The sequence below is a fragment of the Peromyscus eremicus genome, chromosome 1, assembly GCF_949786415.1.
Source record: "Peromyscus eremicus chromosome 1, PerEre_H2_v1, whole genome shotgun sequence".
NCBI classification, from domain to species: Eukaryota; Metazoa; Chordata; class Mammalia; order Rodentia; family Cricetidae; genus Peromyscus; species Peromyscus eremicus.
Window position 1 is genome coordinate 96,470,779 of NC_081416.1, and position 70,888 is coordinate 96,541,666.

Sequence of the window (70,888 nt, forward strand, 5' to 3'; positions counted from 1 at the left end):
AGTTTCAAGGGCTGCCTGAACTACAGTTTCTAGGCCAACCTAAGAACTTAGTGAGTTCCTGTCTCAAAATTAATAATAAACCTTGGTCTGAGGATGTCACACAGTGTGGGGGCATTGATTTAACATGTGGAATGCCAGAGATTCAATTCCCAGTACCACTAAACTAAAAACACTAAATGAATTGATTAGTGACCAATAAACAGTCTCAGGAAAGTGGACTGAAGAAATGGGACTATTGAGAAAAATATTTTCCTCATGAATTCAAAATTGATTTAAATTCTCAGGAGCTGTTTGTCACACTGATTTAAAAGTTTAAAATAAAGAGGTGAAACAAGACATGCAACCGGTGGCGATGACCAAGGGTTGTATGGGACAGACATGGTGTGACATTTACTAGAATATATGAGAAGAAAACAAGAGATGGTGGAGGATGAAATTGTAAATCCTGGGTGTTTATAACTACGCAAAGTGTGCATGGACTTAAGACACTCGTATGGGTGAATTGCACTTGAGAGAGTCTAAAGTTGCTCAAAGACATTCAAGCCTTGAGTCAATCTCATGTCAGGGTTTGGGATCTTTAAATGGTAGAGGTTGGAGGGTAACATCTTGGCAAACATCTCTATTTCATCCTCTCTTGACTCCATAGATTTGTCAGTATGACTGGTGGATGATATTTTAAGTTGTCTTTGTCTACTTTAAAGATGTGGGAAGAATGATTCTTGTAGTTTCAGGCTATCAACAACATTGACCTTTCTAGTCCTGCTAGCTTTTCAATATGTCACTAAAAGAAAAAAAGAAAAAAAAAAAAAACACCAGGCTTTGTATAAGGCACTCAAATTGGGTTTCACTGGGTCTGTCAACAGATGAGACAATGCCCACTTTTATCAATTTATTTTTTTCTTTTTCCCATCCCTAATGTTTCACCCCTAGATGTCAGCAGATAAAGGATGGTAATTATGCAGTGGTGGGAAGAAGAAACATTTACCACCTGTTTGAGAGCTAGATATGCTTACTACCACTCCAATGTGAAAAAACAAGATAACTGAAAAATAACTTTTAATATATTCACACACATATTCACATATACAGGTCAGGATGATACCAAACTTTGGTTTATTTGTATTATATCTGGAGACAAGGCCACAGTCTGTACCATGCGTGGCCTAGAACTTCCTATGAAGACTGTGATGACCTCAAACTCACAAAGATATGTCTGCCTGTTTCCTGAGTGCTGGGATTAAAGACACATGTTATTATGTGCAACTGATGATGAGATATTTTAACAACAAAAGGGTAACTTTTTGATAGTATAAGTTTACAATAAAATAGGCTTGAGAGAAATACTATATCTCTGAACAGTATTTCATCAGAAGTGAGCAATATTTAGAGGTTATGTCATAACAGCTTCTCATCTCTACCATGGAAGATGAGTTCCCCACTTTCATTAGATTGTGAGTGCACTGCAGCAACATGCCTGCCATGGTCCACCTTGGTTATTTATATATTCACTGCACAGGATGTTATCTGTGCTACCATCACACAAATGCTCTTTTTTCCCCTTCTTCAGAACACTGAATTTACTATTACAGCATTTTTTCTCCAGGAACTTCCTATGACAGGTTACTTATAGTCATTCTGGATACAGAAAAGTTAATTCCTTATGACACAGAAAACTGATTCTGACACCACCATTAACTTTCTTTCTAGGAGAATAATATGTAAAAATACTCTTTGTTTGATTTACTTATTCATTTCTGTATCTTACATCTCCTACATCTAGTGAGTGAGCCTAAAGTTTTATTCTGTCATTCATATATTATAAACCCCCAGGACTGATAATAATTGTAACAAGGTTATGGAACACATAATGATTAAGTGAAAGTTGACATTACATGGACTAGCTATCATAAAGAAACTGTGTACAGATTCTGACTCAACATGACATGGGGAACATGGAGGGTGTATTGACAGGCATGAACTCATTAATAAAACTTAGAAGGAAATTGCCCCAGGAATCTGAGGACAACAATGATTACAGACAATTCCTGGGTCAGTATTTAGGTTTCTTAAAAGATGGTGGTTATTTTTTTCAGACATGTAGGATCAGGAAGTTCACTAGAGTCTGCTGAAGAGCAACTGGGACTAGTTAAGATCATTGGAAGATTGGACTAAGACTTCCAGGTCTCTCCCAAGATCAGACTATGGAGACAGAAGCTAAAGGAATATGTATGTGTATATCTGCCATCTCACAAATGACTTTTAAAAAAGAACATAGCTGGTTCTTGCTCATACTGTGTCCTCTTACTGCACACCAATAAAAATCTGTATCCATAACTACATAGAGACGACTAAAAACCTGAAAGCTGTAATAAAAAGTCACTCCTAGGGATGAAGTTCCTAATGTGTGATTCTGTCCTAGCAGAGGCAGTGCATGTGGACTGTTACTGGATGGAAATATCCCAATAATTCAGAGTTATTTTGTGAACACACAGAAAGTGAAGACAGAGCCTGGTTGAACAACCTGAAAGGTCAATCACTCAGCATTCTCAGTCCTCAACCTGCCATGAGCACAGAGAAGGCTGAACCCACAACCTGCATCACCAGGCAGCTACACTCTTCCAGTGGGAATGCCAACTGCATGGTGACTACACAGTCCATTCACAGAGTAGAAAAGGCTGTCATCTACACACAGCAGATTGCTCTACTTCAAAGTGAAATGGAGGCAAATGTAGAGACATGCTCTACTACACCACAGTAATCTATTCCTACTCAGAAACAGAACTGCTTTCCTGAGGCTGTGGGGAACTAGGGAGACCATGGTCTAAACCTATAGAAAATGCATCCGATGGTCTGCACACCACTTCTTTATTATGCATAGCTTCCGAATAAGGGGCATATTTCTGCCACTCAGGTCCTGGTTCCCAGGCCTAAAGAGAGCCTCGTACTCTCTGAGACTTTCCCACGTTTGCCCATGTTTCAGCTTTAATCTGCTGGCCCCTGTAAGGCTAGAGACAGAAAGGAAAGTGTGTGAAAGACACCCTTGCAAATCTTCTGTTGGGAGGAGAAAGGACTGAAGAAAAGGAAAGAAGGAACGAAAGAGAGAAAATATTATGAAAACTTCACCAGGAGGGTCTCCTCCCATGAGGGAAGGGGCCTACTTGACACTATCTTAGTGGGAATGCTATCTACACCTTACTCCACTGGACCCCACCCCTGTCTTGCCCAGCCTCTCTTGACCAATAGCCTCAGAGTCCTGGGGACGGGGGAAGGGGTGCAAGGTCCAGGGTGAAGAATAAAAGGACAGGCCTTCAGCCACTTGAACACACTTGCTTCTACACACCTGAGATCATCTCCAAGCCTCTAGACCTGACACCATGGTTCACTTCACAGCTGAGGAGAAGGCAGCTATCACAAGCATATGGGATAAAGTGGACGTGGAAAAAATTGGAGGGGAAACCCTGGGAAGGTAGGATCTGAGGCCAGAGCAGGAGAAATGGAGGGGAAACTGTGCATGGCAGAAATATATAGGTTTCCTTTAGGGGTTTGTGACACATTCTGATTTTTAACTTCTTATGTCCTGTGTCTTAGGCTCTTGATTGTCTACCCATGGACTCAGAGATTCTTTGACAAATTTGGAAACCTCTCTTCTGCCCCGGCCATCATGGGTAACCCCAGAATCAGAGCCCATGGCAAGAAAGTGCTGACATCCCTAGGCTCGGCGGTTAAGAACATGGACAACCTCAAGGAGGTTTTTGCTCATCTGAGTGAGCTGCACTGTGACAAGCTTCATGTGGATCCTGAGAACTTCAAGGTCAGTTTGGAACACGCTCATCTGCTCAGTTTAAGTATGACATTGCCAGAGGAATTAATGCTAAGAGTGTGATTGGTTCCTAGTGCTTATGCTTGCTTCCAGGAACCTATTCCTCATATTGAGTTGCCTTGTCCAGCCTTAATACAAGGGCAGGAGCTTAGTCCTACCTCAACTTGATATGCCATGCTTTGTTAATACCCATGGGAGGCCTGCCCCTTTCTGAATAGAAACAGAGAGGTAGACAATGGGGGAGGAAGAGTGAGGTGGAGCAAGGGAATGGGAGGAGAGGAAGGATGAGAAACTGTGTTCCAGATGTAAAAGAAGTGAAGAAATTTAATTAATCATAAAAAAGAGTATGATTGGTTATGCTGGCCCAGATCTCAAAATACGTAGGACCAAATCTAATGTTAATGAATTGCTAGAAACGTTTCCTATAAATCTGCAAATATTCAGCAAAGTTTTTTAGACAGACATGTGGTGTAACTCAGTTGGTAGAATGCTTTTCCAGGGTACAGAAAGTCTGAGACTCGATGCCTACCAAAGGACGAAAAGGAGCAGACTTCTGGAGTTGGTTACAAATCCTCCCTACTGTATTTCCTTAAAAGGAATCAGCACCTATGTGGAAGTAGAAATAGCATTTGAAATTGAAATTTTGTTTCAGAGAAGGAGAAATACATTATTTATGTGTATTCTAAATGATTGACACTTCAGGAAAGATATGAGAGAAAAGTAGACAGATTTTTTTATTGCTTTGATGAACTTTCTAAAAAGCATTACAGTCCTAATGAGCAAAAGTATAAGAAGTATCCACCTTCTTCATTAGTGAAGACTTAAACTCTAGTAAACATGCTGTTGCACCAAAATCCTGCATTTATTGAATTCAGGCCATTGGTGAACAAGTAAAGGAGTAAGCAACATAAAAATGGTGGACTGTGGAAACAGAAGGGAGCAAGGGAGCAAGGAGGGCACGTGAACAGTGAAACTGAACCAACCTCCTCGTTAGAGTGAATAGATAATTGGGGATTGGAGTCCTCAGGGAATTTAACTTAAAAATATTATTTTTTTCATGCCAATTCTTTTCTGTATCTTCTTTTCTCACTTTTGTGTATCTTTTTTGTGTTTCTTCTCACAGCTCCTGGGTAACATGCTGGTGATTGTTCTTTCTTCTCACTTTGGCAAGGAATTCACGGCAGAGGTGCAGGCTGCCTGGCAGAAGTTGGTGGCTGGTGTGGCCAATGCTCTGTCCCACAAGTACCACTGAGCCCCCTTTCTTGATGAGCAGCACTGCTATGTGCCTCTCAGGCTCATCCTACACAAGACCACCTTGTTGGGATTTGAAACTTAAGCTTCTGCTTAATAAAGTCCATTCTCTTCAGTAACCCAAGAGTCATGCTTTGTTGTGTATGTTTCTTACTATTGTGTTAAAGAAAGAAGGTTGATGGGTGCATGGTAGTCAAGAGGCACCACAGGACACCAGAGTTTCTTTGAAAACTGTATAGGGACTCAGAAGAGGAAGGTAGATGTTATGGGATTTTTCTAGGGTGTCAAGGAGGATGAAGAGTTGAAAAGAATTCTCATGTAGGAAAGCAAAGTGTTAATACGTTGGAGAAGGAGTTGTATGGACAGTTGCTAAAACTTAGTGCGGAGGGTGAAGAAAAGCATGGCAAATGATAACCTGCAAGTTGTGATATGTATCTTTTCATTAAGATAAAGCTTTAGACAGATCTAATGTCTAAGCTGAGATAATAAATGCACTCAGATTTTTTATTTTTAAGAAATGATTTATTTTATTTTTAATCATGTGTCTCTGTGTCTGTCACTGTTTGGTTTTGTGCATGTGAGTGCAAGAGTCTATGGCAGCTAGAAGCGCAAGTCCCATTGGAACTGGAGTTACAGGAGTGACTGCCTGCCATGGGTGCTGGGAACTGAACTCAGTTCCTCTGAGAGTGTATGTACTCTTAAACACTGAGCCATCATCTCTCCATCTTCAAGTGTACATTTTCCAGCAGGTACTTTATCAGGTGTCCTCTGAAGCTGATTGCGAGAAAAAGGACAAATTGATAGAGAGCAGTGAACATTTAAGGCAATGTTTCAATGAAACCACTATAGCAGGCTTGCGTTTTGAAGGAATTCATTGTCTCAGTGATGAATCAAAGCTCGGAGACACAGTTCACTGTAATTTTCTGTAGGGCTGTAATGAGCAATGAGATGGTGATAGAGAAAGGATAGAAGTAGAACCTTGTCAGGTCAAGTGGACGATGAAGATTTCATACATGGGAAGTCTACATGAATGCTAAAACTTTCTGTAATCTAAAGCCAGTGAACTAGGTCTTAATGATTTATATAAAACTAGAGGGTATTGAAGAGGTAAAATATTGGCAAAACTAGGCAACAGAGACTTTGATTATAAAAATCTCAATTTTAATACTTTATTGGGTAGGAAACAAAAATGGATAGGAAACCTGGTGACACCTGCTTATCATCCCACTACTTGAAATGCTAAGCAAAGTGTCAAAGTTTCAAGGGCTGCCTGAACTACAGTTTCTAGGCCAACCTACGAACTTAGTGAGTTCCTGTCTCAGAATTAATAATAAACCTTGGTCTGAGGATGTCACACGGTGTGGGGGCATTGACTTAACATGTGGAATGCCAGAGATTCAATTCCCAGTACCACTAAACTAAAAACACTAAATGAATTGATTAGTGACCAATAAACAGTCTCAGGAAAGTGGACTGAAGAAATGGGACTATTGAGAAAAATATTTTCCTCATGAATTCAAAATTGATTTAAATTCTCAGGAGCTGTTTGTCACACTGATTTAAAAGTTTAAAATAAAGAGGTGAAACAAGACATGCAACCGGTGGCGATGACCAAGGGTGGTATGGGACAGACATGGTGTGACATTTACTAGAATATATGAGAAGAAAACAAGAGATGGTGAAGGATGAAATTATAAATCCTGAGTGGTTATAACTACGCAAAGTGTGCATGGACTTAAGACACTGATATGGGTAAATTACACTTGAGAGAGTCTAAAGTTGCTCAAAGACATTCAAGCCTTGAGTCAATCTCATGTCAGGGTTTGGGATCTTTAAATGGTAGAGGTTGGAGGGTAACATCTTGGCCAACATCTCTATTTCATCCTCTCTTGACTCCATAGATTTGTCAGTATGACTGGTGGATGATATTTTAAGTCGTCTTTGTCTACTTTAAAGATGTGGGAAGAATGATTCTTGTAATTTCAGGCTACCAACAACACTGACCTTTCTGGTCCTGCTAGCTTTTCAACATGTCACTAAAAGAAAAAAAGAAAAAAAAAACAAACAGGCTTTGTATAAGGCACTCAAATTGGGTTTCACTGGGTCTGTCAATATGATGAGACAATGCCTACTTTTATCAATTTCTTTTTTTTTCTTCTTGCCATCCCTAATGTTTCACCCCTAGATGTCAGCAGATAAAAGATGGTAATTATGCAGTGGTGGGAAGAAGAAACATTTACCACCTGTTTGAGAGCTAGATATGCTTACTACCACTCCAATGTGAAAAAACAAGATAACTGAAAAATAACTTTTAATATATTCACACACACATTCACATATACAGGTCAGGATGATACCAAACTTTGGTTTATTTGTATTATTTCTGGAGACAAGGCTGCAGTCTGTACCATGGGTGGCCTAGAACTTCCTATGAAGACTGTGATGACCTCAAACTCACAAAGATATGTCTGCCTGTTTCCTGAGTGCTGGGATTAAAGACACATGTTATTATGGGCAGCTGATGATGAGATATTTTAACAACAAAAGGATAACTTTTTGATAGCATAAGTTTACAATAAAATAGGCTTGAGAGAAATACTATATCCCTGAACAGTATTTAATAAGAAATGAGCAATATTTAGAGGTTATGTATAACAGCTTCTCATCTACCCTGGAAGGTAAGTTCCCCACTTTCATTAGATTGTGAGTGCACTGCAGCAACATGCCTATCATGGTCTACTTTGGTTATTCATATATTCACTGCGCAGGATGTTATCTGTGTTACTATCATGCAAATGCTCTTTTTTCCCCTTCTTCAGAATACTGAATTTACTATTACAGCATTTTTTTCTCCAGGAACTTCCTATGACAGGTTACTTATAGTCATTCTGGATACAGAAAAGTTAATTCCTTATGACACAGAAAACTGATTCTGACACCACCATTAACTTTCTTTCTAGGAGAATAATATGTAAAAATACTCTTTATTTGATTTACTTATTCATTTCTGTATCTTACATCTCCTACATCTAGTGAGTGAGCCTAAAGTTTTATTCTGTCATTCATATATTATAAACCCCCAGGACTGATAATAATTGTAACAAGGTTATGGAACACATAATGATTAAGTGAAAGTTGACATTACATGGACTAGCTATCATAAAGAAACTGTGTACAGATTTTGACTCAACATGACATGGGGAACATGGAGGGTGTATTGACAGGCATGAACTCATTAATAAAACTTAGAAGGAAATTGCCCCAGGAATCTGAGGACAGCAATGATTACACACAATTCCTGGGTCAGTATTTAGGTTTCTTAAAAGATGGTGGTTATTTTTTTTCAGACATGTAGGATCATGAATTTCACTAGAGTCTGCTGAAGAGCAACTGAGACTAAGATCATTGGAATCTTGGACTAGGACTTCCAGGTCTCTCCCAAGATCAGACCATGGAGACAGAAGCTAAAGGAATATGTATGTGTATATCTGCCATCTCACAAATGATTTTTTTAAAAAAGAACATAGCTGGTTCTTGCTCATAATGTGTCCTCTTTACTACACACCAATAAAAATCTGTATCCATAACTACATTGAGACAACTAAAAAACTGAAAGCTGTAGTAAAAAGTCACTCCTAGGGATGAAGTTCCTAATGTGTGATTCTGTCCTAGCAGAGGCAGTGCATGTAGACTGTTACTGGATGGAAATATCCTGATACTTCAGAGTTATTTTGTGAACACACAGAAAGTGAAGACATAGCCTGGTTGAACAATCTGAAAGGTCAATCACTCAGCATTCTCAGTACTCAACTTGCCATGAGCACAGAGAAGGCTGAACCCACAACCTGCATCACCAGGCAGCTACACTCTTCCAGTGGGAATGCCAACTGCATGGTGACTACACAGTTCATTCACAGGGTGGAAAATGCTATCATCTAGACACAGCAGATTGCTCTACTTCGAAGTGAAATGGAGGCAAATGTAGAGACATGCTCTACTATACCACAGTAATCTATTCCTACTCAGAAACAGAACTGCTTTCCCAAGGCTGTGGGAACTAGGGAGACCATGGGCTAAACCTAGAGAAAATGCATCTGATGATTTGCCCACCACTTCTTTATCATACATAGCTTCTGAATAAGGGGCATATTTCTGCCACTGAGGTCCTGGTTCCCAGGCCTAAAGAGGGCCTTGTACTCTCTGAGGCTTTCCCATGTTTGCCCATGCTTCAGCTTTAATCTGCTGGCCCCTGTAAGGCTGGAGACAGAAAGGAAAGAGTGTGAAAGACATCCTTGCAAATCTTCTGTTGGGAGGAGAAAGGACTGAAGAAAAGGGACTGAGAAAATACTATGAAAACTTCACCAGGAGGGTCTCCTCCCATGAGGGAAGGGGCCTACTTGACACTATCTTAGTGGGAATGCTATCTACACCTTACTCCACTGGACCCCACCCCTGTCTTGCCCAGCCTCTCTTGACCAATAGCCTCAGAGTCCTGGGGAGGGGGGAAGGGGTACAAGGTCCAGGGTGAAGAATAAAAGGACAGGCCTTCAGCCACTTGAACACACTTGCTTCTACACACCTGAGATCATCTCCAAGCCTCTAGACCTGACACCATGGTTCACTTCACAGCTGAGGAGAAGGCAGCTATCACAAGCATATGGGATAAAGTGGATGTGGAAAAAATTGGAGGGGAAACCCTGGGAAGGTAGGATCTGAGGCCAGGGCAGGAGAGAAATGGAGGGGAAATTGTGCATGGCAGAAATATATAGGTTTTATTTAGGGGTTTGTGACACATTCTGACTTTTAACTGCTTATGCCCTGTATCTTAGGCTCTTGATTGTCTACCCATGGACTCAGAGATTCTTTGACAAATTTGGAAACCTCTCTTCTGCTCCAGCCATCATGGGTAACCCCAGAATCAGAGCCCATGGCAAGAAAGTGCTGACATCTCTAGGCTTGGCAGTTAAGAACATGGACAACCTCAAGGAGGTTTTTGCTCATCTAAGTGAGCTGCACTGTGACAAGCTTCATGTGGATCCTGAGAACTTCAAGGTCAGTTTGGAACATGCTCATATGCTCACTATTAATTTTACTAAGACATTACTGGAAATTGAGACTGTGATTGGTAATGGCTTCACAGATTCTAGACTACATAGGTCCAAAACTTGTGTCAGTAAGTATGTAGCAGAAGTCTAAATTAATATTTAGCTGTAGAAAAGTTGTGGAAGACAGAGATTTGGGTGCAGAGCAGACTGCACTCCTAGCATGCCTGAGACCTTGGGTTGGATCCGTAGCATCGGGAAACAAAGAGTCCAAATATTGGATTTCTTTAAAAAAAAGAGTGTGTTTTTAGAAACTAGTAGATCTATGCAAGAAGAAACAGAATTTGAATTGGATATCTTGTCATTAGGAAAGAAAAATACGTTACTTATTTGGTACTTCATAATGTATGCATTAGGGAAGATCTGATGGAATACGAAAAGACTGATCTTTCTTATCATTTTGACAACCTTTCTAAATATTTTACATTCCCACTGAGCATTAACGTAATTGGAGGCTTCTTTCTCATTGATTGGACACTTGGTTCTACTAAGCATCTTGCTGCACTGCAGTCTTGTGTTCGTTTAGATTAGGCCATTGGTGAATGAGATAGGACGCAAGGAATACAGGAGGTAAAAAGGGCTGAATGAGGAAGGACACAGATACAGGTGGTTGATTGGTGAGTGGGTATAAGAAGAGTCACGCAATTCAGTTGTCAAGTTTGCCACAGGTGAAGTGATAGGTAGTGGGAGATTGGAAACCTCAAGGAATGTAATTTTAATATGCAATAGTTTCGAACCTCTACTTATCACTCCTACGTGCCTTTTTTTTTTTTTTTTTTTTTGTTGTTGTTGTTGTTGTTGTTACAGCTCCTGGGAAACATGCTGGTGATTGTCCTTTCTACTCATTTTGTCAAGGAATTCACTCCTGAGGTGCAAGCTGCCTGGCAGAAGCTGGTGATGGGTGTGGCCAATGCTCTGTCCCACAAGTACCATTAAGCTCCCATTCCTACAGACCAGCAATCTTGTGTGTCTCTTATACTGTCTTTGAGCACATAAGGACTGGACCAGGCCTTGACAGTACAGATTTTGTTTAATAAAGTTGACTTTCAGTAATCTAACATTGGCTTTTTTTTAAACTTTATGTTTAAGGAAGATTTTGGTGGGCTTATGGGTGGGGAGAGAAGAATACATTGAGGGAATGTGGTAAGACTCGAGGATGAAAAGATGATGAAGAATTCTCAGGGAAGAGAAGAAAGGGTTCATTCAGTATATGGTAGGATACAAAATATTTACTGTACAAGGTAAAATCTAGGGTAGTGAGTGTTTAGGGGGAAAGAAGACTAGTGATACATGCTAATTTTTTTCTTAAGTTCTGCTTAATGTATATGAGTGTTTTGCATGCATGTTTGTGTGTATACTACATGTGTACAGACCAAGAATGGATCACATCCCCTGGAACTTGAGGTACAGCCAGTTGTGAGCTGCCATGTGTGTGCTAGGAGTTGAAGTCTGGTTCTTTGGACGAGTAACAAATGCCCTTAAACACTGAGCCCTCCCTCTAGCCCCAAAACATGCTGGAGACTTTAAATAAAAAACATTATGTATCTAAAAGACAAGCTAGAAGTATTATTTTTAATGAACTGTGCATTTTGAAAGGGCTAGCTTATACCTCGTGAGACTGATATATTAAAGTAAATGGGGAACTGAGTGATATGTGGGAACTTTCCTGAAAGAGTTACAGGAATTACTGTAGCTATATTACCCTTTAGTCATGTGTGAGTATTACTTCACTGGCACAGTGAAGAATAATGGCTAAGGCATTCAGTGTTCTGTATCATGTAATGGGATGTAACAAGCCCTGAAGTGAGGTTACATTTAGGAGAGGAGTAGTAAATTTGGGGATCATTTGAGAACAAGGAAGATTTCGTATAAGTGAAGACTTCCTGATTATAAGAAGGTCCATGCTCTCTAACTACTAAGCATACCTCGGTATCTTGAATAAAGACTACTCAATATAGAGGGCGGTTGAACAAGGGTAAACTAAACCAAAGGTTACAGGTCCCTGAGTATAAAAACATAACCTGTGACTATGTTGCTTGAGATGGTAAACCTAATACTTATGAGCTAGTTTGAGACACCCCAGAGCAATGTCAAGATAGAGTAGGGTAATTACTGAGACCTGGAGGCACAATGAAAATGGAAAGAAGGGATGAAGCTAGAGCTCACTGTACAGTGCTTGCCAGTAGGCACAAAGCCTCAAGGTTCAATCCATGGCTGTACATACAGTATCAAACAACAGAGTAAAATTTTAATAACTGTAACTCTTCTTAGATAACTGAAATGAGAATTGGGATAATTGAGATAGTAACCTTCTAGCATATATAAAGTAAATTCAGAATTGCAGACACTGGGCATCAAGGGAATGTAACTGTTTAAACCTAGTAATTGAAGTGAGGCATTCAGCCTGTGAAGGACGGCAAAGAAAGAATGAAGACCTAGTGTCAGATTTACCAGGGAGGAGGAGTAGAAAGATGGAGGGAGGATATCTGAAATCATTCTTCCTTGGTGCACATAGCTAGAGGAAGCCATGAAGTGACCTGAGACCCTCATGTTAATGAATTTGCCTGAGAGAGGGCAGGATGCTCAGGGAGGTGGGATCTTGTCTGCGTCAGTCTCAAACATCAGTGCTTGACACTGGGCCAAGCTCCGGAGTCCTGAAGAAAGAGAGGAGGAATTGTATAAGTCGGGGGGGGGGGGGGGGTCAAGGTTATAATGGAGGAACCCATAGAGAAAATTAACCTGAGCTCTTGGGTGTTCATGGACTCTGGACCAACAGTTAGGGAACCTGCATGGGACCTACCTAGGCCCTCTGCACATGTGTGACAGTTGTGTAGCTTGGTCTTTATCTAAGGCTCCTAGCAATGAAATCAGGACCTGTCCCTGGTTCTTAGCTGGTTTTGGGACCTATTCCCCATGCTGGATTCCTTGCCAGGCCTTTATGCAGGGGTCCTACCTCATCTTGATGTGCCAGGTTTTGTTCAAACCCATGGGAGGCCTGCCCCTTTCTGAACAGAAATAGAGGAGTGGATTGAGGGGAAGCAGGGTGGGGGTGGGGGTAGGGTAAAGGAAGGGGAGGAGAGGAGGGAGGGAAAACTGTGATTGGGATGTAAAATAAATGAATAAACTTAATTAATAATAAAAGACAATGTACCAGTATATATAATACATAAAATTACATATTATATAAAATAATATATGCATATGTAATTCTTACCTAAACTCCAGAAACCTGTAGAAGAACCCACCCTTTTCTATGTGACCAAGAATAATCTAAGTGAGTAAGTGAGTTTTGTTTGTATATGCCCACTGAGGGGTTGAGAAAGGTAAAATGAGAGGAGAAATCTGTCCATCAGTGAAGAAGGGACCACCTGAAGAAGGGAGCAATGAAAATTATGTCAATCTTCTTGGAGCAACAAATGACACATTTATTTGCCTGGTAACTGAATGAGAGAAAGGCAGCTGTGTTTTTGTTTTGTTTTTGTTGGGTTGTGGCTCCTAGAAGTTTGCCTGTGCTCCAGTGGTTGGACATGGTTAAATGACCAGCACTGGTTTAACTTAGTGGGTCAGAAAAAAAAAGAGGATGTGAAGTTAGGAGGGAGATCAGGTGAGAGTGTCTGGGAAGGATTGGGGAGTGGATATGATTAAAATGCACTATACACATGTATGGAATTCTAAAGAATAACAAGTATATTTTGAAATTCGAAAAATATGTCTGAATTATAATGTATGAGTATTAGAGCTGAAAGCATGTGCTATTACTACTGACTATTTGTTTCTGGTTATGACCAGGAGGAAAAAAGATGTTTTTAGACATTAGTGCACCTTGATAAAGTCTAAAAACACTGTAAATAGTAAAGTAATTGTAAATAGTAATAGTAAAGTAACACTGTAAATAGGAAAGCAATTCCCTGCTCTCGGTTCAGGCAGGGGACAAAGACCAGAAGATCTAGATAATAAAAAGAGAGTGAAGATCTAGTGAAGACCTAGGGATCTCAACACTGCATCAGAAATACTGCTTCTCCTCTTTACATTGCAGCTTTTAAACTACGGAAGTGAACAGTATATTACATGGGGGAAATAAAAACAAGAAGCAAGAGGGTATTGGAAGAGCTATAAAGATGTACATGTAAATTCTGACAAAGTAGACAAGTTGAACAAAGCATACAGGGAAAATGGGCGTGGGGTATCTCAGGGTTTCTATTGCTTGAAAAACATCATGACCAAAGCCAACTTGGGGAAGAAAGCATTTATTTCATCCAACTCCTCTCAAGTCTTGTTCTGTCATGGAGGGAATTCAGGGTAAGACCTCAGATCAGGAACCTGGAGGCAGGAACGAAAGCAGGCACATTGCCAGACTGCCATAGACAGAAACAGTTAGGTATCCCTATGTAGTCTCTACTTTGAGACAATGGCCTCTCCTAATGCTTCAAAACATTGGGTTCCAGTTGAAGGAGGGGACTGGACCTACCTGGACTGAGTCTACCAGGTTGATCTCAGTCCGCGGGGGAGGCTTTGCCCTGGAGGAGGTGGGAATAGGGGTGGGCTAGGGGGAAGGTGAGGTGGGCAGGAGAGGGGAGAACAAGGGAATCCGTGGCTGATATGTAGAACTGAATTGTATTGCAAAATAAAAATAAAAATATTAAAAAAACAAAACAAAAACATTGGGTTCTAAATAGTTTTATATTGATTTTTTTCCAGAACTGAGAATTCTCTGTTTGCTTCTCTGGATCCCTAAAATTGAATTGAGCCACTACTGTACAGAATATGCTCAATTCAAACTTATCATTTTTCAAACATTATTTGGCTGTGTGTAAAAATGAAAGAAATAGGTAAGCTCACATACATAGGTATAGGCACACACACACAGAGATACACCCAAACATGAGCAGCATGTGCTGCCTTCCTGTAATTCAAAAGCTTGAAAGACATCAGGTAATGGTCTAGATGCACGTTGAGTAGGTGAACCTCAGAGATGTTAGCTCTGAATGTGATGAAGGTCTTACACTGGTGACTAGGTAGGAATAGCAGTCTACTTGAAACCAATGCTTCCATCACTGGGCATTATAAAAACAAGTGGTGATTTTAGACCACAGATTGCTATAGAGCATAAGATAATATATCTTGGTTTTGCAGGTATGCTTCAAAAATTTTAATCTGAGGTCAAGAAAGTTACATGTGTTAAAAGTAGCAATTATTTTTGTCTTAATGCTGGCAGTTTTACGAGTGCCCCAGTATTGTCTGTTGCTGCAGTAGAGATCAATCTGATTTATGTAGTTACTGTCCTCAAATGCTAACTTGAGACTGGATTCATAATGGTGCTATTTTTTTAGGTAACTTATCAGCAAGAGAATTAAACTTTAAAGTAACAGTCTCTGGCACACAGCCAAGTACATCTTAGCCGGTGGTGTTCAGGTCCAATTGTGTGCAACCCCAGCCAGAATAAGCCTCTGTCATATCCACCCTGGGTAGGGATGGCTGTCTCAACTGAAGCCTCACCCTGAAGAGCCACACCCTGGCACTAGCCAATCTGCTCAAGCAAGCAGAGAGGGCAGGAGCCAGGGCAGGGCATATAAAGTAGAGCAGGATCAGTTGCTGCTTACATTTGCCTTTGATACTGTTGTGTTGACTTGCAACCTCAGAAACAGACACCATGGTGCACCTGACTGATGCTGAGAAGGCTCTGGTCACCGGCCTGTGGGGAAAGGTGAAAGCTGAGGAAATTGGTGCTGAGGCCCTGGGCAGGTTGGTATTCAGGTTACAAGACAACTCACAAGTGGAAGTTGGGTGCATGGAGATGGAGGTCTGCTGCCCACAGGCAATAACTTCCAGCATCCTCTGGCTGTTCTCTCCTTCTTAGGCTGCTGGCTGTCTACCCTTGGACCCAGAGGTTCTTTGACAGCTTTGGAGACCTGTCCTCTGCCTCTGCTATCATGAGTAATGCCAAGGTGAAGGGCCATGGCAAGAAGGTGATTGACTCCTTTAGTGAAGGCCTGAAACACCTGGACAACCTCAAGGGCACCTTTGCCAGCCTGAGTGAGCTCCACTGTGACAAACTGCATGTGGATCCTGAGAACTTCAAGGTGAGTCTGATGGGTCTGCCCATGGTTTCTTTCCTCTAGTTTCTGGGCTTACCTTCCTATCAGAAGGAAAGGGGAAGAGATTCTAGGGAGCAGTTTAGATGGATGGTTTCTGCTTGTTCCCCATGGAGTGCTGACAAGAGTTTGGTTATTTTACCCTCCACTCCCAATCATCATGTCCTCTCACTTTGTCCTTCTATGTTGTGATTTCCTTTTTCTCCAGTAAACTTTAATTTTCAGTTGTAGTTTTAAAATGTATTTCTTCTTTATCTACTTTTTTTTGTTTCTTTATTTTGGTTTCTTTCAAGTATTTCCTGGTAATTTGCTTTGAGGACAAGGAAGATAAACGATTCCCTGCTTCTTTGAACAATAACAGAGAAAATTGGCTTTCTGGCTAGGACATAGGATAGATTTTTTTGCATATAAATTCTGTTTGACTTAGAAGAATTCTTATCAAAATTTCCCAGTAAGATTTAGCTGTCACTCTGCCTGTGTTTTAAGGTTAGAACCATAAGTGCCATTTGAAATGAGCCTGAAGTGTCTGGTATTTTTCTCTACTATCATGTTGATGCCTATTCCATCTTCCCACAGCTCCTGGGCAATATGATCGTGATTGTGATGGCCCACCACCTGGGCAAGGATTTCACCCCCGCTGCACAGGCTGCCTATCAGAAGGTGGTGGCTGGTGTGGCCACTGCCCTGGCTCACAAGTACCACTAAGCTCCCTTTCCTGCCCTTGTCTGTGCTCAGAGGTCAGTTGTCCCCTAGAGAACAATTGCCAGCTGTGGACAAAATGATGAAGGCCTTTGGGCATCTGTCTTCTAACTAATAAAAGACATTCACTTTCACTGCAATGGTGTTTTAAATTATATGTGTGTCTCATAGAAGGGTTCATGGTAAGGATTCAGGGTACAAATAAGTGGTGTTTCTAACCTTGGGAAAGTAAACCACAGCCTTGTGTTTCATGATAGGAGCTGAGACAGCAAGCAGCAAGCCACAGCCCCTAGTGCCCACTCCTAACCACTCAAAGAAGAATTAAAGTGGTGGCTTCATTTGCAAATTAGATTTCTGGCTACATTTTATGTACATTATTTGTTTACTCTAGTCTTTCTTATAAACATCTCTTATCTTTTCCCTTGCCTATCCAGCAAAGTTCTTCTTGCCTAAAGTTACTACTATTCCCTAAAGTTTTCCATCTATGTTTTGTTGGCCACATTATTCAGCATACCCTGAATCCTCTTACCTTAGACAGCCTCACTATGTTATAGAAGTATGCTTAAAGGGAGAATGAAAGTGCCCTGTTTGTCGCTTGAGACTTTATCCCTCACCTCCACAGTCAATAGTCACCATGAAATTTCAAATGGTGTTTTCCCTGGGACCCTTACACATCACACCATGCTCTGGCCTGAATTAGGAGGTAATAATGAGAGAAATATAAGACTAGAAAGAATAAGAAAATCCGGTTTTTAAGGTTTATCACTGGTGTCTTATGAACTTTTCATAGCACCCTTTAGATGGACACCCTATTCGTTCTCAATATGTCTATCTTCAGTTTCAAGGAATGGGTTGGGGATCCAATCTCTCCTTCATGCTCTCTGATATCTTTTTTTGTATGCAATTACTGGAGTTAACACAATAGTTAATACATCCTCAATTTGTTTTTCTTTCCATAACCACCCAGGTCACTCTAAATTCTCAAAACAAAATACGAGTTTCAAGTGTTTCATACACTACTGTCTAGTATAATTTTAGCACGATTTTGTAATGAGTGCATATAATAAGTGATCTTTAATTACAGAATGGTCTGTATAGATTTTATCAAGATTACTGAATAAAATCCCTAAAATGTTAAGAGATTGTACCCCTGTCATAGGCATAAAAACACAACTCCAAATGAACTGAAGACTTAGTGTAAGATGGGAAAGTACAAACCATCTAGAACAAAATATAGGACTCATTAGGGTAGGTTATATCATGCACATTTATATATCTTCCAGGTATATCATGCACATTTATATATATGCCAGGTATATCATGCACATTTATAATCCCTATTAATTCTTGCTAAGAGGCCAAACGGAGTTTATAAACTGCAGGCCTCTCAGGATGCAGTATCTAGTGCTTTGAAAGCTATTGTTCTCAAAGCAGTATCTTCTGCTTTCAAATGGAACTGGAAATTTTTATAACTGTCCTATATTTCATATAAGTAGGACTTTTGGCTAACTAAAAAGATAAACTGAGCAATTCTTTTTGTGGTAGGTAGAATCCTTGCCTACTTTTCTGAGTTTAACAGAGATAATAATAGATACTGGTTTACAAAGAGGTGGCAATACACATCATTTCATGGATGTACTCCTTGGTTGAATCCTAATTAAAATATACTATTTCTGCTTTGATACGAGGCAACTGAGGCTGGGTGCTATTCCTATGGTGCTTCCAGGTCTTGCTGGAGCTGGGGTCTAGTCCAGAGATCCTCTGGAGTTGCAAGAACCGGAGCCTGGTTGAATGTTACGCTCTGTATCCACTGGTGCGGGAAGCTGGCTCTCTCTCTCTCTCTCTCTCTCTCTCTCTCTCTCTCTCTCTCTCTCTCTCTCTCTCTCTGTGCGTGTGTGTGTGTGTGTGTGTGTGTGTGTGTGTGTGTGTGTGTGTGTGTGTGTGTGTTTGCGTTCCTCCCTCCTTCTTCACCCCTTTCTCTGTTTTTCTCTCTCCTAAGAAACAATTAACTTTTGAAGTACGTGTTTTTCAAAATAATATAGTAACTTCAGATCAAATAGCTAGCCTCCTTTGTCAGCAGTCTCAGCTCTTAATGTGCTGATGTATTGATATAAAAATACTATTGTTTACTGCCTTATTCTCAAAGAAGCATTTTTTGAATTACTTAATGTGTACTGAAAATGAAAATAAGCTAGCATACAAACGATATTCATCTAAATACTCCATGGAGACGTGTAGCAGATAGATATCATGCCAAATACACAAATAAGAAGGAAGTTAACAGTGTATGTTGAAGATAACTTAGTTTGGCCTCTGTATGAACCCTCTGGATTGACATTGATCTGAGAATGCATGAGACTGTATATGAGGAATGCAAACAAATGCAGAAAGTCTCACCAGTCCAGTTGAAAGGAGGATTGGGACACAGGAAAAGTGCAGAGTAGAGGTGTGTAAGGAGACTTGAGAGGAGGACCATGCAACTCAACACAGAGACTTGCACACAAAATGAGGGTAAGAGGGGATGTTGATAACCCAGGGAAGTAAATGAAGGAGCTTAGAATGGAAAAGATACCAATGATTTTAAGAGATGTAAGTTCTATGATTACTTCCATGGTTCTCCTTTAAGCAAGCTAATCTGTTCATGCAGTATTTTGGGTTCATGCAGTAACTGTGGGTTTTCCTTATGACATAATGAGAAAAAAAAGGGATCTTGAATTTAAGCATGGATGAACAATATAGTGTTACTCTTATCGGAAATTTAAGATATAATTTATCATTTATATGAAAAGGAGTCTCATGTTCCGACAGTCATCAATCAGTCAGCACAGAATATGCATTATTCACTTTACTCAGCAGTGTGCATATTTAAATACTCACAATAATAAACGCTATTAGATCAGACTCATTCTAAGATAATTTTTCCTTCTGAAATTTGTTTTATAAGGCTTAATATTTCTTCTGATACTGAGTAGTATTTTCAATAATTTGTGTGATATTAAAATGAATATACTTACTAAGTTCTTGTGGTTGAAAAAGAGAACAGATTCCTGTGGACTGTGGTTAGCACTGACTCCATTTGAACTCATCTAGTTGAGAGGAGTTGACTGAGAACACAGGATTTATATCTATTTTGATGAAGAGATCTTACTAGGTCTTGGTGCTACTAGTGACTGAGTTCATCACAGGAGAAAAAGCACCCACGTATATTCCAAGAGTATAAACAAGGAAGGAACTCTGTAAGCAACAGTGCTAGAACAAGATAATAAGCTCTCCAGGAAAGCCAGAATGTGAGAAACTGAACTGTTGAGAGCTTAGTGTTACTCCCTCTGAACGTCATGCTCATTTCCAAATGGAGAACCAGAACATGAGAGTGATATGAAACATACGTCTGAATCCATGGTGAAAATATGTCTAATAAGGTTGATGAATGTGATTATTAAAAGTGGTTAAGTTTGTCAGAGCAAATTGAGTCATGCTCATGCAGACAACAGAGATAACAGATATTTTTATCTTGTCTCTTTGAGAGGCTAAAAATCCACAGGCCTAGGGGCATAATGAACTATTAACTCTGAATTCACAGTACATGTCAGCACAATATTCAGATGCTGGTGATCACTGAGGATTACTTTGGTTGGTGATGGCCATACAGTAATAGTCTACAGTTCAAACTATGGTTAACTCCATGAAATAAATATATGGAGCACAGAGTTACAGAATAAAAAGAAATGCAATTAGAAGTTTATAGAGTTTAGCCACAGTAGTTCCAGAACTTTGGGCATGGCTGACATCCTTGTCTGCCAGGCAGAAATGTACCCGAGCTGATGTGGAGATGAGTCAGTATTGATGACATAGATGACAGGGAGTTTCCCAGGTCTCCTGCTATGTGCTCAGACACAGTAATGGAAAGCCAGCAGTGTCAACATGAACTTGGAAAAGATAAAACTGGAATATGAAAATCCCTATGTGATATCATAGGCCACCATCTATGGCCTTTTGCTCCTCTCCCATCTCTCCTCTTAGAGATGCTAGCTCCAGTACTCCTTTTTCACCTACTCCCTTTTGGTACTGAAGATCTGATCAGGGAATCACTGGAATTACTTAAGGACTCTAACAGTGAAGTGTGCTCCTAACCAAATTTTCCTGTTTTGATTTGCAATAAAGATTTATGCCTTATAAAAATTCGTAAAGGGTGTTTGACTCATTTAACAGAACACTTTGCATCTGGAATATCTCAGACTGGGATGACAACAATGACCTGGAAACTGGGTGGAGAGGGCAGTAATGGATGAGAAAGACTTAGAAGAGATGATGAGGCGGTAGTTGCTGTTACACTGGAACAACATGTTGCTGTGTCCTATTTCATTGACTGATGACCATAGTTAACGTTGATATCTTACAAATTTCAAATTTGGTAAAGAATTCATTTTCATTACCTTTTCTCTAATAATTTTTATTAGTATGTATTACTTCACCAAACTGATGGACTTCATTAGGTCTTTTTTCTATGTGTATAAAATATGTTGATCATGTTACCCTCACATCCTCATTCCATTTTCTCTTCTCCTTTTCACTGATACCAGTTGTAGTCATATCAGTCATCCTTCTTTTTTCATATTTTCACATTATAGAAAACGTGTAATGCTTGTCTTTCAGAGTCTGAACTACTTTTACCAAGGTAGTCTTCATTTTCTCCTGCAGATAGTAGAGTTTGATGTCTCTTTAAAAAATGAGAGATACTGAACTTCTCTATTAATAATTGATCTGAAATTGTGATATCTTTTTATGAAATATTTAGCTAAATGGGTTATTTGATAAGAGTTTTTCTCTTTTAGATTGTTTAAACAATGGCCACTTTTCTGTAAAAATATGAGTGGTGTGTAAGGCAAGGATACAATTAATTTTCTGTGGCTATAAACAAGACTTAATGGTTTAAAAATATTGGTCCTGGCTGGGCAATGGTGGCACACTCCACACTCTTTTAATCCCAGCACTAGTGAGTCTGAGTCAGATGGATGTCTGTGAGTTTGAGGCCAGCCTAGTCTACAGAGTGAGTTCCATTTGGGTTATTTCTAGAAGAAGTATTGCTTCTAAGATCACCCTGTGTACAATTTCTTCTCATGTGACCTGGTGTAAAAACATTTGGTACCTTGAGGCCTCCTTCCACTTCTGGAAATTGCCTCTCCTATCCAAGCCTCATTACCATGGCTAAGAAACTCAACACTGTTTGTATATTGAATCTATTCCTCCAAAGGTACTGACCTGACCTTTAAAGATGTAAGTATTCTTTTGCATTCTGTATTTGTACTGGTATTATCAAAAGCCAGAGATTGAGTTAATACTTGTCTTAATTGTGGGTCTGATATTGCCTTTCTTACAGCCAAAGTTAATCTTTGTAAGAAATTGGTAAATGGTTTTTGTGGCCCTTGGAAAATTTTTGTATAAAGCTCAGTTGGTTTGTCTGGTTCTGGAAGTTTTTCCCAAGCATTTAAAGCTGCTGTATGGCATAAGGATATGGTATGCTCATCAAAAGTAGCTTGTACATTTCTATCAGTGAAACGTCCCTTGCCAAAAATTTGATCTTGGGATATCTCAAAGCCTCTGATCTTATCTTGCTGTCCCAGGATCCTAACTTCTACTCTCAACTAGCTTTTCCATTGTAACTACTGGCTATATTCTAGAACAGCTGAGGTTGACTGATTGCAGTCATCTGGTATGATCCTATTTGTAGAAGACAGTGTATTTAACATCTGTTTTAGGTATGTTGAGTGTTTACCATAGGTGACTATCGCTTTCTTAATTTTTTTTAAATCTCTCATAAGAATAGGTTGCAAAATATATTTTATATATGGCTCAGGATGTTTATCATCTGCTGGCTTTTCATGGATGTTGATGGGATAAACCATTGTATAAGAACTATCTGGTGATATTATGACCTGTATGGCCTTACCCTTCTGTTTATTAGCTTCTTTGTCATCTTTACTGAGAGATTCCTCCAGAGCTTGCAACCAAGCACATAAGGTCTGTTGTAGCATTTGAACCTCCTCTGTTGTAAAGGTTTCAAGAAATTTCACGAAATCATGCAATGTTTTATGTTCATCTGAAACACATGATTCCATAGACCTTATTTTATCAATTATTGATAATCTTCCTTCCTTATAAATTATCTGAATAATGGTAACATTACTCTGGAGAGTTATTGTTTTATCCATTAAGTATTTATACTTATCAATAGAATTAAATCTGTTTGTACAGTAATTATTAATGGACTGAAGTTCATGTGGTACGTTAGTTGATTCCAAAGAAAGATTTCTTTTATTTAAGTCTTCATTACTACCTTGTAAAGCCTGCATCATGGGTAGACAGGAAGTAGCTCGCATTTGGAAGCTGAAGAGTTGGTGGGGTAAGGTTGGCTTGTGGCTTTTCCTATTTACCTGATCTCTAAAGCTTTCACACCTATATTTGGCTCTGTGGTTTTTTTTTTTTTTTTCTCGAGACAGGGTTTCTCTGTGTAGCTTTGCGCCTTTCCTGGAACTCACTTGGTAGCCCAGGTTGGCCTCGAACTCACAGAGATCCACCTGGCTCTGCCTCCCGAGTGCTGGTATTAAAGGCGTGTGCCACCACCGCCCGGCTGTGTGTTTTATTTAATAAGATCATTTAGAAATTCTGCTGGGCAGTGGTGGTGAATGCCTTTAATCTCAGCACTAGGGAGGCAGAGGCAGGTGGATGTCTGTGAGTTCAAGACCAGCCTGGACTACAGAGTCAGTTCCATGAGAGCCACAAAGCTACACAGAGCCTTGAAAAACTAAAAAAACCAAACCAAACCAAACAAACAAACAAACAAACAAACAAGAACAAGAAAAAAAGAAAAAGAAATTCATCTACAATCAAAGAAATTTGTTTGGGAGTAAACTCACAACCATGGTGGATTTTTCATAAAATTCAGTAACGCTGAAAGGCTTGATCCAAGAACTCAGCATCCCAGACCACAAGGTAGCCAAAATAGGGGGCATACATGCATCCCAGGTCTTCAGGGTCCCTGATGGCCATGCCCCAGTGGCAGGTACCTCAAAGTCATCGGCAGGTGTAACAGCTTACAGCGCCTCACTGGGGGCAGTGCTACATAACTGTTCGTGCTACTATTAGCAACACTTCACACTTGGATTTTCGAAATTCTGGAGACAAAATATGAGTTTCAAGAGTTTCTTATCCTTTATTCTACTACAAGTCTGGCAATACTGTTTAGATCTAAGTGCCTTAGGGATTACCCCAGTTAAGAAGTGACTCTAAACAAAAACAAAAACAAAACCACCCATCAAACTCTGAATGTTCCTTCACATGTGGCAGACCACTAGTTCCTCTCTTCACAGTGAGCCATCCATCTACATCAGGTCAATGAGGATAGGGACCAGCTGAGTGAGCCATCCATGTACATTAGGTCAGTGAGGATAGGGACCAGCTGTACACTGGGTCAAAATGCATTCCTGTTCAGAGAGTGAAGCCATTTTATAAAACGTGGGCCTCCACGATCCCATATCTGCCAATATGAAAGCCCTATTCAATTGTTTTGGAAGTGATGTCTTCTTGCTTCATATGGAACTGAAGATTTTCACAACTTACTCAGTAATTGACACAAGTGAACTTTCTAACTTAGCAAAAACATAACAAACAAACAACAAACCTTCACACAGCATTTGGGCTCACTGCCCACTCTTTTCAGGGTTTGGAAGACTGCTGACAAATACAGATTGTTAAGAGCCAGTACATGTCATTTAAGAGCTGTACCTATAGATTTAATCATTATAAAATGTACCATCTTTTGTTTTCTGTCAATTCTTAATTCTTAGTGCTTGGGCTGATTTAATCAGAAACTCCCCACACCAGGTTCAGAAACTGAACTTTTATTCAGTATACTGACATAGGCATAGTTCACTTACTTCATGAATTGTTAGGAAAGTAAAAGTGCGCACCCTGGAAGGAAAAAAAGACAGGACCCTTATGGTGATTTTTACTGCACCAAGTCTGTAATTCTGAGAGCAAGTTCCTCCTCCTCCTTCTTCTTCTTCTTCTCTCTCTCTCTCTCTCTCTCTCTCTCTCTCTCTCTCTCTCTCTCTCTCTCTTCTCTCTCCATCTCATAGCTATATACACTTCAAAAACCAGGCAAGATGTATTTTAATTGATATAGTGACTTCACAGCTAGCCTTCCTTATCAGCAAAGACAGTCCTGTCCTCAATGTGGTGATGTGTTGATATGAAAGCACTACTCACTGCTGCTTCATCCTGACAGAGCTTGTTCATTCACTACCTAGAGTGCTTGAGGGAATAAAGGGGAGAAAGTTAAAATAGAACAGCCAGCCACACAGAATGAGGGTGGGGAGACAAATGTTGATAGCTCTGAGAATCAAATGACTGGACTACAAATGGAAATGAAAAGCAAGTACATCACTTAATAATTTAAGGGCACCCCTTTTAGGCAAACTTTTATATAAAATATTTCAGCTTAAGGAGGCATTTATTATGAGTAAAAACTGTATTTAGTATCTAATTTTAGTTTTCTTCAGATTACCTCCATGTTGTTTTTATTCTACAAGTTCTCAAAACTTCCCTTCTTGTTTTTGCCCTTTATAAGCATCACTGGGATTTTTTTTTTTTTTTTTTTTTTTTTTTTGGTTTTTCAAGACAGGGTTTCTCTGTGTAGCTTTGCGCCTTTCCTGGAACTCACTTGGTAGCCCAGGCTGGCCTCGAACTCACAGAGATCCGCCTGCCTCTGCCTCCCGAGTGCTGGGATTAAAGGCGTGCGCCACCACCGCCCGGCCCATCACTGGGATTTTTAAATGAAACAGTAAGAAAAGGAAATTCCCACATTACTCACCACTAGATTAATAAACATTAATGGAAATCTATTTAGCTAGTGGTAAAATATTAAGGTCCTGATCTGGCAAAGCTCACAGTATCCAGCTGATTTTTCACTCCCATATTGACATTATTCAGGAGAGAAAAGGGAAGATGAATGAAGAGCAGATAAATCATAGAAATATAGAAAGTTCTCTTTTACATGAAAGCCAAGTACAATTTGTTCCTTAGGTGGATATGAGTCTCACACTCTGGCAGCCACCAAACAGTATTTGTCACATCATTATTCACATTAATACGGAACACAGACACTTAGATACCCACAGCACCTACACAGATCAGAGCCAGAATTGGTCTAAAATTATTTTTACCTTGTATATTTGTTTCATAAGCTTATCTATTTTCTAGGCCTCTTTAGCGTTTTCTGGTGTTTTGAGTGATATTAAAATGAATATACCTATTAAGTTCTTATAATTAAATGAGAAAGAGGATTCACATATGAATGTCCTGGGGTTAGTATTGAACCTTTCATAACTAATCTAGTCAAGGTGAGTTGACCGAGAACACACTGGGTTTCTGGCTATTTCAAGGGAAATCTCTCTCTGGGTTTTCATGCTCTTAATCACTGGGTTTGTCAGAGTAGATTGTGTTCACACTAGCTATGATAGCATAATAGAGGGGTTCAGGATGCCTTGCAATCATGCAAATAACAGAAAGAATATACAGGATCATAAAAGAAGCCAGGATGTGAGTGGTACAGGTTTTGAAAGCTTTGAGCCATCTTCTCAGTTAGCTTCAGAGGGCAAAATATACAGTGAATAAAATACTAGAAAAAATATGAGTAACTAAAAAGGGCATTTACAGAATAATAGTCATAACAATGCACACTGGTATTTGCGAGTTCTTTAAGTTTGTGGTCAACTGTTCTGTCTGGTATCAGCATATTTGGAACCTCTAAGACCCAGTTCTTTGGAAAAACTTTGTAGGAGGTTCTTATCTATGTTTTCAGCCTTGCCAAAACCCTAGCTGACCTGACCACATTTAAAAACAGACTTGCTTCAAGTACCCTTGAAGAAATGAGGAAGAGAAAAAGGAAATCAATGGAACCCTTCTGCCCCCTACCGATAAGCAACGGGATCTTTAGAGGAATGGCTTTAAAAGGGTGGTGATCAATATGTGTATCCCAGTCAGCTTTGAGTGTTATCCTGAAACAACCTAGAGTCATCTGAGAAGAAAGTCTCAACTGAAGAAATCACCTAGATGCAATTAGCCTGTGGGCATACTTCTGGAAGATTATTAACTGATGCAGGAGGTCCCAGCCCAATGAAGGTACATCCTTAGGCAGGTAGTCCTGGTCTTTATGGGAAAGCTGGGTAATTGGGATAGAGAGATGGCTGGAGTTCAGTTCCCACCATCCACATTAGCTTCCTAATAGCAGCTCACTATAGCCTTTACTCCAGGTTCAGGGGAACCAGATGCCTCTAGTCTCCATTTAACCTATACTGACTTATATACACATAATTTACAAAAATAAAATTTAATCTCTTAACAAAACTAAAATAATAAATACTCAAAAAGCAAAAACGAATTCTATGACATCTTCATGCATTATTGAAGCCTGGTAATCCTGAGTAATCCTATCGTGTGATGTAGGGAACAGAGTGAAAAACAAAGAGCCTTAAGATTTGAAGGAATATATGATGAAAAAAGGACTCATTGTAGTGGCTTCTAAAAATCATGCAGCACGTCTGCCCCACATGGTACTTAGAGTCCTATTACTGTAGATGCCTCTGTGGAACAGGATATGACTGTGCCAGTGCAAATCTCTGACATGCAAAGAAACTTGCACAGGTGTTAATATTAGTGACTGGGAATGCTAAGCAGAGGAATGTCTCTCAGGCTCTGGAGGAGGAGAAGGCAGGGAAGCTCTCAGGGGAGGAGCCAGTGTTGGGCAATTCTCCTATGGTAGGCTACAACTCACTGCTCTTGGGCTAAACATCTAGGACCCAAGAGATACCTACAAAGAGGGATAAGTGGTGCAGATTTGCTGTCTGGACTCTGGGAATCTCCTTCCTCTTGCCTTCTCCTAACCTATTAAGTATCTTCAGATTTCTAACAGAAGCAAGTAAGCACACAGTTATGCTCAAATGAAGCTTGCATCAGAGGACAGGAAAAGAAGCAGAAAATGACAGAAGATGTCCATTACTTCTTGAACTAGCTGTTTTTGGACAGTTCTGATCCATAGGGTTCAGCACTTAACTCTAGTCACATTGATCTGCAACGGTGGTATAATTTTATATTATGTTGAGTAATTGAGTAACCAGACAAGACTATTCCCTGTTTAGATCGTATTTATGCAGTGGCCATTTTTTTTTTTTTTTTTGCTATTGAAGCACACTAACTCTAGGCACATTAAATTTTGTAGTGGCAAATAAGGCTTAGTTGTTTAAAAAGTTTAGTCAAAACAATCCTTATATAGACACAGATGAATACATGAATATTTTCCACAAAATGTACTGAGCATTATCGTATCAGGTAATGGTTCAGATGCACGTTGAGTAGGTGAACCTCAGAGATGTTAGCTCTGAATGTGATGAAGGTCTTACGCTGGTGACTAGGTAAGAATAGCAGTGTACTTGAAACCAATGCTTCCATCACTGGGCATTATAAAAACAAGTGATGATTTTAGACTACAGATTGTTATAAACAGCATAAGATAAAACATCTTGGTTTTGTAGGTATGCCTCAAAAATTTTAATCTGAGGTCAAGAAAGTTACATGTGTTAAAAGTAGCAATTATTTTTGTCTTAATGCTGGCAGTTTTACGAGTGCCCCAGTATTGTCTGTTGCTGCAGTAGAGATCAATCTGATTTATGTAGTTACTGTCCTCAAACGCTAACTTGAGACTGGATTTATAACGGTGCTATTTTTTTTAGGTAACTTATCAGCAAGAGAATTAAACTTCAAAGTAACAGTCTCTGGCACACAGCCAAGTACATCTTAGCTGGTGGTGTTCAGGTCCAATTGTGTGCAGCCCCAGCCAGAATAAGCCTCTTCCATATCCACCCTGGGTAGGTATGGCTGTCTCAACTGAAGCCTCACCCTGAAGAGCCACACCCTGGCACTAGCCAATCTGCTCAAGCAAGCAGAGAGGGCAGGAGCCAGGGCAGGGCATATAAAGTAGAGCAGGATCAGTTGCTGCTTACATTTGCCTTTGATACTGTTGTGTTGACTTGCAACCTCAGAAACAGACACCATGGTGCACCTGACTGATGCTGAGAAGGCTCTGGTCACCGGCCTGTGGGGAAAGGTGAAAGCTGAGGAAATTGGTGCTGAGGCCCTGGGCAGGTTGGTATTCAGGTTACAAGACAACTCACAAGTGGAAGTTGGGTGCATGGAGATGGAGGTCTGCTGCCCACAGGCAATAACTTCCAGCATCCTCTGGCTGTTCTCTCCTTCTTAGGCTGCTGGCTGTCTACCCTTGGACCCAGAGGTTCTTTGACAGCTTTGGAGACCTGTCCTCTGCCTCTGCTATCATGAGTAATGCCAAGGTGAAGAGCCATGGCAAGAAGGTGATTGACTCCTTTAGTGAAGGCCTGAAACACCTGGACAACCTCAAGGGCACCTTTGCCAGCCTGAGTGAGCTCCACTGTGACAAACTGCATGTGGATCCTGAGAACTTCAAGGTGAGTCTGATGGGTCTGCCCATGGTTTCTTTCCTCTAGTTTCTGGGCTTACCTTCCTATCAGAAGGAAAGGGGAAGAGATTCTAGGGAGCAGTTTAGATGGATGGTTTCTGCTTGTTCCCCATGGAGTGCTGACAAGAGTTTGGTTATTTTACCCTCCACTCCCAATCATCATGTCCTCTCACTTTGTCCTTCTATGTTGTGATTTCCTTTTTCTCCAGTAAACTTTAATTTTCAGTTGTAGTTTTAAAATGTATTTCTTCTTTATCTACTTTTTTTTGTTTCTTTATTTTGGTTTCTTTCAAGTATTTCCTGGTAATTTGCTTTGAGGACAAGGAAGATAAGTGATTCCCTGCTTCTTTGCACAGCTCTAAAGAATAACAAAGATAATTGGCTTTCTGGCTAGGACATAGGATAGAATTTTTTTGCATATAAATTCTGTTTGACATAGAAGAATTCTTATCAAAATTTCCCAGTAAGATTCAGCTGTCATTCTGCCTGTGTTTTAAGGTTAGAACCATAAGTACCATTTGAAATGAGCCTGAAGTGTCTGGTATTTTTCTCTACTATCATGTTGATGCCTATTCCATCTTCCCACAGCTCCTGGGCAATATGATCGTGATTGTGATGGCCCACCACCTGGGCAAGGATTTCACCCCTGCTGCACAGGCTGCCTATCAGAAGGTGGTGGCTGGTGTGGCCACTGCCCTGGCTCACAAGTACCACTAAACCCATGTTCCTTCTTTTGTTTATGTGCAAAGCTTTTTTGTCTTCAGAGAGAAACTGTCAATTGTTGAGAAAATGATGAAGGCCTTTGGCCTTCTACCTTCTCTCTATTAAAAAATATGTACTTTCATTGCAATGGTGTGTTTTAATTGTGTTTCTTGGAAGGATTTATGTGAAGCTTTTGAGATATAAAGTAACTGGGATATGCTGTAGGGAGGAAAGGGAGGGTGAAAATCATGCCATTCTATTTTAATTAAAATAATTCAAAAATTAAGTACAAAAATAAATAGGCATTTAGAAAAAGGTTATTCAGTTTGACTTTGAGCTAATATACTGATATCAGGTGCTTCCTGATAGATGATGAGATGGTAAGCAGCTATTGTGTGGGAAATCTCCTCTGATGCCCATTCATTATTATTCAGAAAAGAATTCAAGTAAGGGTTTAATTTACAGCATAGGTTTTCACTGTGTTTTATAGTAACATTTTTTTTTCTGGTTGGTCTCACAGATGTCTCATGTCTTTTCACATACTACCTTGAACCTCAGAGACTTCATTCTAATAATTTCTCCTGCTTGAAATTCCTATTACTCTTAAAGGTTTTCTTCCTTCCATGCTTTTCCACACACATTTTTCATCCTCTCCTGACCTCTTTTATATAGATAACCCCATTAGTTACAGAGACATGCTGGAAACAGGAAAAGCAGGAGCTCTTAAGCCCTTGTCCCCTGCTCTACCATTAGCAATGATCGTAAATCTTCACATACTCACAGCTTGCACAGGAGGTCAGGAGATATTAATATGGGGTAAATCCAGGACCAGGGAGAACATGAGAAGAAACATTTTGTTCCTTGATAGTCATTGCTTATTTAGGGAGCTTTCATGAGTTCACAGCAAACAGAATTACATTCTCTTCCAATATGTCTTTCCTGAATATTCATGAAGGGGTTGGAGATTGACATCTCTCTGAACTTGTTTCTCTCTTTTTTTTTTTTCTGGGCTATGTAACTGTTGATGCTACTATTGGCAATACCACATACTTGCATTTCCCCTGTCTATAACCTTCTGGATATGCTAAATTCTGGAAACAAAATATGAGTTTCAATTGTTCCTAATCCTTTACTTTAATACAAGTCTGGCAGTACTGTTAGACTACTATATGATCCATGATGAATAATTAGAGACAAATTATGAGATTACAGAATGAAGCCATCAAAATGAAATCAAATTTAACTTTTGCCTGAAAGTATAAAATGAATCAAAACATTAAGATGGAAAAGTGCAAAATATCTAGACTAAAATGTAGGGCAAAGTTAATTAAGATTGTCTGTGAGCCAGGTTTGTAGTGCATGCCTGTGATCCCAGCACTCAAGAAGCTGAGTCACGATCATGAGTCTGATGCCCACCTAGGGCACATAGGGAGGGCTTGTCTTAGTACACACACAACAAAAACAGGGCATCTTTTACATCTACCAAGGACAAGAAAACAAAAGCGTGGACAAGAAAAACAAAAAGGAATGAGTCAAACAAGTTGGGAATAATAAAGTTTCTGCATAGCATAGAAAATAATCAAGAAAATGAAAATCAATTTATAAAATGGGAGAAAATATCTGTGAGCTAATTCCAATAACAGATTAATATACAAAGTATATAAGGGACTCATATAATTCACTAGAAAGAACATGGAAAAAGGAATGAGACAGATATTCTTTCAGAAGAAGTCACACAAAATTCCAACACATACAGGCAAAGAAACTCAGTATCAGGGAAAGGCAAGTCAAAAAATACCAAGGGATATCACTTTATTCTGTTAGAATAACTGTTGTCAAAGAGGCAAAGGACATGTGTTGGAGCATATGTGAATGTATCTATCTATCTATCTATCTATCTATCTATCTATCTATCTATCTATCTATATGTTTATGTACATATATCATAAAGACATACTAGCAGTTAGCAGCTCTAAAGTTGGCATCCTTGCAAGGTGTTTTTGTAGATAAGAGATTCCTCAGTCTTTGCTCATAGCATATGCAGTGACTGTTCATAGGCATGGTGAGACATTTAGGTTTTGCATGAGTTTTACTGGAAGTCAGTAGCATGCATACAGACTATCACAATCTAGTCAACTGCACAAAAATGACCTGGGACAACTAGAATGTCTTTAGTTTAGATTTAAGTGCCTTTGGGATTACCCCAGTTAAGAAGTAACTCTAAACAAAAACAAAAACAAAAACAAACAAAACAAAACCAGCCATCAAACTCCGAATTGTTCCTTCACATGTGGCAGACCACTAGTTCCTTGCCTCACAGTGAGCCATCCATCTACATCAGGTCAATGAGGATAGGGACCAGCTGAGTGAGCCATCATCTACATTAGGTCAGTGAGGATAGGGACCAGCTGAGTGAGCCATCATCTACATCAGGTCAATGAGGATAGGGACCAGCTGAGTGAGCCATCATCTACATTAGGTCAGTGAGGATAGGGACTAGCTGAACACTAAGTGGTCAAAATGTGTTCCTGTTAAGAGAGTGAAGCTGCTTTATAAAATGTGGGCCTCCACGATGCGATATCTGCTAATATGAAAGCCCATGTTCACCTGTTCTGGAAGTGATATCTTCTTGTTTCATATGGAACTGAAGATTTTCACAACCTACCCACTAATTGACACAAGTGAACTTTCTAACTTAGCAAAAACATAACAAACAAACAACAAACCTTCACACAGCATTTGAGCTCACTGCCTGTTTTTTCAGAGTTTAGAAGACTACTAACAAATACAGATTGTTAAGAGACAGTACACGTCATTTAAGAGCTGTACTTATAGATTTAACCATTTTATAAGTTATCTTCTTTTGTTTTCTGTCAATTATTAGTTCTTAGTGCTTAGGCTGATTTAATCAGAATCTCTCTCTCTCTCTCTGTCTCTCTCTCTCTCTCTCTCTCTCTCTCTCTCTCTCTCTCTCTCTCTCTCTCTCTCTCTCTCTCTCCATCTCATAGCTATATACACTTCAAAAACCAAGAACCCAGGCAAGATGTATTTTTAATTGATATAGTGACTTCACAGCTAGCCTTCCTTATCAGCAAAGACAGTCCTGTCCTCAATGTGGTGATGTGTTGATATGAAAGCACTACTCACTGCTGCTTCATCCTGACAGAGCTTGTTCATTCACTACCTAGAGTGCTTGAGGGAATAAAGGGAAGAAAACTAAAACAGAACAGCCAGCCACACAGAATGAAGGTGGAGAGACAAATGTTGATAGCTCTGAGGATCAAATGACTGGACTACAAATGGAAATGAAAAGCAAGCCATGTCATTTAACAATTTAAGGGCACCCCTTTTAGGCAAACTTTTATATAAAATATTTTAGATTAAGGAGGAGTTTGTTATGGGTACAAACTGCATTTGGTATCTTTCTTTAGTTTTTTCTCACATTACCCTATGTTGTTTTTATTCTACAAGTTCTCAAAATTTCCCTTCTTGTTTTTGCCCTTTATAAGCATCACTGGGATTTTTAAATGAAACAGTAAGAAAAGGAAATTCCCACATTACTCACCACTAGATTAATAAACATTAATGGAGATCTATTTAGCTAGTGGTAAAATGTTAAGGTCCTGATCTGGCAAAACTCATAGTATCCAGCTGATTTTTCACTCCCATATTGACATTATTCAGGAGAGAAAAGGGAAGATGAATGAAGAGCAGACAAATCATAGAAATATAGAAAGTTCTCTTTTATCTGAAAGCCAAGTACAATTTGTTCCTTAGGTGGATATGAGTCTCACACTCTGGCAGCCACCAAACAGTACTTGTCACATCATTATTCACATTAATACGGAACACAGACACTTAGATACCCACAGCACCTACACAGATCAGAGCCAGAATTGGTCTAAAATTATTTTTACCTTGTATATTTGTTTCATAAGCTTATCTATTTTCTAGGCCTCTTTAGTATTTTCTGGTGTTTTGAGTGATATTAAAATGAATATACCTATTAAGTTCTTATAATTAAATGGGAAAGAGGATTCACATGTGGATATCCTGAGGTTAGTATTGAACCTTTCATAACTAATCTAGTCAAGGTGAGTTGACCGAGAACACACTGGGTTTCTGGCTATTTCAAGGGAAATCTCTCTCTGGGTCTTCATGCTGTTAATCACCGGGTTTGTCAGAGTAGATTGTGTTCACACTAGCTATGACAGCATAACAGAGGGGTGTACGATGCCTTGCAATCATGCAAATAACAGAAAGAATATATAGGATCATAAAAGAAGCCAGGATGTGAGTGGTACAGGTTTTGAGAGCTTCGAGCCATCTTCTCAGTCAGCTTTAGAGGGCAATATTGAGCTTGGAATTAATATATACATACTTTTGGAGAATTAATTTTCGTGGATAGGAACAACATAAAAGATTCTTGGTCCTATTTTTCTTGTAATAGACCACACATGGATAAAAGACATGCCTGTATACCAAATGGCTCATTTTTAAAAGTTCTGCCTGATGTATAGCTGGCAAAGAGTTCCCCGGAACCTGTGGGTTGCCTCTTCACTTCATTTGCAGTCTCTGTTGCGTAACAGATACTTTGAAAGTTTATGAGGCCCCATTTATCCATTGTGGGTCTGGAGGGGCCAGAATCTTATTGAGAAAGTCCTCATCTATGCCTGTCTCTTGAAGTGTTTACTTTTTCCTCTAGTGATTTCAGAGTTTCTGGGTGTACACCAAGGCATTTGATAAACTTGAAGTTGATTTTTATGTTGTGTGGAAGAGAAGGATCCAGTTTTATTTTTCCATAGGTAAACATCCAGTTTCCTGAAACCATTTGCTAAAGAGTCTGTCTTTTCTCCAGTGACTGTCTTTGGTATTTATCCCCCTCAAGAATTAAATAACCTAAAATTTGGTGGAAGCTATTCAGAACCTACAAATGGCTACAGTTAAATAGAACTATTATTCATATATATATATATATTACCATGCTTCTATATAATATAAAATAATATATTTTAAAATATATTAAAATATTAAATAATATATTTTAATAAATAAATAAAATGCTTTATATTTCAGCTAAGATTGGCATATTCTTTATAGACAAAATATACAGTGAATAAAATACTAGAGAAAATATGAGTAACTAAAAAGGGCATTTACAAAATAATAGTCGTAACAATGCACACTGGTATTTGCGAGTTCTTTAAGTTTGTGGTCAACTGTTCTGTCTGGTATCAGCATATTTGGAACCTCTAAGACCCAGTTCTTTGGAAAAACTTTGTAGGAGGTTCTTATCTATGTTTTCAGCCTTGCCAAAACCCTAGCTGACCTGACCACATTTAAAAACAGACTTGCTTCAAGTACCCTTGAAGAAATGAGGAAGAGAAAAAGGAAATCAATGGAACCCTTCTGCCCCCTACCGATAAGCAACGGGATCTTTAGAGGAATGGCTTTAAAAGGGTGGTGATCAATATGTGTATCCCAGTCAGCTTTGAGTGTTATCCTGAAACAACCTAGAGTCATCTGAGAAGAAAGTCTCAACTGAAGAAATCACCTAGATGCAATTAGCCTGTGGGCATACTTCTGGAAGATTATTAACTGATGCAGGAGGTCCCAGCCCAATGAAGGTGCATCCTTAGGCAGATGGTCCTGGTTTTTATAGGAAAGCTGGGTAATTGGGATAGAGAGATGGCTGGAGTGCAGTTCCCAGCATCCACATGAGCCTCATAATAGCAGCTCACTATAGCCTTTACTCCAGGTTCAGGGGAACCTGATGCCTCCAGTCTCCATGTAACCTATAGGGGCTTATAGATACATAATTTACAAAAATAAAAATTAATCTCTTAACAAAACTATAATAATAAACTATTCAAAAGGCAGAAAAGATTTCTATGACATTTTAATGTATTCTTGGAGCCTTGTAATCCTGACTAATCCTATTTTGTGATGTAGGAAACAGAATGAAAAACAAAGAGTCTTAAGATTTGAAGGACAGTATGATAAAAAGAACTCATTATAGTGGCTTCTAAAAATCATGCAGCACGTCTGTCCCCACATGATACTTAGAGTCCTATTACTGTAGCTGCCTCTGTGGAACAGGATATGACTGTGCCAGTGCAAATCTCTGACATGCAAAGAAACTTACACAGGTGTTAATATTAGTGACTGGGAATGCTAAGCAGAGGAATGTCTCTCAGGCTCTGGAGGAGGGGAGGGCAGGGAAGCTCTCAGGAGAGGAGCCACTGTTGGGCAATTTTCCTGTGGTAGGCTGCAACTCACTGCTCTGGGGCTGAACATCTAGGGCCCTAGAGATACCTATAAAGAGGGATAAGTAAGTGGTGCAGATTTGCTGTCTGGGCTCTGGGAATCTCCTTCCTCTTATCTTCTCCTAACCTATTAAGTATCTTCAGATTTCTAACAGAAGCAAGTAAGCACACAGTTATGCTCAAATGAAGCTTGCATCAGAGGACAGGAAAAGAAGCAGAAAATGACAGAAGATGTCCATTACTTCTTGAACTAGCTGTTTTTGAACAGTTCTGATCCTTAGGGTCCAGCACTTAACTCTAGTTACATTGATCTGCAATGGTGGTATAATTTTATATTATGTTGAGTAATTGAGTAACCAGACAAGACTATTCCCTGTTTAGATCGTATTTATGCAGTGGCGTTTTTTTTTTTGTTTTTTGTTTTTGTTTTTGTTTTTTTTTTTTTTTGCTATTGAAGCACACTAACTCTAGGCACATTAAATTTGTAGTGGCAAATATGGCTTAGTTGTTTAAAATGTTTAGTCAAAACAACCCTTATATAGACACAGATGAATGCATGAGTATTTTCCACAAAATGTACTGAGCATTATGATATCAGGTAATGGTTCAGATACATGTTGATTAGCTGAAACTCAGAGATGTTAGCTCTGAATGTGATAAAGCTCTTACACTGGTGACTAGGCAGGAATAGAGGTCTACTTTAAACCAATGCTTCCATCACTGGAAATTATAAAAACAAGAGATGATTTTAGACTACAGATTGCTATAGCCAGCATGAGATAATATATCTCAGTTTTGTGGGTATGCTTCAAAAATTTTAATTTGAAATCAAGAAAGTTACATTTATTAAAAGTAGCAATTATTTTTCTAATAATGGTGGCAATTTTACGAGTGCCCCAATTCTGTCTGTTGCTGCAATAGAAATTTATCTGATTTATGTAGTTACTGTCCTCAAATGCTAACTTGAAAATGGATTCATAACAGTGCTAATTTTTTTTGGTGTATTATCAGCAAGAGAATTAAACTTCAAAGTAATAATCTCTGGCACACAGCCAAGTACATCTTAGCTGGTGGTGTTCAGGTCCAATTGTGTGCAGCCCCAGCCAGAATAAGCCTGTGCCATATCCACCCTGGGTAGTATGGCTGTCTCACTGAAGCCTCACCCTGAAGGAAGAGCCACACCCTGGCAGTGGCCAATCTGCTCAAGCAAGCAGAGAGGGCAGGAGCCAGGGCAGGGCATATAAAGTAGAGCAGGATCAGTTGCTGCTTACATTTGCCTTTGATACTGTTGTGTTGACTTGCAACCTCAGAAACAGACACCATGGTGCACCTGACTGATGCTGAGAAGGCTCTGGTCACCGGCCTGTGGGGAAAAGTGAACAGTGATGCAGTTGGTGCTGAGGCCCTGAGCAGGTTGGTATTCAGGTTACAAGACAACTCACAAGTGGAAGTTGGGTGCATGGAGATGGAGGTCTGCTGCCCACAGGCAATAACTTCCAGCATCCTCTGGCTGTTCTCTCCTTCTTAGGCTGCTGATTGTCTACCCTTGGACCCAGAGGTTCTTTGACAGCTTTGGAGACCTGTCCTCTGCCTCTGCTGTCATGAGTAATGCCAAGGTGAAGGGCCATGGCAAGAAGGTGATTGACTCCTTTAGTGAAGGCCTGAAACACCTGGACAACCTCAAGGGCACCTTTGCCAGCCTGAGTGAGCTCCACTGTGACAAACTGCATGTGGATCCTGAGAACTTCAAGGTGAGTCTGATGGGTCTGCCCATGGTTTCTTTCCTCTAGTTTCTGGGCTTACCTTCCTATCAGAAGGAAAGGGGAAGAGATTCTAGGGAGCAGTTTAGATGGATGGTTTCTGCTTGTTCCCCATGGAGTGCTGACAAGAGTTTGGTTATTTTACCCTCCACTCCCAATCATCATGTCCTCTCACTTTGTCCTTCTATGTTGTGATTTTCTTTTTCTCAAGTAAACTTTAATTTTCAGTTGTAGTTTTAAAATGTATTCCTTCTTCATCATTTACTTTGTTTACTTTGTTTTCTTTCAAGCATTTCCTGGTAATTTGCTTTGAGGACAAGGAAGATAAACAATTACCTGCTTCTTTGCATAGCTCTAAAGAATAACAGAGATAATTGGCTTTCTGGCTAAGACATAGGATAGATTTTTTTTTTTTTTTTGAGACAGGGTTTCTCTGTGAAGCTTTGTGCCTTTCCTGGAACTCACTCTGTAGCCCAGGCTGGCCTCGAACTCACAGAGATCCACCTGCCTTTGCCTCCCAAGTGCTGGGATTAAAGGTGTACACCACCACCACCTGGCCAGAATAGATTTTTTTTGCATATAAATTCTGCTTGTCATAGAAAAATTCTTCTCAAAATTTCCCAGTAAGATTCAGCTGTCATTCTGCCTGTGTTTCAAGGTTAGAACCATAAGTGCCATTTGAAATGAGCCTGAAGTGTCTGGTATTTTTCTCTACTATCATGTTGATGCCTATTCCATCTTCCCACAGCTCCTGGGCAATATGATCGTGATTGTGATGGCCCACCACCTGGGCAAGGATTTCACCCCTGCTGCACAGGCTGCCTATCAGAAGGTGGTGGCTGGTGTGGCCACTGCCCTGGCTCACAAGTACCACTAAACTCATGTTCCTTCTTTTGTTTATGCTCAAAGCTTATTTTATCCAGAGAAAAACTGTCAGTTGTGGGGAAAATGATGAAGGCCTTTGGGCTTCTAGCTTCTCTCTATTAAACAATATGTACTTTCATTGCAAAGGTGTACTTTAATTGTTTCTTGGAAGGATTCATGTAAAGCATTTAAGACATAATGTAACTGGGATATGCCGTAGGGAGGAAAGGGAGGGTGAAAGTCATGCCATTCTATTTTAATTAAAATAATTCAAAAATAAAATACAGCGAAAAAAAAGAGTACTTAGAAAAAGGTTATTCAGTTTGACTTTGAGCTAATATAATGATATCAGGTGCTTCCTGATAGATGATGAGATGGTAAGCAGCTACTGTGTGGGAAATCTCCTCTGATGCCCATTCATTATTATTCAGAAAAGAATTCAAGTAAGGGTTTAATTTACAGCATAGGTTTTCACTGTGTTTTATAGTAACATTTTCTTTCTGGTTGTTCTCACAGATGTCTCATGTCTTTTCACATACTACCTTGAACCTCAGAGACTTCACTCTAATAACTTCTCCTGCTTGAAATTCCTACTACTCTTAAAGATTTTCTTCCTTCCATGCTTTTCTACACACATTTTTCATCCTCTCCTGACCTCTTTTATATCGATAACCCCATTAGTTACAGAGACATGCTGGAAACAGGAAAAGCAGGAGCTCTTAAGCCCTTGTCCCCTGCTCTACCATTAGCAATGATCATAAATCTTCACATACTCACAGCTTGCACAGGAGGTCAGGAGATATTGATATGGGGTAAATCCAGGACTAGGGAGAACATGAGAAGAAACATTTTGTTCCTTGATAGTCATTGCTTATTTAGGGAGCTTTCATGAGTTCACAGCAAACAGAATTACATTCTCTTCCAATGTGTCTTTCTTGAATACTCATGAAGGGGTTGGAGATTGACATCCCTCTGAACTTGTTTCTCTTTTTTTGTTTTTGTTTTTGTTTTTTGTTTTTTGTTTTCTGGCTGTGTAACTGTTGATGCTACTATTGGCAATACCACATACTTGCATTTCCCCTGTCTATAACCTTCTGGATATGCTAAATTCTGGAAACAAAATATGAGTTTCAATTGTTCCTAATCCTTTACTTTAATACAAGTCTGGCAGTACTGTTAGACTACTATATGATCCATGATGAATAATTAGAGACAAATTATGAGATTACAGAATGAAGCCATCAAAATGAAATCAAATTTAACTTTTGCCTGAAAGTATAAAATGAATCAAAACATTAAGATGGAAAAGTGCAAAATATCTAGACTAAAATGTAGGGCAAAGTTAATTAAGATTGTCTGTGAGCCAGGTTTGTAGTGCATGCCTGTGATCCCAGCACTCAAGAAGCTGAGTCACGATCATGAGTCTGATGCCCACCTAGGGCACATAGGGAGGGCTTGTCTTAGTACACACACAACAAAAACAGGGCATCTTTTACATCTACCAAGGACAAGAAAACAAAAGCGTGGACAAGAAAAACAAAAAGGAATGAGTCAAACAAGTTGGGAATAATAAAGTTTCTGCATAGCATAGAAAATAATCAAGAAAATGAAAATCAATTTATAAAATGGGAGAAAATATCTGTGAGCTAATTCCAATAACAGATTAATATACAAAGTATATAAGGGACTCATATAATTCACTAGAAAGAACATGGAAAAAGGAATGAGACAGATATTCTTTCAAAAGAAGTCACACAAAATTCCAACACATACAGGCAAAGAAACTCAGTATCAGGGAAAGGCAAGTCAAAAAACACCAAGAGATATCACTTTATTCTGTTAGAATAACTGTTGTCAAAGAGGCAAAGGACATGTGTTGGAGCATATGTGAATGTATCTATCTATCTATCTATCTATCTATCTATCTATCTATCTATCTATATGTTTATGTACATATATCATAAAGACATACTAGCAGTTAGCAGCTCTAAAGTTGGCATCCTTGCAAGGTGTTTTTGTAGATAAGAGATTCCTCAGTCTTTGCTCATAGCATATGCAGTGACTGTTCATAGGCATGGTGAGACATTTAGGTTTTGCATGAGTTTTACTGGAAGTCAGTAGCATGCATACAGACTATCACAATCTAGTCAACTGCACAAAAATGACCTGGGACAACTAGAATGTCTTTAGTTTAGATTTAAGTGCCTTTGGGATTACCCCAGTTAAGAAGTAACTCTAAACAAAAACAAAAACAAAAACAAACAAAACAAAACCAGCCATCAAACTCCGAATTGTTCCTTCACATGTGGCAGACCACTAGTTCCTTGCCTCACAGTGAGCCATCCATCTACATCAGGTCAATGAGGATAGGGACCAGCTGAGTGAGCCATCATCTACATTAGGTCAGTGAGGATAGGGACCAGCTGAGTGAGCCATCATCTACATCAGGTCAATGAGGATAGGGACCAGCTGAGTGAGCCATCATCTACATTAGGTCAGTGAGGATAGGGACTAGCTGAACACTAAGTGGTCAAAATGTGTTCCTGTTAAGAGAGTGAAGCTGCTTTATAAAATGTGGGCCTCCACGATGCGATATCTGCTAATATGAAAGCCCATGTTCACCTGTTCTGGAAGTGATATCTTCTTGTTTCATATGGAACTGAAGATTTTCACAACCTACCCACTAATTGACACAAGTGAACTTTCTAACTTAGCAAAAACATAACAAACAAACAACAAACCTTCACACAGCATTTGAGCTCACTGCCTGTTTTTTCAGAGTTTAGAAGACTACTAACAAATACAGATTGTTAAGAGACAGTACACGTCATTTAAGAGCTGTACTTATAGATTTAACCATTTTATAAGTTATCTTCTTTTGTTTTCTGTCAATTATTAGTTCTTGGTGCTTAGGCTGATTTAATCAGAATCTCTCTCTCTCTCTCTCTCTCTCTCTCTCTCTCTCTCTCTCTCTCTCTCTCTCTCTCCATCTCATAGCTATATACACTTCAAAAACCAAGAACCCAGGCAAGATGTATTTTTAATTGATATAGTGACTTCACAGCTAGCCTTCCTTATCAGCAAAGACAGTCCTGTCCTCAATGTGGTGATGTGTTGATATGAAAGCACTACTCACTGCTGCTTCATCCTGACAGAGCTTGTTCATTCACTACCTAGAGTGCTTGAGGGAATAAAGGGGAGAAAGTTAAAACAGAACAGCCAGCCACACAGAATGAAAGTGGAGAGACAAATGTTGATAGCTCTGAGGATCAAATGACTGGACTACAAATGGAAATGAAAAGCAAGCCACGTCATTTAATAATTTAAGGGCACCCCTTTTAGGCAAACTTTTATATAAAATATTTTAGATTAAGGAGGAGTTTGTTATGGGTACAAACTGCATTTGGTATCTTTCTTTAGTTTTTTCTCACATTACCCTATGTTGTTTTTATTCTACAAGTTCTCAAAATTTCCCTTCTTGTTTTTGCCCTTTATAAGCATCACTGGGATTTTTAAATGAAACAGTAAGAAAAGGAAATTCCCACATTACTCATCACTAGATTAATAAACATCAATGGAAATCTATTTAGCTAGTGGTAAAATGTTAAGGTCCTGATCTGGCAAAGCTCACAGTATCCAGCTGATTTTTCACTCCCATATTGACATTATTCAGGAGAGAAAAGGGAAGATGGATGAAGAGCAGATAAATCATAGAAATATAGAAAGTTCTCTTTTATCTGAAAGCCAAGTACAATTTGTTCCTTAGGTGGATATGAGTCTCACACTCTGGCAGCTACCAAACAGTATTTGTCACATCATTATTCACATTAATACGGAACACAGACACTTAGATACCCACAGCACCTACACAGATCAGAGCCAGAATTGGTCTAAAATTATTTTTACCTTGTATATTTGTTTCATAAGCTTATCTATTTTCTAGGCCTCTTTAGTATTTTCTGGTGTTTTGAGTGATATTAAAATGAATATACCTATTAAGTTCTTATAATTAAATGAGAAAGAGGATTCACATATGAATGTCCTGGGGCTAGTATTGAACCTTTCATAACTAATCTAGTCAAGGTGAGTTGACCGAGAACACACTGGGTTTCTGGCTATTTCAAGGGAAATCTCTCTCTGGGTTTTCATGCTCTTAATCACTGGGTTTGTCAGAGTGGATTGTGTTCACACTAGCTATGATAGCATAATAGAGGGGTTCAGGATGCCTTGCAATCACACAAATAACAGAAAGAATATACAGGATCATAAAAGAAGCCAGGATGTGAGTGGTACAGGTTTTGAGAGCTTCGAGCCATCTTCTCAGTCAGCTTTAGAGGGCAATATTGAGCTTGGAATTAATATATACATACTTTTGGAGAATTAATTTTCGTGGATAGGAACAACATAACAGATTCTTGGTCCTATTTTTCTTGTAATAGACCACACATGGATAAAAGACATGCCTGTATACCAAATGGCTCATTTTTAAAAGTTCTGCCTGATGTATAGCTGGCAAAGAGTTCCCCGGAACCTGTGGGTTGCCTCTTCACTTCATTTGCAGTCTCTGTTGCGTAACAGATACTTTGAAAGTTTATGAGGCCCCATTTATCCATTGTGGGTCTGGAGGGGCCAGAATCTTATTGAGAAAGTCCTCATCTATGCCTGTCTCTTGAAGTGTTTACTTTTTCCTCTAGTGATTTCAGAGTTTCTGGGTGTACACCAAGGCATTTGATAAACTTGAAGTTGATTTTTATGTTGTGTGGAAGAGAAGGATCCAGTTTTATTTTTCCATAGGTAAACATCCAGTTTCCTGAAACCATTTGCTAAAGAGTCTGTCTTTTCTCCAGTGACTGTCTTTGGCATTTTTCCCCCTCAAGAATTAAATAACCTAAAATTTGGTGGAAGCTATTCAGAACCCACAAATGGCTATAGCTAAATAGAACTATTATTAATATATATATGTTACCATGCTTCTATATAATATAAAATAATATATGTTAAAATATATTAAATGATATATTTCAATAAATAATATAAAATGCTTTATATTTCAGCTAAGATTGGCATATTCTTTATAGACAAAATATACAGTGAATAAAATACTAGAAAAAATATGAGTAACTAAAAAGGGCATTTACAGAATAATAGTCATAACAATGCACACTGGTATTTGCGAATTCTTTAAGTTTGTGGTCAACTGTTCTGTCTGGTATCAGCATATTTGGAACCTCTAAGACCCAGTTCTTTGGAAAAACTTTGTAGGAGGTTCTTATCTATGTTTTCAGCCTTGCCAAAACCCTAGCTGACCTGACCACATTTAAAAACAGACTTGCTTCAAGTACCCTTGAAGAAATGAGGAAGAAAGAAAAAAGGAAATCAATGGAACCCTTCTGCCCCCTACCGATAAGCAACGGGATCTTTAGAGGAATGGCTTTAAAAGGGTGGTGATCAGTATGTGTATCCCAGTCAGCTTTGAGTGTTATCCTGAAACAACCTAGAGTCATCTGAGAAGAAAGTCTCAACTGAAGAAATCACCTAGATGCAATTAGCCTGTGGGCATACTTCTGGAAGATTATTAACTGATGCAGGAGGTCCCAGCCCAATGAAGGTACATCCTTAGGCAGGTAGTCCTGATCTTTATGGGAAAGCTGGGTAATTGGGATAGAGAGATGGCTGGAGTTCAGTTCCCAGCATCCACATTAGCTTCATAATAGCAGCTCACTATAGCCTTTACTCCAGGTTCAGGGGAACCTGATGCCTCTAGTCTCCATGTAACCTATACTGACTTATAGACACATAATTTACAAAAGTAAAAATTAACCTCTTATCAAAAATACTCATAATAATAAATAATAAAATACTCAAAAAAATGAATTCTATGACATCTTCATGCATTATTGGAGCCTTGTAATCCTGAGTAATCCTATAGTGTGATGTAGGGAACAGAATGAAAAACAAAGAGCCTTAAGATTTGAAGGAATATATGATGAAAAAAGGACTCATTGTAGTGGCTTCTAAAAATCATGCAGCACGTCTGCCCCACATGGTACTTAGAGTCCTATTACTGTAGATGCCTCTGTGGAACAGGATATGACATGCAAACAAACCCTGCACAAGTGTTAATTTTAATGCCTGGGAATGCTAAGCAGAGGAATGTCTCTCAGGCTCTGGAGGAGGAGAAGGCAGGGAAGCTCTCAGGGGAGGAGCCAGTGTTGGGCAATTCTCCTATGGTAGGCTACAACTCACTGCTCTTGGGCTAAACATCTAGGACCCAAGAGATACCTACAAAGAAGTATAAGTAAGTGGTGCAGATTTGCTGTCTGGACTCTGGGAATCTCCTTGCTATTGCCTTTTCTCCTAAACTATTAAGTATCTTCAGATTTCTAACAGAAGCAAGTAAGTACACAGTTATGCTCAAATGAAGCTTTCCTCAGAGGACAGGAAAATAAGCAGGAAATGGCAGAGGTGTTCATTATTTCTTGAATTTGTCATGTTTTGGGCAGTTCTGACCCATAGGGTACAGCACTTAACTCTAGTCACATTGATCTGCAACCATGGTATAATTCTATTTTATGTTGAGTAATTGAGTAATCAGACAAGACTTTCCCCCTTTTAGATTGTATTTATGCAATGGCCAGTTTTGTGGGTTTTTTTGATATCAAAGGACACTAACTCTAGGCACATTAAATTTTGTAGTGGCAAATAATGCTTAGTTGTTTAAAAAGTTTAGTCAAAACAATCCTTCTATAGACACAGATGAATACATGAATATTTTCCACAAAATGTACTGAGCATTATGATACCAGGTAATGGTTCAGATACATGTTGAGTAGCTGAAATTCAGAGATGTTAGCTCTGAACGTGATGAAGGTCTTACACTGGTGACTAGATAGGAATAGCAGTCTACTTGAAACCAATGCTTCCATCACTGGGCATTATAAAAACAAGTGATGACAACAGATTGTTATAGACAGCATAAGATAATACATCTTGGTTTTGCAGGTATGCCTCAAAAATTTTAATCTGAGGTCAAGAAAGTTACATGTATTAAAAGTAGCAATTATTTTTGTCTTAGTGTTGGTAATTTTATGAGTGCCCCAATGTTGTTTGTTGCTGGAGTAGAGATTTATCTGATTTATGTTGCTGCTCTTTTCAAATGCTTATTTGAGAATGGATTCATAATGATGCTAATTTTTTTTAGGTAATCTATCAGCAAGAGAATTAAAATTCAAAGTCACAATCTCTGCCACATAGGCAAGTACATTTTAGCTGGTGGTGTTCAGGTCCAATTGTGTGAAGCCTCAGCCAGAATATGCCAATAATATTGCCATACCATAAAACTACAAGGAGCACGTATCAACAGTATAGGTAATTACAAATCTTAGTATCATAGTGAAAGACAAATGACAGAAAAGATTGGTGGTTGATGCTCACTATGAACAAAGAGAACCTGAGGGGTCTCTTTGCCTCCCTCTGTCTTTACACCAGTTTCTCCATCGAGACTGTTTTACTGTCCTAACAGTCCCATTCATCAACTGGTTTATGTGAGGGGAAGCAAATCCATAGATGTCCATTGTTTTTAAAGAACTTCGTGCTAACTTATGATAAGGCCAAATTGACTGACTCTGCCTTATATATTTAACTATAATTAAATAAGCAGTGTCTAATATTTGAATCAGATAAAAGGGGCTATTTTGTACTAATAGTTAGTGAAAAGTGGCAACAATACAGCACATTGGTGCACAATTAGAATACTCAATTATAGTGGAATCAAGGCATAAAAGGCAGCTGCTCCTCTTTTAATTAATTTTTTGGTTAAGAATGCACAATGTAGCCCGGCGGTGGTGGCGCACTCCCTTAACACCAGCATTCGGGAGGCAGAGCCAGGTGGATCTCTGTGAGTTTGAGGCCAGCCTGGTCTACAGAGTGAGATCCAGGACAGGTACCAAAACTACACAGGGAAACCCTGTCTCGAAACAACAACAACAGCAAAAACAAAACAAAACAAAACTTCAAGAATACACAATGTATTTTATTGTTACATATTCATCTAACTATATCATTATACTTAGTTCTGAGTATCCATATCACAATACATAGTTCCTTCTATATAATTATACTTAGCATCCTCATTATTCCCCCTTATCCTCTGCTCCACTCTCCCCGTGTCAGGCTCTTTTCTCTTACCAAATATTTCCTCATGCATTCATTACAAAGATATTCAACAACCTTCCTTCTCTAGGACCATTTCTGTTCTCTTTATATCACTTCATCCTCTCTCATAGTACTAACTTTACTTTGATGACCTACATATGTATGTATATATATAGACATACATTTATATTTATATATGTTTGTATATATACATCCATATATAAATTTAAACTGATGTTCCATATATGACAAGAAACTTACAAAATTTGTCTTTGGCTGGGACTAGCTTAAACTGCATGACATAATAATCTCCACTTGCATTCACTTCCCCGTGAATGTGATAGTTTCAGTACTCCTTCTGAGATGCAGTGGCATCTCAAAGCAGTTTCATTTGTATTTCCTTGATGGCTAAGAATGTTGAACACTTTTTCAAACATTTATTGCCTTTTTTCCCCTGTTGATAACTGTCTATTCATCCCAAAGGCCTGTATACTCAGTGGATGATTTTCTTGTTCCATATTAGTTTTTTGAGTTCTTTACATATTCACAGTATTAATTCCCCATTGCATGTACAGCTGGCAAAGATTTTTCTCTATTCAGTAGATTGTGAGATATTCATTTTGTATGTTCATGTGTCATTTAGGGAATAAAACCTTTTGTCACCTTTTGTTTGGAGAAAAGTACTGGGAGAATATTGGAACTGTATCAATTACAGATTTCATACTGATGTCTATATTGTGTTTTACTCACATGCGCGTGTGCGCGCGCACACACACACACACACACACACACACACACAGTGTAGTAATGTCTTAGTTCCTTTTTCTAAATCCCTTCATTCAGAACTTGTAATCAGCAAACCATCTTTCTTCTTTTTATTAAAAGACCATGCATTCTTTACTGAGGGGATTTATCTGATTTATGTAGCTATCACCATTTACTTATGTGCTGTGCTTTATAATACAAAGGTATATTATCTGATTTTCAAAAATTTCTGACTTAAGTAGACATTAGTGTAATAATTTTTCTTAACTACATAGTATGCTTGTGCATTTCAGAGTCCAGTAAAATCTGGGGTTGCAAATAGTTTAGATTTTTAAAATCTCATATAGATTTGAAAAATAGGTTATTTGGCAGACAGGAATACATTTAATTCACTTTTGTGATTCCAACGGCTAATTCAAGGCTTAGCATCAACTTATTGATCACTCAACATAGAAGAGGGCATATTGCATTAAAATCTTGAAATTTACCTTATCAAACTTTATTTCATGAGGAACAAATCTCAGTTTTATATCCATTTTCTTTAGGGATATGATGAGTGAGAGACTTGATGTGCATGTTCTGTGTCATAGTTGTAGATGATAATTAAACTACATTTTGGATTAAATAAGTTCTAGGAAAAAAGACTCAAAGCTTATGGGACCTCCCTTTTCTGTCGATGTGAATAACAGTGTGGATGCTATAGGTCGTTATAGCGACCATTCCAGTAGGTTATCATAAGGATTTTATAAGCTTATATATGTAAGATGCTAAAGTACATATTAAATACTTATTAAATGATAACCATTTCTTTGAAGGTGCAATAGTCAATATCTTGATCAAAGGAGTGCACATTTGAGCTAGTTAATCCTCCTTAATGCTTTTCACACAGATGCCAATATTTGGGATGAATATGATCAGAACTCATTCAGCCCTGACTATACTCCTCAATCTTCAACCTTGTTGTGTTTGTTAAAGAATCAGGGCTTGGGTGGACAATGAGGGTGGCCTCTACATTTCACAATCTCACCAGTCCACAGGATGTGTGGTATGTTCTGATTGGAATCCCAGGACTGGAAGATTTGCATGCCTGGATAGCCATCCCCATCTGTTCTATGTACATTGTGGCTGTCATAGGCAATGTCCTCCTGATCTTCCTGATAATGACTGAACGCAGCCTCCATGAACCCATGTATTTCTTCCTTTCCATGCTGGCCTTAGCAGATGTCCTACTCTCCACAGCTACAGCCCCCAAGATGCTGGCTATCTTCTGGTTCCATTCCAGGGGTATATCCTTTAGTAGCTGTGTGTCCCAAATGTTTTTCATACATTTCATCTTTGTGGCAGAGTCTGCTATTCTTCTGGCCATGGCATTTGACCGCTATGTGGCCATCTGTTACCCACTGAGATACACCACCATCCTCACCTCCTCTGTCATTGGCAAGATTGGTACAGCAGCTGTGGTTAGGAGCCTTTTCATCTGTGGTCCATTCATCTTCCTGGTATATCGACTTCTGTATTGTGGGAGAAACATAATTCCCCATTCATATTGTGAGCATATGGGCATTGCCAGATTGGCATGTGACAATATCACTGTCAACATCATATATGGCCTGACTATGGCCCTCCTGTCTACAGGGCTGGATATAATACTCATCATTATTTCCTATGCTTTGATCCTTCACACTGTTTTTCAGATCCCTTCTTGGGCTGCCAGACATAAGGCCCTTAACACATGTGGTTCCCACATCTGTGTCATTCTTATGTTCTACACACCTGCATTCTTTTCATTTTTTGCCCATCGCTTTGGAGGTAAAACCATTCCTCGCCACATCCACATCCTAGTGGCCAACCTCTATGTGGTGGTGCCCCCTATGCTCAACCCTATCATTTATGGGGTGAAGACCAAGCAAATCCAAGATCGAGTGGTTTTGCTTTTCTCTTCAGTGAGTACATGTTGTTAAAATGACAACTGATGTTGAAGATCGCATATTCCTGAATAAAACTCTCTTTTTAGATGTCTGTTCTGTGAGAAATCCGAGTAATGAAATTTATCTAGGAACCCTTAACTTTCAAAACAATGATATCCACAGGAGTTTTCAATACATTAGCTAATATATCCAGAAACTGTGGGAAAATGTCTTAGTGACTTCTTATCAGCATGGATTTCAAATTATTTTATAGCTGTATACAGATAACTGTGAAAAATACAAGTTTGTATGTAGAGAAAAGAAAAGGGAACAAAAAGCCATTAAATATCTTAAAATTATTTTATTAATTCTCTGAGAATTATGTATATTGTATTTTGATCATATTCCAAAGTGAGTCTCACTTTCTGCTGAAATGTAAAGCATTTCTATGCCCATCAGTAGATGCATGGGCCAATAGCACAAAGCCTTTATAGTATGGTTATTTTTGTCAGCATTATTTCTTATATTAAATTGCTATCTCTAAAATCATACATTTTTAGATTCCCTGATATTTCATGAGGTCTATTTTTTTTTTCTTTATTGAGACAGGGTTTTACTGTGCCACCCTGGCTGATCTTAAATTCACGGAGAACTGCTTGTCTCTTCCTTGAGAAAAAATATGTATAGTTACAATTTAGATAATTATAAAGTCACTTTTAAAGTATAAGCATTAAATAAGTTGTCAATAGTGAGTTAAATACAGTTGTTTTTACAAAAGTTAACACTCGGGGGCTGGAGAAATGGCGGTTAAGAACACTGGTTGTTCTTGCAGAGGACCTGAGTTCAATTCCCAGCAACCACATGGTGGCTCACAACCATCTGTAATGAGATCTGGTGCCCTCTTCTGGCATGCAGGCAGAACACTGTATACATAATAAATAAATCTTAAAAAAAAAAAAAAGTTAACACTCAATATCACCTGAGTTTTATGAAAGCTAATTTTCCTCATAAGCATTGGGGATTTCTCTTCTAAGACATTAAGGGAGCATACTGGTGGAAATAGAAGCTCTTCAAGAGTAAATGATTGGAAAATCCCATGCCTAATAGTTAAAAAGAAAATCTAACAAAAGTTTCATTGGAATATTCACATAGAAACTTACACTGAAAAAGGCTCTAATCCAACAACATACATGTGTGTGAACTTGCTTCAATGTTATATAATAATTCATTTTGCTAAAAATCTTTCTTTACTTTCTTCTGTTAAAACCTAAGAAAATCCATGAAAATGTAAAAAAAAAGTTCTGATACAAAAGGACAAAACAATAACATTTAGAAATTCAACATGAGCTTTTTAAGATTTTTGTAACCTGTTCAGAGTTTGTTACTGTCCTGTTTATACGTGTGTATATACATACACTTATCTATATATATGCACAAACATTTTCATATATTTACATCAGACTCAAATATACCGAATGCTTTAAAGAGCTGAATGAACTTTCATGTATTATTTGCCTGGTAAGAAGAAGGAAGACACATAGCTCTAATCATAAAGCAAAGTACTATGGGCCACACTGCTGAAGAAAAGGACCTCTTCCTCCCTCAATGGCCATCTCCTGCCCAAACTCCTCAGGTAGGGTGAGATTGCATGAGTCCCTCTCCTATCCTTGTTGAAATGGTGATTGATCCTGTGTAGGACTTGTTCACACAGCCACAGCTGTTATGAATTCACAAGTGCAAGGTCCTTGTCATGTCCAGAAGACACTATTTTTCAGCAATTCTATCCAACCTATGGCTTTTAAAGTCTTCCTGTTCTCATGTCTCTTCTTCCAGGAATTAAAGGAAAGGCTTTTTTCTTTTGGACAAGGTCTCACTATATAATCCTAGCCTGCCTAAAACTCACCATGTAGACCAGCTGGTCTCAAACTCACAAAGATCTACCTGCCTCTGCCTCCTCTGTGCTGGGATTAAAGGTCCACCATACCTTGCCCAAAGTTAAATTTTTAACATTCCATTATTGAGTATAATATTGTTGAGGGGCTTGTCTCATATAATTTTTATTTTTGTGGGAAACTTTCCCTATTCATGCATTCTGTTAAGAGATGTCATTATTAAAGGGTGATAAACTCCGTAAAATAAACTTTCACATACATTAATGTAAGTGTATGAGTGTATCTGATTTTGTTAATAAAATGTATTAATTCATGTGTAAACATTGATTCATTGCTACATCCCATGTATAAATCTCATTTTATCATGAAGCACAATTATCTTAATGTATCCCTTCATTTTGATTGTTAGTGTTTTGCTGAGGATGGCTACATCTATATTCATAAAGATATTGTTCTATAACTATATTTTCTTGCAGTGTCTTTCTTTTGGTCTCAAAAATGAATTTGTTACATATTTCTTCTACTTTGATTTAATTTGTTTGAGAAACATTGGTATTTAAATGTTTAATACATAGAATTCAGCACTGAAGTCAAATAATCTAGTCCTGACTCTCTCTTCTTATTTTGTGTCATTTTGTTTGCTTATTGAGACAAAACCTCATTCTGTGATCTCTATTTTCCAGAGAGTCATGGCAATCTTTAACTTCCTAAATGATGAAATTACAGGTGTGAGCCACCACACCAAGTTCTGAACTATTTATTTATCTATCCATTTACTTATTTCTTTACTTTGTTCATCTATTTGATGATAGACTTTATATCTTTATGTTACTGATTCAGTTTCCCTGTTTTTTGTCTATTCAGGTTTTCCATTTCATTATTCAGTCCTAATAGGTTAAGTCTGTCAAGGAAGTTATCCATTTCTTTTAGATTATTCAATAGTTGTGTAATTGTTTATTATTATTATTATTTTATTATTATTATTTTGTGTGATTGGTGGTGTCAATTGCAGTGTCACCTTTTGAAAAGTTTAGTGTATAAGATAGCCTGGACACATACTGTGGATCATCTCTAAAGCAGCGCTAAAGAGGTCAAGGTCGGCAGTGTATTTCCTACATAAACAGAAAATGGGAATCTTACTCCTTTCATCTCTTGAAACCAAACTTCAAGATCCCTTTCTACCATGAAGAATATTAAAATGCACTTTTAAAGTATACAATGTATACTAAAGTATACAATGTATTACGATCTATGTGTGTGGCATAGATTGGAGACACCCACATATTGAACATGTGTATCACCTAATATGTTATTTATGATAATAACTCAAAAATCCAGTTTTTTAGCAACTTAAAATGCACAGCATGCTATTCTTAGCTGTAGTCATCTTAAACTTATTGAAACTGTCAAATGAAAAATTGTATCTTTTGACATATATCTTCCCAATTTCTCTGTCTACACAGTCTCTAGTAATGAATATTTTTACTCTTGGTTTTTGAAAGTTCAACTTTTCAAGTCTTTTTTGAATTTTCATACCCTTCTTTCTGTTAAGCAAATACTGGTCATGACATTAGTTCTGAGTGTATGGATATTATAAGTTGTGGTGGTATTGTGTTCCCCAAAATATTGTGTACCCTAATAAACTTATCTGGGGTCAGAGACAGAACAGCCACTAGATACAAAGCCTAGAAAATGGTGGCACTCACACCTTTAATCCTAGTATTCCAGAGACAGAAATCCCTCTGGATCTCTGTGAGTTCAAGGCCACATTGGAAACGGCCAGGTATGGTGACTCACGCCTTTAATCCCAGAAAGCAGCCTTTAATCCCAGGGAGTGGTGGTAGAAAGCAGAAAGGTATAGAAGGTGTGAGGACCAGAAACTAGCAGCATTTGGCTGGTTAAGCATTTGGCTGGTTAAACTTTCAGGCTTTGGAGCACAGTTCAGCTGAGAGCCATTCGGATATGCGGACATAGAGGCTTCCAGTCTGAGGAAACAAGACCAGCTGAGAAGTTGGCCAGGTGAGGTTAGCTGTGGCTTGTTCTGTCTCTCTGATCTTCCAGTTTACCCCAATACCTGGCTCCGGGTTTGATCTTATTAATAAGAACTTTTTAAGATTCGTGCTACAATAAGTGCTATAAAATTTTGACAAAATTGCCTATCACCAGCTCACAAATTTTATGAAAACAGTGTGATGAGGGCTGGCTCAAATACAGAAAGGCTTCATGTCACCCAGGTTCTAGTGGAAGACTTATAGGTGCTAAAATTGATGGGCGTTCTCATGTACACTTACTTTCCAAAGCCAGCCTCATTTATGGGTCTGAAAAGAAATCACTATTGATTGCACCAGAATCACATTTCAAAATGTCCTATCTCTTTCTCAGTGTGGTTGACACTGATTCATTTGTCCTCAGACTCTCATATGTCCCCCTGGGACATGGACAAACTATACTGAAAACCTTCATGCACAGCACATTCAGCAAGGAACAAATAGAAATTCTGCTGGCTTTGGGACAAGTGAACATGCAAGTGTCCTGTGGAATTCAGGTCATTGAGAGAGACTTCTGTAAGGGCCAGACATGTCTCATCTCTCTGAAGACTGTTCAATGTTTTTAAAGATGACTCAGTACATTTGAGAATTCGAAGAAGTATGACATGCTCAAGGAGCTTTAATTTTCACCTTTAAGTTGTTATTCTGAAAATAAGTGCTTGCACTTCATTTTGTCATCTGAGGACCTTGTCATGTCATTAGCTTTCCAAAGGAGGGTAATATTGATTCTGTGATCCAAAGGGATAGAGAAATTGGAGAAAGAAAAATATCCTGATAAACAGCGTCTGCTAGCAAATTAATTACCTCATTTCTCAAACATTTTTCTATTTCCTCTTTTCCTTTTCACTGCTGGCAAAAACCCCAGGGCTTCACAAAAACCCCAGGCAGCTCTCCACTACTGAGCCAGCAGGAGCCATGTGCTCTGCTTCCTTGTTCATCTTTGGTGTAGAATGACCTTCAGATTCACCAGGGACTAGAAAAACTCGGTTCCACAGAGACATACTATAATATAAAACCCTCATCCTTCACTGATGGGACTACCACAAAGATCCTACAGTATGAGTGCTGTGTGTCTCATCAGATAGCTTCAGGTAAGTCTGGGGGGCTTGAGGTTCTATACTGTGAGTGGGAGAGTAGAAGAAAAAAGCAAGCTTATAGCCCACAGACGTCCCTGTCTTCAGTATATATCTCAGTGTTAGCATAAATTAGAACTTTATTTCTATTAATTGCTAAATAGTCTATTTTATAGGAATGTATGTCTACTCTTGAGTTAAACATGATAAGCTTTCCCACAACCCTTCTGTTTTGCATTTAAAGAATTTAGAAAATTTCACAAATAATAGAATTTTAATAGTCAATACTTTCTCATGTTACACAAATGTGTTTGTTCTTCCTTGAACTTGATCAACTATTCATTGTTAAAAGTTCTCACAGGATTGGTAGGATATGCAAAATAAATGATTGGAGAGTCTTTTATGAAGACTTACCTGAGAAGCCAGCAGTAGAGCTATAGGCCTGGAAGATGTTTTAAAAAATAGGCCTTTTTCTTTTGAGAAGACTGAGAACTCTCCCTGGTGGAATATTTGTGTCTAGTATAGGTTGATATGAGATCATCTAATATCTCATTCTATGAATTGTACTTGGAAGTCTATAACAACACACAGACAAAAGATAATAAGCAAAAAGAGATTTTTTTGTGGAGTCCAGTGTTCTTGGAGAAGAAAAAAGCCACAAAGCAATTTTGACTTCACTAATACACTAATGATAACTTAGAACTTATTGGTTCATTTTTAAATCCCCATGAGAAGGGAGGCAAAATTGCAGAGGAGTAGTTGAGATGAGAAAGAAGGATGATATAGCCCTAACTTACTTAGCATATGATTTTATAATGATTTAATTTATCTTATATTCAGTGTATCCAGTTGTAGTATGGAGCAGAAGTTGAAGCAGATATACTCCTACATATTTCTACTGACCTCACCATGCTCATGTTCAATGGCTCAGTCTTCATGCCTTCTGTGTTAACACTAGTTGGGATCCCTGGCTTGGAGTCAGTGCAGTGCTGGATCGGTATTCCATTTTGTGTCATGTACATCATTGCTTTGATCGGGAACTCCCTAATCTTAGTAATAATAAAAAATGAAAAGAGCCTCCACATACCCATGTACATTTTCTTGGCCATTTTGGCAGTCACAGACATTGCCCTTAGCACATGCATTCTCCCAAAAATGTTGGGCATCTTCTGGTTTCATATGCCACAGATTTCCTTTGACACCTGCTTGCTACAAATGGAACTCATCCACTCATTCCAGGCAACAGAATCAGGCATCCTCTTGGCCATGGCTCTGGATCGCTATGTAGCTATCTGTAACCCCCTGAGACATGCCACCATCTTTTCTCAACAACTCATGACTTACCTTGGAGCTGGTGCATTACTCAGAGCTTTCATTCTTGTATCCCCATCCATATTGCTCATCAAATGTCGCCTTAAGTACTACCGAACTACCGTTGTCTCCCACTCTTACTGTGAGCACATGGCCATTGTGAAATTGGCAGCTGAAGATATCAGAATCAACAAGGTATGTGGCCTTCTTGTTGCCTTTGCCATCTTAGGGTTTGACATAGTCTTCATTACCTTCTCCTATGTGCGAATCTTCATCACTGTCTTTCAGCTGCCCCAGAAGGAGGCTCGATTCAAAGCCTTCAACACTTGCATTGCTCACATCTGTGTCTTCCTACAGTTCTACCTCCTGGCCTTCTTCTCTTTCTTCACCCACAGGTTTGGAGCTAACATACCCCCCTATGTGCATATCCTCCTGTCAGATCTTTACCTGTTAGTTCCACCTTTTCTCAACCCCATTGTCTATGGTGTTAAAACTAAGCAAATCCGAGACAAAGTCCTGAAGATGCTTATTTCCAAGAAACCTCTGTGAATATTAGTGACTCCCTCTGTTGAAATGTTGTGTGGTTTCTAAATAGCAACTTGAATGAATTAAACTCTGTCTTCTACAAATAGGAAAGTGTGTGATAACATGTGAAATCCAGATCCTTATAATTTTTAGAAGTATGTGTTCAATATAATACAATCTTTTGACTCACAAACAATGGGATAATCACTGATGTTGTGACTTTGAATTATTATTTGTTTTATATTTGGAGGTTATAATGTAATTACATGATTTCCCTCTTCCTTTCCTTCCTTCACGTCCTCCTATATAACCCTTCTTGCTCTCTTTCAAATTCATGGCCTCTCATTTCAATGTTTGTGTCTGTCAATTTAAATTTACTTGTTCTTGGAGGAAGTTGACTCTCTAACAATAAACTGTAGACAACAGAACTTTCTTCAGGTAAACCCAAAGGATAATTTTGTACATCAGTACCCTTAAACTTCCAACCCAACAATCACTTGTGATTTGGGCTTTGTTCCATTTCCTAATGGTGCTCTGAAACTATAATATCATAGGTTTAGAATCATTTATCTTTTTATGGATTTTACATAAATGCTTATCAATGTAAAGATAATGTATAATCAGGGTGTACACAAATTTATTCATTGATATCCCAAAACTATGAAAGATACCATGGCATTTGTATAGGAATAATGCAAAGGAAGATATTGAATTGGAATGTCCTTAAAGACACTTTCAAGAAAACAGAAACAAAGGTGTAAACTTATGTAGGGGATGTGCTCTTGGAGCTACAGAAATTAGTAAATTTCAATGAAATTTTAGTTTTACTGTAGTTTGGAAAAGGAAGAGTAACTGAAGATAGAGGCTGGCTGTATTCAAAAATTGCCTATTGTCAGCATTTGAGAACTGTGCTAGCCACCTTTCTGTCTAAGATGCTTAGGGCACTACCTGACACTGTTTAGAACATGTGAAATATTCTTCCTGGTGTTAGTCAATATTATATCATTGAATAGTATCAAATTAATTAAACATTGAAATTATCCATATAGAAAAGATGAATTTACTCTACTATTTTTAAGTTAAAAGAAAAATGCATACTTGAAAGAATAATGGGAAGCCAAGTTCAAGAGGAAGGACAACATAGGAAAAGTATATACAAAAAAACAAATGGAAGACTGCTATCTCACAATCCAATCAAATAAAATAATTGGTAGAATAGGGAGCATCAGGGAATAGTTGTGTGATGAGAAAGAATATACTCAAAATATCTTGCATGGAATTCTCAAAAAATAAATACAAACATGATTAAAATTACTAGATTTAGTAGTAGAATACTTTTTTAATAAAAGTAGTGTGTGTATATTAGGGGCTAAAAGAATAAGCTGTTATGGGTATGGAAGGAGCAGAAAGTGTGTGGCCTCTTGAAAACTAAGGTTGTATGAAAAGGACTTATGGGAAACCCTTAATTACTAAGCTGATGTCCTAATACAGCTAGCTTTAAAAGTAACTTTGAATTGATGTTTACTACATATATGGACTGTGCCACTTCAAGACTACATGGTTTATTAATTGAAAATTATAGTGTAAGGCATGGACATCTCTTTATGACTTACTGGTCAGGGAGGCACCAGATGCCTCCAAGTTTACTCAGATTATTATCATTGCCCTTGGTTACAATCCATAATTACATGGATTATAAGACCCTCTTGCTAAAGGCAGCACATCCTCTGGCTGCATGACACGTGGAAATCTATCTTAAACTTTCCAGGACACCTTCTCCCTGCTGCTCAGCCTCACCCTGTTGGAAGGTGAAATTCCAGGTGCTGGGGGGAGAGAGCAAAATAAAGATTTTACCCAGCACCAAAACCTGAATGCCTGCCAGACAAAATAAGCCCACTGTGTCAGTAGGTGCATAACTTGTTCTAGTGTAAATAATGGCTTTCTAATTGGATTGAGACCTCTCCACAGGAGAGCATTTCATGCTGGTACTTTAATCTTGGTCAAATGCTCATGGGTAGGAGGGCGTCAGCCCATAGAACCTGCTATTATATTGCTAATTGGTCATGGTATCAAAGCGCTTTCTAAAAAATTGTGTTTCTATTAATAGACTTAGGCTGTTCTGAGTCTTGGTCAGAGAAGCTTCTTTAGGCAGTAGACATCAACTGATTGAGAGATGCATGTTTGGCAAAAGTCCTTAGAATGAGAGACAGAATGCTCTACCTAAACCAGACTTCTATATCACCACCACCACATACTCATACAAAGGCTCAGGGAAGATAGGGCAAGAAGCAGGAAAGAAAGTAAGATCTGGAGAATGAGAGGTGTCTTATGAATTGCTTCCATCTGGATATAACATGGCTATATCCTTATAATCAAGAACTCACAGCAGCTGTGGTTTCTTGCACAAAATCTGCTCAAGATCATTTCAGCTGAAATTCCTGCATAGATGTGGTAGATGATCTCCGGCCTCCAGTTTGATGGGGGTGGGTGTCAAGTGTTATTCTTGAGGATTTGATCACGTGTAGGTTTCCCATGAGCCAGAGGGTTGCCCAATACCCATATCCATACACTATGGACAACACGATCTGAATTTAGGGGGCTACCAAAAAAAAAAAAGAAAGAAAGAAAGAAAAAGAAAATCATAAATTTGAGAGTTGGACTTTCAGGGAAAATGGAGAATTAGAGAAGTTAGAGGAGGTGAGTTTGATATAATTCGTTATCTATAGGCCTGAAATTCTCCAAAATAAAGAAAATTTAAAACAACAAGAATTCTATGTTCCTAAGGTCCAACATGAGCCTAACACAATTGAGTATGAGCAGGGAATCTGGATATGTCGTTACAGTGGCCTCTCCTCTTTGTCTACATTTTCAACTTTTCTTGGTCTGATGTATTTGCAGACATCATGTCTAAATTTCCTTCAATAAAGATTAAGTAAGAAATAGTAAGATAACTGTAAGCACACAGAGAAAGCATTGTAGATGACGAAGTCGTCTGGATTGCACATTTCGGATAAACAGATGTCCAAGTAATTAAATAAAAAATGGATGGAAGACTTCTTTCTCTTTTTCTGTCTCTCTATTACACATACATACAGCGACACACACACACACACACACACACACACACACACAAGACAAAAACATTCAATAGAAAGGTATAAAATTTAAGTTAAAAAATAATTTTTGATAGCTGAAAAAAAACCCCACATTATAAGGTATTTTAAAAATAAAATTTAGTGGGGATGAAGGGATGGATGGAACAGCATTTAAGAGTTACCAAACAAACATGAGGATTGGGGATGATTCTAAGCCATCCATTTACAGGCTCAGTTGGCACAGTGTTTTGTCTGTGCTTGTAGCCTTGAAAGGCTGATATGGGGAAACCTCAATGCAAGCTGACTAACAAAACTAGGCATGCCATTGAGCTCTTGTTTTGATCAAGAAGGTAAGCTTTAATATAAACAAGGTGGAAGAGCAATGAATGATGATTGCTAAACTCAATCTCAGGGCTCCATGTGCAATGCACACATGGGTATGCCACATGTTTTTCCACACAAGAAAGAATATGCATAGACACATATGCAAATCACACACATTACTAATAGAAAAATAAAATAAGATTGAGTAATTGTGGACTATACTTATTATGTGATAAATAACGTAATTTATTATGTGATTGATAATACAATAACAAAAGATTAAAAATAATACGTTGATGGTCAACATCAAAAACATCTTGGATGCTCTAATAGAAATTAATGATTGAATAAATTAGATTAATTCTGCATTGCAGAATCAGATATGCCACTATTTGGCACACAAAGTGCTGATGAATACTCAATGAGAAATCAACACCTTAAAAAGAACAGCAATGACCAATATAGTGAATAAGTGATACAGATGATATTACTGAATAAGACATCAGAACTAATAGCAGGTGAGAACCACTTATTAATCATGAGTGAATTCAATTCAAAGTAGCAGGCATAAAAATGTACCAAATACAGAAATCAACTTCGACTAAGTTTGGTTAGTAATACAACCAAGGCAAACTCTTATCTAATTGCAACAGTGAAAGGTACACACCATGTGTCTTTGTCTTTATGAAATCATGGATTCATTACCTTCTGAATATGAAGTATCACAAATAACAAAATTAAAAATGAACATTATAAGATGAAAAACAATGCTTTTTAGATGAATTTTGACAGTGGGAATCTATTGGCAGTCAAGCCATATATGGGTATATTTAAGGACAATTCCAGGGAGTAGTAAGTAGCAAGAATTTTCTCTATATGAAATAGTTTGAACAAAAGTGAACTGTAGTAAATAGAGCAGACAATTCAGAGAAAAATACACTGAGAAAGGCCTCTTACCTCACCTATGTGTAGGAAGTTACAGTTTAGTCTTTGACTTAGGAGAATAGAAAATGATAAGTAACAGTCTCTACTACATGCACACTCATTTTTATTTCAGATATGTAATTTGTAAACAGCAGAGGTCGTAAAACAAGTTATTATAAAAGAAATAATCACCAACAACTAGCTAAAGAACTGAATCATTACTGACTACCTACAGATCCCTCAACTGTCAATTTATTAGCAGTGTCACATTTCCTCCAATAATAACCTTCACTGAAATATTTAATATAATTCTCTACTGTACTTCTTGTTAAAAGATCTGTGATTCTACTGGTATATATTACCACATCACATTAAAGAACTCAATTTAAGTAAAAAAAGTATAACACACATACACACATGCTCATATGTATATTATGAGTATATTTTGGGTAAACGTAAAATAGTGATTCCCTATGGCCCTTTCAAACATTCTTAGTGTTATTTATCCCTGCTCTATTTATTTTTTTCTGTAGTAAGCTCCCTCACAATTCTTCTTAACATCCCCCCATTTTACTATTTCCCCTTTACAAAATGTATTATCACAGCATGTAATAGGACAATGTGTATCCTATTATCCACCTCACTAGAACACCTTCCCACCCCACATCTCCTTTTTATTTCCCAGTTTCCATGGTTACTCCAAGTTAAAGACTCACACCAAGATTTAGAGCAAGGATCCACAAACAAGAGAGAACATGTAGCATTTTTTTTTTCTGGGTCTGAGTTACCTCATTCATTATAACATTTTCTGGTTCCAATCATTTGCATGCAAATGTCATGATTTCATTTTTCCTTACAGATGAATAGAACTCCATTGTGAACGTGTACCATATTCATTATTCAGCTATCAGTTGGAAGACATTTAAATTGTTGCCATTTCTAGTTATTATCAATAGAGTAGCAATAAACATGACTGTGCAAGTATGTGTGGAGTAGGAGGTCAAGTTCTTTGGGCCTTTGCCAAAGAGTGGTATAGCTGGATCACATGGAAGATCTACTTGTAGCATTTTGAGGCTACTCCACATAGGTTTCTGTAATGTTTACACCAGTTTGCCATCACACCAGCAGTGAATAAGGATTCCTTTTCACAGCATTGTCACCAGCATTTGATGCCATTTACTTTCTTGAGGTTAATTATTCTGACTGAGATAACATGATATCTCAAAGTAGTTTTAATTTCCATTTTCATAATTGCCAAAAAGGTTGAAAGCTTTTATAGTGGTTAATTAGTTATTTTTATTTCTTCTTTTAAGAATTCTCAGTTTAAATCCATAGCCTGTTTTTAATTTGGCTTGTTTGTTTTCTTCGTTCTTTGTTTTTTGAGTTCTTTATATATTGTGGATGTTAGTCATTTATCACATGCACATACATACATACACATAATTAAAGAAAACAAAGCCATGATTTTGAGAGGTCATGGTGGAGACTCGGGAAAATTTGGAAGGAGCCAAGGGAAGGGTAGAAATTACACAAATACAATAATTGTATAAGAAGTTCTCAGAAAATATAATAAATAAATTTATTTTTTATAAAATGTGTACAATCAAGTTTACAACATAGGGTAAAGTAGTTAAATGTCAGGTACCATTCTTGCTAAAGATCCATATTTGGTTCCTAGCACCCACTTTGAGTGGCTTACAACTGCCTGTACCTCTAATTCCAGGTCATACAACCCCATTTACTGAAAGTCACTGTACTACATGTACAAACTCATTCACATACATTCACACATAATTAAAAAACAAAAATAAAACATTAAAAAGATAAATGTAGTACTTCATGTTCAAGTTCAAGTACATGGTATAGAACAAAGACATTTCATTCAAATATTTAGCATATGCATTAATTTTTATATTATTTACGGAAATGACCCTAAAATCTAGCTTCTTAGTAATGGTAAATGCACAATATATTCTTCTAGCTTTACTCAACTTCAACTTATTGTACCTGTTCAAATGAAGTACTGTGTTCCTTGACCTACATCTCCCCAATTTCTCTGTAATTACTCAATCTCTGGTAAGCAATGTTTTGATGTTTTTCCTGAGAGTTCAACATTGAAAATAAGTCTTTTATTGAATACCCAGGGGTCCTTGGGGTTTCATTACGTCCAGCATGGGATATCTGAGGGGAAAAAATTCACATACACTATGTTCTTATGTCTGTTAACTTTATTCCTCCAAGACAAAATTCTATCAATACAGCTATAGCTCCATCAGGCATTCAGTACAAGAATAAATCTAGACATACCAAGCTCTATATCCATCTACTTTATTTCTCTGGGATGAAATCTTGTCTCCATAGCTTCAGTTCTGTCCAGTTCCCTAGCTCATAGTCCTGCTAATGACTAAACTCCTAAGATTCCAGCCTCATCTAATCCTTTGTTTCCTCATTCTCCATTTCCACTACTCTCTACTCCTGGCTCTCAGAAAACTCTACCTACCCCAGATCTGCTTAACCTCTATGGAACCTCTGTCTTCCTCTCTTCTCTCTCCCATGCTGTTCTATCTGTTTCTACAGAAAATGCCTGCCCTTTCCTTCCCTGGGCAAGAGGTTCTCTGCCTCCTCAGGAAAGTTGTTCCACCTTACACCTTGATATGTAAAAACCTCTTTTGTTCTCAGTCAATTGCTCTGGGGAGCCACTAGGCCTCAAGGTGAGGAGATGGTCTTAGCTTCATTTGCACAAGAAGCAAAGCTATGTGTCTCTAGCCAGCTTGTCTCCTAGGCTCAGAAGGAGTTAGTAACCTAGAAGTTCAGCAGGTTTGAAAATATCTGGGCATGCAAGAAAATCATAGTAGAAGACAACTGAAATATTAAAGGCTGGATAGCACCAAATATTCATAATAAATGGCTTGCCTCTTGACAGATCCTTGGCCAGTCAAAGTATAGCTTTAATACACAACTGAATCTTTATAATATATTCTTGTGGCTCACAAGAGTCTTTGAACACATATCCTTTCTATTTATTAAATGGAGGCTATGATATTAGTTATGGGAAATAGATATTAAAGGTGATATTAAAGTTATTAAAATATACATTGTCGGTTCAAATTTTTGATGAGAATATCTCATTGAGAACTACTTAAACACATTAGCCCTTCATGTCACCAATGACAAAACAGATTAATTTTGGGAACTAGAAGTCGTTTGAGGCCACATTCATTTGAGAAATCTCTATCTAGAATTTTAGTAGGAATTCATTAAAGTGTTTCTACTTGTGCTTATATGTAATTATTAAAAAAATGATTATAGTTGATTTTGTCATCTTGGGTCCCTGTTTTCTTATTAACCATAAATTCTCATTAACCTTAAAAACAAGAGTTCTTACTTTGCTCAGCCTGGGTGTAGGGAGGAGGGGACTGGATCTGCCTAGACTGAATCCACCAGGCTGAACTGAATCCCCAGGGGAGTCCCTGTCCTGGAGGAGATGGGAATGGGGGGTGGATTGGGGGAAGAGGGGGGGCACGGCGGGAGGAGGGAGGACTGGGGAATCTGTGGCTGATATGTAAAATTAAATTAATTATAAAATTAAAAAATAGCTTAAAAAAAAAGAGTTCTTTTGCTTCTATGCCCCAAAAGTATAGCAGAGTTTAGTAAAGAAAATAATTGATATAGCTCTTCTTTTAGTTAATTAATTGCCTAGTACTCGAAAATGGTCTTCCTTTTCTCTCTTTTTTACTTGTGAAGCTTCACAAATGATACACAGGTTTCCACCACTGAGCCACCTGGCAGCTATTTTACACCTTTTTTGCACCCTTCAGGGATTAGGAAACTCATTTCCACAGAGACACATTATAGTATAAAACACTCGTCCTTCACTGACTGAACTATCAAGAAGATCCTACTCCATGAGGTCTGTGTACATCTTATTAGATGGCTCCAGGTAAGTCTCTGGACTTGAGAGTCTGTACTGTGAGTGGGAGGTAGAGAATTATATCATGGGAACATGCAGTACATGTGATACCCTGTGATGGTAGAAGGATAAATGTATTTGATTGTTTCAACTTTAGAAATATTTTCAGTGATAGAATCTGTATATTTGGAATCCTTCAGAAATTCTGAAACTTAATAAAATATGATATAACAAAATTAAAGCAGAATTTTGGCAAACCAGAGGACCTTAAGAGAGCAATATGAACATATGTGAAGAAAATGAGTGGAAAACGTGTTAACTATATGCTTAAGAAAGCTGTATCATGCTTATATAGACCTAGTTACAGAGTCATTGGGTACTAATTCTGTGAGTTAGTATCTGCTATTTACTGACATAAGTGTGTTTTAAAATAATTTCTAAGTATTTAAAAATGCACTGTCCTGCTTAAATTCATGGCCTTTGTTTAATGTGTTTCTAGACTTTATTCCTTATTTTACCTATGTTGAAACTGAGCAACTTAATTTATTAATGATCTCCAGGGCCTGAAGGCTAGTCAGTAAGAGATCCACAACATGGATTGTCTTGTCCAACCGCAGATTTTAGAGTTCACTCTATGCTTTATGGGAAACATCTATGATGGGGATTTGGATTTAAAACATTTGTGGAAAATAAAGAGGAGGTAGTTTGGAGCCAATCATAAAGAATATGTGGTTGACTTGGGAGCTGTCCCAAAATGTGGTTGACTGCCTTGGACAATAGCAAAAGTTTTCTGATATTGGCAGATACAGCATGGTGATCATCAGAGGGGTAGTCTATGACAAAGAGATCGTTGAGACAGCAGGGAATTCAGATCAGGCTTCATAGGAGTTTAATTTTTTTTTTTTTGGTTTTTCGAGACAGGGTTTCTCTGTGTAGCTTTGCGCCTTTCCTGGAACTCGCTTTGGAGACCAGGCTGGCCTCAAACTCAAAGAGATCCACCTGGCTCTGCCTCCAGAGTGCTGGGATTAAAGGTGTGCGCCACCACCGCCCGGCCTGAGTTTAAATTTTGATTCTTAAATTCTTACAAACTTGGACTGGAAAATACAGACTCAGGAAAGGAGCTCTGGGTAACACTGTTTTTTCATTTATTCTTACAGAGAAGAGCCAAATTGCTGTAGTGTATATGCTGGTTCAGATGCATCAATGGGACAAGATGTTTCTTTCTTCTTTTAAATGTGTGTAATTTGTACCCCCATACTTCTTCTCTAGATTACCCTTTTTTGCCTTCTTCGGTGACTCTTAACCTGAGGCCATCTCTAGTAGCATGTTTTTATGTCTTTTTTCTGCACCAGTCAGCAACTCTCACTGACTTGCTTCCCGATCCACTCTCTACTACTTTCACATTATTTCATAACATCCTGTGTGTAGTAAACAACTGGCAAGGACTTTTTCTTTCCATTGATACTACCTTAATGGAATTTTTCCAAGGGACTGCCCTGAGAAAATTCATGCCAGGGTCTTGGAGACAATGCTACGTCCAGTGTGGGGTTATCTGAGGGAAAAGAATCTATGTACACCATGCTCTTTAATCTGTTTACTTTATTTCTCTAAGACAAAATTCTATCTATACAGCTTCAGCTCTGTCACATTCAGCTCCTCTCTGTACCTACACTTCCTGTCTTCTCATAGTCCTAACTAAGCTCCTATGCTTTTGACCTCATCTTTGTCCTCTGTTCCTTTGTCCTCCATCTTTTTCCTTTGCTCCTTACCCCGGCTCTGAGAAACTCTGCCTTCTTCTCTTTCTCTCTGGTCATGTGGCTTGGCCTGGAAATCTGCTCCAGTCTTTATTGCACCTGGTTATGCAAGAAGCCCTATTGTCCTGAGTCAATAGCTCTGTGAGGCTACTAGGCCTGAAGGCAAGGGATGGTCTGAGCTTCATTTGCACAAGGAACAAAGCTATGCCTCTACAGTCTGCCTGTCTCCTAGGCTTTGCAGGGGTGTTACCTAGTGGATCAGCAGTAGGTGTGAGAAGCTTAATTGTTTGCCATATGGCCTAGTAGTATATGGGCATACAAGAATTTCATAACAGAATATAACTGATACAAATTAAAAACTAAATAACTGCTGGGTGGCAGTGGTGCAGGGAGACAGAGCCAGGTAAATCTCTGTGAGTTCAAGGCCAGCCTGGTCTACAGAGTGAGATCTAGGACAGACACCAAAACTACACTGAGAAACCCTGCCTTGAATAAAAAAACAAACAAAAACAAAAAAAGCTAAATAACACCAAATATTCCTTGATAAATGTCTTTCCACTAGAAAAATTTCTTGACTTTTTTTAGGTATAGCTTTAATATACAGTTTAATCTCTATAATATATTCTTGCGGCCTGCTGCACCACCCTGTAGCTATGTATACTGACATATACCTGTTACTAGTACTTAAACAGAGACAGGAGGGTTAATGCAGTTCCTGGTTAATCTAGTTTGCACAGAAAGTTTTAAATCAGTCACAGCTACAAAGCAAGACACTGACATATTCCTTAGTCCCCAAATCCTCAGATATCATAGACCATTGATGCTAAGAACACAATCTAAGTAAACTAAAACAATCTAAAATATTTACAATCTATACAGAGTGATGACATTTAAAATATCTTTAATGAATTATAGATGCTACTGTTTGAATTTCAAACTATATATATACATTGAGCTTTATAAAGATAGAATAAATGAACTTTCATCTTTTTACTCAAATGTTTTAAAGAACATTTGGATTTTATAGGCAATGTTTCTTCATAAAATTGGTAGCATATAAAATTCCAACTTATGTGTATTGACATTGCCTTCACAATAAGGAAGACAATTTAACATATTGTGATTTGAAGAAAGAGCCCTGTGTAAAGCAATTCAGAAACAAGAGTCTGTATAAGAGTTAGATGAAGGTGCCTGCACTTTTCTGAAGAGAAAGGAGGAATGGATGGGGGTATGAGGGGCGGGGGAAGACTGAAAAGAGTGGAGGGAGGGAGGGGAAACTGTGATGGGATTGGGAAAAATAATTAATTAATAAAAATGAGTTAAATGAAAATGAAAGAAAAAGAGACAGATTGTACTCTTTTGAGTGAGCTGAGAAGGGGGAGATGATAGGCATCATTTCTTTCCTCAGAGACATTCTATATTTGTTAGGTTAAAAAAAAAAATAAAAAAGAGCAACAACTAACATATTTGCTGAATGGAAGGGAAGACACATTTATGTGGCCTGTCTTTTTTATCAATTTGCCATTTTAGGTCATCCTCAGAGCATTTAATATTTAAAAGCTTCTCAGAAACAGGTTTGTGGATTGCTGAAAGAAAATAAACATACTTTCTAAATAATTTACTATATTATATCCTCTGGAGTAGAAATATTTCTTGAAAGGGATGTAAATATGGGTTTCAAGTAAGCATGAAGCAAGACACCTCACACCCATGCAGCTTTGGATAAATGGCAAAGCAAAGACCTTCTGCACAGAAGCATGTCTTTAAGCCTGTTATAAGGTCCTAGGTGAGAAGAATTAAGGAGGAGCATAAGGGGTGGAGAATTAGTGTGGGAATAATCTCCCAGAAAATAATGCAAAAGCAAAAAACAAAAAAGAGTTTTGCTTATAGAAGTCATTTCACTCCTGCAGACAAAGGGCATATTAAAACTTTAAAAATTCCTCTTCATTACTTTCAGTATTATTCAAGCACTTAGGCAGAAATCAATGGTAGCCTTAGGTAGGTGACTTAGTTACTGACAAAGAAGAATGAGCAGCAGAGGCTGAGGGTGGGGACTTGTTAGATGTAAATGATGTGCAAGGTGCAGAAAACAGAAAGTGAGGGCCACCTATGGCCAAAGCAGAAAAGATAGATGAATTTTTTAAAAAAGAAAAAAGAATGGATGGGTTCTCAGAGAATGGGCAGAAGTATAAAATAAACAGTGGTGCTTGGGGAAAGAATGAATGTTCAAAAGATTAATTTGCATAAGATCTAGTAGATCCTTTTAGAGAAGGACCAGATGATGAAAAGACCTATAATACCAGTTAATGAGGGACAGACATAGAAGATCTTCCTGACAAACTTACCTTGAGAAAACTAAATAACCTCCCATTCTAGTGGTTTATTCATGTCTGGATGACTCAAGTTCTTGTAATATCATTTTGTGTATTCCAGTTGCAAGGAGACAAGAGTTCATAGAGGACAAGTATCAAGCAAAAGGCAATTTTGATCAAATGTTTTTGGTCTTGGAGAAGAAATAAACCATCTGCTGAATTTAACTTTCTCACAGAAAGTGACTCAGGTAAGGAGAAACACAAAACCTTGATTAATTTTTAAATCCCTTTGGACCAGGGAATGGTTGGGGTTAGAAAAAGAGGATGGTATGCTCCTAATCTTATTCCTAATCTACATAAAGTTTATTTTGCTAATGAATTAATTTCTCTTACATTTAGTGCACCCAGTCTTAATATGGAGCAGAAGTTGAAGCACTATACCACTACACCATTCTACTGACATTCACCATGCTCACATTCAATGACTCAGTCTTCATGCCTTCTGTATTGACACTAGTTGGGATCCCTGGCCTGGAGTCAGTGCAGTGCTGGATCGGTATTCCATTTTGTGTCATGTACATCATCGCTTTGATCGGGAACTCCCTAATCTTAGTTATAATAAAAAATGAAAAGAGCCTCCACATACCCATGTACATTTTCTTGGCCATTTTGGCAGTCACAGACATTGCCCTTAGCACATGCATTCTCCCAAAAATGTTGGGCATCTTCTGGTTTCATATGCCACAGATTTCCTTTGACGCCTGCTTGCTACAAATGGAACTCATCCACTCATTCCAGGCAACAGAATCAGGCATCCTCTTGGCCATGGCTCTGGATCGCTATGTGGCTATCTGTAACCCCCTGAGACATGCCACCATCTTTTCTCAACAACTCATGACTTGCCTTGGAGCTGGAGTCCTACTCAGGTCTCTCATTCTTACATTCCCAATGATATTGCTCATCAAATGCCGCCTTAAGTACTACCAAACTACCATTGTCTCCCACTCTTACTGTGAGCACATGGCCATTGTGAAATTGGCAGCTGAAGATATCAGAGTCAACAAGGTATGTGGCCTCCTTGTTGCCTTTGCCATCTTAGGGTTTGACATAATCTTCATTACCTTCTCCTATGTGCGAATCTTCATCACTGTCTTTCAGCTGCCCCAGAAGGAGGCTCGATTCAAAGCCTTCAACACTTGCATTGCTCACATCTGTGTCTTCCTACAGTTCTACCTCCTAGGCTTCTTCTCTTTCTTCACCCACAGGTTTGGGGCTAACATACCCCCCTATGTGCATATCCTCCTGTCAGATCTTTACCTGTTAGTTCCACCTTTTCTCAACCCCGTTGTCTATGGTGTTAAAACTAAACAAATCCGAGACAAAGTCCTGAAGATGCTTATTTCCAAGAAACCTCTGTGAATATTAGTGACTCCCTCTGTTGAAATGTTGTGTGGTTTCTAAATAGCAACTTGAATGAATTAAACTCTATGTCTTCTACAAATAGGAAAGTGTGTGATAGCATGTGAATTTTGGGTACTCAAAATTTAAGGAATTATAAGTTAAATAAAAAACAATCTTGTTTAACTCTGTTTAAATTTCAAATTATTTAATGTGTTTTTTCCTTCTTAGAACTATAAATATAGTCTTATATGTTCTTTTCTGACACTGTGGAGTCATATTTAAAAACAAATTTCAGAATCAGCATTTTCTTCAGGAAAATTTCAGAGCAAGTTCTATAAATCCTCATTCTGAATTTCTAACCCAACAAATACCCATAATTTTGGCTATATT

At 38.4% G+C, this 70,888-nt stretch overlaps 8 protein-coding genes across 8 annotated transcripts; all 8 read left to right on the forward strand.

Moving 5' to 3' along the window:
• The first annotated feature begins 3,374 nt into the window (after nt 1-3,374).
• On the forward strand, nt 3,375-5,072 carry LOC131901198 (hemoglobin subunit beta-H0). Its single transcript, XM_059252430.1, has 3 exons — nt 3,375-3,466; nt 3,589-3,811; nt 4,944-5,072. Exons 1-3 carry the CDS (start codon nt 3,375-3,377, stop codon nt 5,070-5,072), a joined length of 444 nt encoding a protein of 147 aa, XP_059108413.1.
• Nucleotides 5,073-9,684: 4,612 nt separating this feature from the next.
• Nucleotides 9,685-11,109, forward strand: LOC131901207 (hemoglobin subunit beta-H1). The gene is made up of 3 exons (XM_059252439.1): nt 9,685-9,776; nt 9,901-10,123; nt 10,981-11,109. Exons 1-3 carry the CDS (start codon nt 9,685-9,687, stop codon nt 11,107-11,109), a joined length of 444 nt encoding a protein of 147 aa, XP_059108422.1.
• A 4,656-nt stretch (nt 11,110-15,765) lies between these two features.
• LOC131901214 (hemoglobin subunit beta-like) lies at nt 15,766-17,104 on the forward strand. The gene is made up of 3 exons (XM_059252450.1): nt 15,766-15,915; nt 16,031-16,253; nt 16,842-17,104. Exons 1-3 carry the CDS (start codon nt 15,824-15,826, stop codon nt 16,968-16,970), a joined length of 444 nt encoding a protein of 147 aa, XP_059108433.1. The 5' UTR covers nt 15,766-15,823; the 3' UTR covers nt 16,971-17,104.
• Nucleotides 17,105-29,010: 11,906 nt separating this feature from the next.
• Nucleotides 29,011-30,361, forward strand: LOC131901223 (hemoglobin subunit beta). Its single transcript, XM_059252454.1, has 3 exons — nt 29,011-29,162; nt 29,278-29,500; nt 30,100-30,361. Exons 1-3 carry the CDS (start codon nt 29,071-29,073, stop codon nt 30,226-30,228), a joined length of 444 nt encoding a protein of 147 aa, XP_059108437.1. The 5' UTR covers nt 29,011-29,070; the 3' UTR covers nt 30,229-30,361.
• A 7,390-nt stretch (nt 30,362-37,751) lies between these two features.
• LOC131901232 (hemoglobin subunit beta-like) lies at nt 37,752-39,249 on the forward strand. The gene is made up of 3 exons (XM_059252463.1): nt 37,752-37,892; nt 38,008-38,230; nt 38,988-39,249. Exons 1-3 carry the CDS (start codon nt 37,801-37,803, stop codon nt 39,114-39,116), a joined length of 444 nt encoding a protein of 147 aa, XP_059108446.1. The 5' UTR covers nt 37,752-37,800; the 3' UTR covers nt 39,117-39,249.
• A 9,768-nt stretch (nt 39,250-49,017) lies between these two features.
• On the forward strand, nt 49,018-49,983 carry LOC131901241 (olfactory receptor 52Z1P-like). Its single transcript, XM_059252465.1, has one exon. It carries the CDS (start codon nt 49,018-49,020, stop codon nt 49,981-49,983), a length of 966 nt encoding a protein of 321 aa, XP_059108448.1.
• Nucleotides 49,984-55,851: 5,868 nt separating this feature from the next.
• LOC131901252 (olfactory receptor 52A5-like) lies at nt 55,852-56,802 on the forward strand. Its single transcript, XM_059252472.1, has one exon. The coding sequence runs from the start codon at nt 55,852-55,854 to the stop codon at nt 56,800-56,802; it is 951 nt and encodes a 316-aa protein (XP_059108455.1).
• A 12,763-nt stretch (nt 56,803-69,565) lies between these two features.
• On the forward strand, nt 69,566-70,516 carry LOC131901263 (olfactory receptor 52A5-like). The gene has a single exon (XM_059252480.1). The coding sequence runs from the start codon at nt 69,566-69,568 to the stop codon at nt 70,514-70,516; it is 951 nt and encodes a 316-aa protein (XP_059108463.1).
• Nucleotides 70,517-70,888: the final 372 nt, after the last annotated feature.

Coding starts and splice junctions, on each gene's coding strand:
- LOC131901198 (XM_059252430.1), top strand. CDS start 3,375: ATGGTTCACTTCACAGCTGAGGAGAAGGCAGCTATCACAAGCATATGG. Junction 3,467..3,588: donor GGAGGGGAAACCCTGGGAAG/GTAGGATCTGAG, acceptor CCTGTGTCTTAG/GCTCTTGATTGTCTACCCAT. Junction 3,812..4,943: donor TGGATCCTGAGAACTTCAAG/GTCAGTTTGGAA, acceptor TTCTTCTCACAG/CTCCTGGGTAACATGCTGGT.
- LOC131901207 (XM_059252439.1), top strand. CDS start 9,685: ATGGTTCACTTCACAGCTGAGGAGAAGGCAGCTATCACAAGCATATGG. Junction 9,777..9,900: donor GGAGGGGAAACCCTGGGAAG/GTAGGATCTGAG, acceptor CCTGTATCTTAG/GCTCTTGATTGTCTACCCAT. Junction 10,124..10,980: donor TGGATCCTGAGAACTTCAAG/GTCAGTTTGGAA, acceptor TTGTTGTTACAG/CTCCTGGGAAACATGCTGGT.
- LOC131901214 (XM_059252450.1), top strand. CDS start 15,824: ATGGTGCACCTGACTGATGCTGAGAAGGCTCTGGTCACCGGCCTGTGG. Junction 15,916..16,030: donor GGTGCTGAGGCCCTGGGCAG/GTTGGTATTCAG, acceptor TCTCCTTCTTAG/GCTGCTGGCTGTCTACCCTT. Junction 16,254..16,841: donor TGGATCCTGAGAACTTCAAG/GTGAGTCTGATG, acceptor ATCTTCCCACAG/CTCCTGGGCAATATGATCGT.
- LOC131901223 (XM_059252454.1), top strand. CDS start 29,071: ATGGTGCACCTGACTGATGCTGAGAAGGCTCTGGTCACCGGCCTGTGG. Junction 29,163..29,277: donor GGTGCTGAGGCCCTGGGCAG/GTTGGTATTCAG, acceptor TCTCCTTCTTAG/GCTGCTGGCTGTCTACCCTT. Junction 29,501..30,099: donor TGGATCCTGAGAACTTCAAG/GTGAGTCTGATG, acceptor ATCTTCCCACAG/CTCCTGGGCAATATGATCGT.
- LOC131901232 (XM_059252463.1), top strand. CDS start 37,801: ATGGTGCACCTGACTGATGCTGAGAAGGCTCTGGTCACCGGCCTGTGG. Junction 37,893..38,007: donor GGTGCTGAGGCCCTGAGCAG/GTTGGTATTCAG, acceptor TCTCCTTCTTAG/GCTGCTGATTGTCTACCCTT. Junction 38,231..38,987: donor TGGATCCTGAGAACTTCAAG/GTGAGTCTGATG, acceptor ATCTTCCCACAG/CTCCTGGGCAATATGATCGT.
- LOC131901241 (XM_059252465.1), top strand. CDS start 49,018: ATGAGGGTGGCCTCTACATTTCACAATCTCACCAGTCCACAGGATGTG.
- LOC131901252 (XM_059252472.1), top strand. CDS start 55,852: ATGCTCATGTTCAATGGCTCAGTCTTCATGCCTTCTGTGTTAACACTA.
- LOC131901263 (XM_059252480.1), top strand. CDS start 69,566: ATGCTCACATTCAATGACTCAGTCTTCATGCCTTCTGTATTGACACTA.